The following is a 72,089-nucleotide window of genomic DNA, read 5'->3' as shown; positions in this document are numbered from 1 at the left end:
TCCTTGTTCCTTGGTCTTGGAAACTTCACCATTCAGGCTGAGACTTTTTTTGGTTCTCTCCCTGTGGCTGAACTTCAATGGCAGATTTGGGCAAAAGCATTTGTGCTATTTGTCAATGAGGGGACAGGGAATAAACAAACAACTCTTTTAATTGCAAAAGTATTGCTTCTGACCAGCTCAATTTTTTGTTTGTTTGGGTTTTTTTTTGTCTTTTGTTTAATCTGAACTTCAATATTTCAGAAGTAATTTTCTTTTTCCAGTTGCTAATGGGTAGACACTGAATTGTATTCCTGAGGATTACTGCAGTTTTCTGTACTTCATACTCCTTTTATACTGCAAATTCTACATTTATCTGTGAGGAAAAGAACTGGGAGGGGAAGGTCTTGTCAGAAAAGCAATGGAGCAAAACTTAGGGTACATGGATTTAGTTTCTAACACAGCTGTGCATGTCTTGAATGGTGAGGCTGCTTAGGGACAGATCTTTCAAAAGCACCTAAAGACTTTCCAAGTATAACTCACTTGCTTTTTGGAAAACAAAAGCCACATTTTTTTCCTCACAGCATGGTTTCAAGGTCTATTGGGTAACTCCCAAGGATGAGGAGCATGTAATAGATTTTCATAAATCCCAGCAAAATTATTCTGTAAAAACAGAGATGATAATGCTTCCTTTATTTCTTCTAACTTGTTACTTTGTGGAAGAAGCTGTGTTTTATTGTGTTTGCTTAGTACAATGAAGCTGGGAGCTGAATGGCAATCTGCTGAATAGTGATGGTGATACAATGGACAAATTTATACTTCCTATGCTGCCCGTTTCACATTCTGAAGGAACAGGGCACAAATGGTAAATTGCTCAAGGGCACCAAATGTCACAGGAGGAATAGACAGCTGAGTACTTTCTGCTGATAACTGCAACTCAGCCAATTAAATAAATATAAGGGACTGTGTTAATTATGGACTTGATTTAAATCATGAGCTTAAAGTTCCAATTAGGAAAACATTTGAAAACATGCTTAAGTCCCAGCATAGGCCATAACTGCATTTCAGCTTTTCACTAGAAATTAATGTGGCATTAAAAATTAAATATGAATTAAAGGATAATTTATCTATAAAATTCTTTATATCTCAAAGTCAATCATTTAGTAACTTGTGGATATCTGAAAGCAGTTTCTTATCTGTGAAATGTTGCACAATTGTAACTTCAGCAGTCATTGCCAGATCCATTTCTGCATGTGAAAAAATATTTTAATATTCACATTGCTGAGAAAATACAGTGTTATAAATGAAAAATAAAACCCATATGAGATTGTTCTAAGTTATTTACATATTGTATAATGCAGAGTATGAGTATAGGAAATTACATTTCTAGTAATAAAAAATAACATGGATTAATAATTATTGATTTATTTTTTATCTTCATACCAGGAATTTAAAATGAATTCTGATTAGTCCTGATTTTGCCTGGTAATTAATGGCAATTATACTGTAGGTCCACAGGTATTAGATCTTGCGGTTCCATATGCTTGTCTTCTGAAATAGGTTTGTGCTGCTGCATGTGCATTATTAAATTCTTTATTCAGGGATTTCCAGTCATTTTCAAACATAAGGGGGGCAACAGTTTCTAAGTGTTAACTGAGTGGATTCTGAATTTGAATAATTTCAGTGATTGAAATACTGTGGCACCTTTGGATCAATTGTCAGTGAATTCAGACAAAAGTATTGGGGGGGGGGGGGACGGACGACTGTAATGCTAAGAGATAATTATGAAAATTCAAAATAATATATAAATAATTTCCTACATTTACCTCAAAAATGATACTCCAAACAGTTAATAATATTAAGATGATTAAAATAACTATTCAGATATATGTGTGCAAGCAACATCATTTTCTCATCCAATTAATGCAACCAGTAGTGATGTTTCTCATGGTGTTATTTTGCTTAAGGTAAGAGTCCTAGTCTTTCATGTTTAAAAACCACTGATTTAATATGTAGAATTCTCTTATTTAAAATGTATGACATGCTTTTCCTTCTGCATCAAGCAACTGGGTTCAGGGGAAGAAAGGACATCATGGACAGAAAGTGTTCCTGACACAGTATTATGTGGAAAAAGGCACCCCAGGAGGCACTGCTGGTCCTGCATTTCTCCAGACATCCAATGGATTTGTAAAGGGACTCAAAGGCATCTTTCATCCTTCAGGAGACAGATCTGGGGAGAGGGGACTGGAGTCCAGCTCCTGGTCACTGTGAAGCTTGGGTCCTGGCTAGGGATGTGTGAAGGCTGTCACATCACAGGGTACCATTGAAACTGGCTTTTTATAGCAACCTCTCAGGCATATCTTACACTGGTTTCTAGGCTACTTCTTTGGTCTTGTAATAAATCACATCTGGTTCAGGGGGATCACTGTGAGACCTGTACAAGCACAGGTCAGCAAAATCTGATTTTTGGCAGGTGTGTGATGGGGGCAGGAGCCCTCCTAGTGGGTTTAGTTGATAGGACTGGGATGGCTATGTTTGTCCCAGGTCAGTTCACTGGCAAAATGATAATCCTTGTGAAGAGACTTCCTTGAAACCACCATTGCATTTCCCACCCTCGGTGAATCCTCTATTTGTCTCTCTCAGTGTTGCCTTTCCCTGAAAAAGCTGCTTCCTTACAGATAAATTTTCATACTCTCTTCACTCTTCCAAATGACTCATATCTCTCCCAGTCTCTCCTCCTGAACAGAATAATAGGATCCTTCTTGCTGTCATTTATCTCTGTGAACACCCTGAATTATAATAGTCAAGCAAATAAGATTCAAACAAATGCTTTAAATTATGGGGGTTTTGGTCTATTACATTTGCATATGATGAAATTACACGACCTTTATGATAGTCCCAAATGAAGTGTACAAAGTGGAATTGGTAGAAAAGAGGAACTTTTCAAAGATTATTTCCATCACTGGATATAACTAGACCTATTATTTTTCTCCTGCAAATGGCTCCCAGGTTAGCCAAAATTACAAATGTATCCTTTAAGGAACATAATTGGAGAGTGCTTTCAGATTTGGTTGTTTCTGAGGAAGTTTTGCACCTTTAATTCATTCTTTATAATAATGGGATAGTTCCTCACTGTGTCATTATAAATTATGATAGAGATCCAGCTGAGTCCTTGGAATTGAGAGTAAATTTAGTATTAACGTTTCTTGGGAATGTAGGACTTAATGAATAGGAAATTTATAAACGATTGTATTCTACTGAAGCAATCTGCTTGTAAGCTCTTTGTTCTGAATCCCATCCCTTGTGCACTGCCTCAAAAAATCCTTTGGGAGTGATGAGTAATGCACCAGAGTGAACAGAGGCTGGATTTGGAGAGAAGTCAAGATGTTTCTGATCACTTTGGAAAGAGACAATGTCATTATACTAAGTGAACACCAAAGTGAGCTATGGGGTGGAAATTGCAAGATAAAGCCAAGGGGGTTATTTTTAGTCCATCATCCACATGCTTTAGACCCTATAGGAAGACCGTGCTAGTTTTACAGAATGTTGTATTTAAAATAAATATATTATTAGAGATATTAAAAATCACTGTGACTTTAGGTAATGTTTTCAGTGTTCAGATCTATTTGACACATCTGTCTGGAGCCATGGGAAAATTTCAAATTAAAAAGATCCACAAGATAAGCACACACCAGTGTCTGAGGGAGACTAATCATTTGGGTAGACCCTTTTTTTTTTGCATTCTCTGACCCAAATAGCTTATTTTTCCCCTTTGATTTAGAACACAGAAGTTATTTGCTATTTGCAGATCAGGTTATTTGGGTCAAAGCACTGGAGTAGGCCTAAAGTATCTGAACAGCTGGGGGCTTTCTTTTTTATTTTTTTTGCTTCTTTTTCTTTCCCTTTTTTTTTTTTTGTTTGTTCTTTTTTTTCTTTTTTTAAATTTTTTTTTTTCTGCATCAGCTTTGTTCTACTTCACTGCTGCTCCACATTTTAGCATCAACAACCAGTGCCAGCTCCCCGATCCCAGAACAGCAAAACTCCATCTGGGTCAGGGTGCAGGTGGAATAAATATGCCTTGCAGGTGTGTGTGGAGAGGACAGATCTTTTCAAACAGAATTAAATATTAGTTTGCAAAGCATATGAGCAGCATGCAATACACATGCTCTTTAATAAGCCACTTGGTGCAGCATTTCTGAACTGAAAATATAATTTAGAACGTTATCTTGATTGAGAACTCTGCCATTAGGCAATAACAGATAGAAGGTATTAATCAAAAGTACTGTAGCCAGCAGAGAAATGCAGGAATCCCCTCTTAGTCCAGTTGTCCTTAACATCTGTGGAAGAGCAGGAGCAGCATATTACTATTTTGGAGCGGATAACTAGCTGGGAAATGTTAAAAATACCCATAGAGATAAAAAAGAAAAAGAGAAAAAAAGAGCGGACTGGAGTGCATTTGGGAAGAAAAGATAAAAACTGCTGCTTTGAAAATTATCTGAAACAAGGACAATGTGGGGAAAAGTGATAATGATACAGACTTCAGAAGTGCAAGAGAAGAGATGATTAGATGTCATAGTAATAGACAAAAATCAGTTTGGGTTTATATATACAGAATTAATGAACTGTGAAAGAAAGAAATGATAGTGAGAGAGAACACAGTATGCATACACTCTCCAAGTATACTTGATGAGTCTGATAAATTTCCTTGTAACTCAGCAGGGAGTCACAGAGAGGACATCTCTCAGATGGAGAGAAGGCCTTTGTTCTGGATTTGGTCCTCAGAAGTAGGTGCCTGAAATTTAACTCTGAAAAATCATTGTGGTTTATGCCCAGCAAGGAGCCTCTTGTCTGTCCTGAATGTTTTCTTTTACTGTCTTCAGTTTTGTTTCAGTACCTGAATATGAGTTAGATTTACTGCTCATCCCTCACTATTCATTGGAGGAACTGCATCCAGGAATGTTTGGCAAATGTTATTTTATGTGTTGTTTTAATCTATGAAGAATGGGGGAGAAATTCTTCTTCTCTGAATCTCTGCTAGGTTTTGGGTTTCTGGATTTAATCTGAAGTCAGTACCCTTGTCTACCCATTTCTTAATGAGATTACAAGTGATAACACAGCAAATGTGCATTAATTAGTGCATGAACGATAGAAACTTTTTATAAGGGCATGTAATGACAGGAAAGACAGGAGGAAGATTTAGATTAGAGATTAGAAAGAAATTGTTCTCTATGACTGTGGTGAGGCCTGGCACAGGTTGCCCAGAGAAGTTGTGGATGCCCCATCCCTGGAAGTGTTCAAGAACAGATTGGATGGGGCTCTGGTCAACCTGATCTGTGGGAAGGTGTCCCTGCCCATGGCAGGGGAGTTGGAACTCAATTTTGAAGATTCTTTCTTACCCAAACCTGTGATTCTGTGATTTCTTACAGATCTCCATAGCAGCTGCATCCTGCAGGATAGAAAGGCTGGTTTAACTTTGAATTTGAAGGGCAAGAAATAGGAAGGGGGGAAAAAAAAATCAGTCTTTGTAATAAGCCGTAACATTTCCACCAAAGTAAGGTGAGGCCTTTTATCATCTCATCTCAACTCATGTACTCCAGTTCCTTATCAGTCCAACTTGTCTTATGGCACATGTGAATGTTCCCCTCCATAATTCACTGTGTTGGGGTAGTAGCAGCAAGGTGAGCAACTCCTTAGCCAGCCTTTGCCTGAGGGAACTCAAAATATTTTTGTGCTTTTGTTCAAATCCCATTTTTTAAGATCTTTAAACTCCTGGAATAGGGCTAGGGCTCCTTGTTGGCTTGCCTGCAGACTGACCTGTTTAATAAGGAAAACAGCACTTCCATGTGCAGTGTTTTGCTGTCAGACATGGAATAATGCTCCAGTAGGAGCTGCTCCAAAATTTAATACCCTCAGAGAACATATCCAAAGGTTTTTTAGGTGCACTTAGGCTATGGAGGGCCATTGATGAAGGGTTTGCAGACTTCTGCTTAATAGTAAAAACTGTCATGTATTTAGACAAAAAATAAATTTTTGTTGAGAATGTAAGGAAAATATTGCTTGTATAAAAGCCTAACTAGGAATTTTGACATGCATTTTTTTCACATTTAGATTTGCAAAAACTTTCAGGCTACTAAGTTTTATAATTAAATAAGCAAATGTGCATTTCAGCTACCACTTTGCATTGTAATATTGCTAATTTTACTCAGTTCTGAAAATCTATGGTGCTAAGATCAAAGAAAAATAGTGGTAAAATTAATGAAAAAAACCCTATTGCCATCAATAGATTAAAAAATTGCTGAAGAAAAATACCCACAAAATTAAAGGTTTTCTTCAATAATCCTTGCATTGTTACATGAACATCCTAAATGAATCTGTGCTGTACATGATTGTTGCATGATTCAGTGAATGATGAAATTACCTTCAATGGTTCTCTTTTACTGGTAGCTCTTTCACATGCATTTCCATTAGAAAGAACAAAGTGCTCAGTATTAAGATGAGAGTGCTCTTTAGTGGCCTCAATAGCTGGCTCATTCAACAATTCCAACTGTCAATATGCCAGATATTTCTATGTAGTGTTCCCATTTAATGTTTTAATCAAGAAAAACTACTGTAATAGCAGCAAATTGGGCATATAATTAAAACAGAAAAATTTCATATTTTCCCTTTCATGTAACTGTACTAATTCTCTAATAAATTTCATAAAGTTGACTCATATTTCTGCTTTGGCATTCTGACAAAAGAACAGAATTCTTTGCAAGCGTTTGCTTAATTTCCATTTTTCAAAACTAATTTCAATTTTTATTGCTTCACTTTAAATTTATTGATTAAAGTAATATTAAGTCTTGCCAAGCTTTGCCAAAGAAAATGAAAGAATGAAATTATGTATATTTAATTAGCTACAGCTCTTATTAAGGCACAACCTATTCTGTCTCTTTTAAGGGTGATTTCTTATCAAGTAAACTAATTCACTCATAACACATTAGTCAATCCTGTGAGAAAGATGAAGGGTAAGGGGGCTGAAAAAGTCCTTTTATATTTAAAACCTTTAAAGAAAATTCAGAAAGCTGTTTTACAAAATGAAAGGCTTCTGTCTTCCTCAAGTCTCCACAAGATTTATATTTTGATCTGTACTGCTCCAGTGTTGGCTTCAAGATTGCTGCTTCCAGGTAACAGATTCTTGGGGAAAGAAAGAATGACTATATGAAGAAAAAAGAAATAGTAGGGTTGAACTCTTGAAATTCTTGAGTGTTCATTTCAGATTAAGATTTATGTTTTAGGTACAGATTCCATTAAAATGAGGCAGTATTGCTGTTGTTTGTTGGCTTTGAAGAGACTTCAAAATGCTAACTACATAGGTAGTTTTCTTCATTAGTAATAGAGGTTTTGTTTTCATGGTCCAATGTTTTTGTTAAATTGGGAGTGTGCTCAGCACCTTCACAAAGAAGTCCTAAATGATCAAGCCACATTAAAAAATGACATGTGTCACATTACAGCAATAACAGTGAACAATAAATCAGTTAATCAAATGTGTGACAAAAGTAATTTTGGGGTGAAAATTAAAATTGATTTCTATTAGAAAGGAAAAAAAAATAGAATTTACAATTCAGCATCATATTTATGCAGAACTATAAATTTAATAAACCCTTGTTTATAGAAACTTATATTGAAGATGACAGTCTCTGAAAATTGAAATAGCAAGGTTCTTTCTATGATAGCTTTTCTTTAATTCTGTAGAGAAGAATACAAAAATTTAAAATCCTCTCTTTTCCCCAGACCAGGGAAACATGCTCCAGTGGAGCACACAATAAGAGAACTTTCCCCCTCACAAGCAACCTTTATAAAAGAAAAAAAAACAGGGATTAAAGCAAAATATATTTGTTAAAACAATTGGAAAAATTGAATAATCTACCAAATCTGAGCATGAGAACACTTTGAAATCCCTTCTTCTGCTACAATTGTAGAGCAGCTGCTGATGTAGTTGGTCTTTCCCTTTTTCTCCAGGATAAGCTCTTACAATTTTTTGTCCAAACTCCACAAAACATACAGTTGTTGGGTAGTCAGTCACTTAAACTCCAGCTACATAAACACTGATGTATTTTCTGTTAGATAAATCCCAAAAATCATAAATAAGACCAACCTCTTGTCTTTGAACTTATATTTGATTTCTTCTTGCCCCAGGCTCTTTTGCATTTTTCATCATTTAATATAAAATAATTTAATTATTTTAGTTATTTAATATAAATTAATTTAGGTATTTAATATAAAATAACTCCTAAGTAAAGGGTTCTCTTTTGTTTCCCTCCCTTCTTCCCTTTCTTCTCTCTCTCCTCTTCCTCATTTACGGCTCCTTCATTTCACTGGGTGGGTGGCTGCAGTCAAGATGACACACATGTAAATCAATCTGGGCATAATTTTTAACTATTCCAATATGAAGAGTAGTGGCATATTCATCCTAATATCAGACTCTAATGTTGTAACATTTCTATCTTAGCATTGTAAAGGTCTCCAGAGAACTGGTCTGTAATATACAGGAAGGTTAGGCATGACCCATGCTCACAGTTTCTTTGTACCAAAACATGCCAGCAAAAATGTATTTCTTTATTAGGACATCCATTAGGACCTAGGGAATTCTGGTTTGCTCTTATGACTCCTTTTGGGTGTCAAAAAAAAAAAAAAAAATCCCTATCTTCTAAGATTTGACCACAAATACTAACTTACAGCAATAAATGTCCTGTACTATACATGTAGTGCTGCACAGCTTCCCTGATCATCCATCATTTGTTAAGCTGTTTTAATTTAAAATATACAATAGTAACCACAGGAGCAAGGAAAACCAGCTTCTGGGTACAAATGGCTACAATGCTTTAAAATTGTGTGGTTTTCTCATTCAATTAGATTTTGATGTAGCAGCCTGATGGAACAGCCTGTTCTCTGTGTTCTACTGGTGGCAATGTTCTCGTGGCACACGTCATGCAAAATACATATTGCCAGATTGGCTTTATTTAGTACATGTTTAACAAGAGTGTCCCAACCCACTAATTAGAACAAGTAACCCAGAGGTCCATTACAAATTGCTAAAAGGACACATATGATAACCCTAGGGAAGAAATATGATTGCCTTTATTTATTATTAATCATTACTATAGTTAACCAATTAACAAAGAATTTTCTTCTTTCAGGCTTTTAAGGAAAGGCATAGTTCTATGTTAATTATCACCACTCAGTTATGAATACTATAGAATAAAAGAATTAAACATTTTAATGTTACTTTGCTCTAAGCAAACAATAACCCTTAAGATTTGTAACCTCCAACCCCATCAGTCATTTATTTAAATAGCAAACCAATAATTTTCTAAATTATATTACCATTTTTATTCTACAAGCCCATTCTTCCATGTGAGTGGGTAAATATGCTGTTCCCACAGGTTTTTCCAGCTCAGAGTACATTGATGGGAAGCCCATGGTGGCACTGCTCTGTGGTTGTTTTATTGATCTGGAGTTGATTTGTTGGAGTCCCAATGTAAGTTTTTAGCTTTGCTTGAAGAGGCTCAAAAAACCATTTCACGTGCATGTCTAAAATAAATACTCCTGTGCCCAAGGAAAGAGGATGTGTCCTATTTCCTTTGCTTTGTGTAGAGCAGGTTCACTCTCTTGAGAGCAAATATTGTAGCTCTTGTTTCCTTGATTACCATGTCAAGGTTTTCAGTGGAGCAAGAACTGGATTTGTGCCTCTTCATCTTAAGGGAGGTACCCATAGCCCTTGGCTAAGGAATTGCTCTCAACTTTAGTGGTTTTTTGGTGCACTGAATATTTAATTAGTTATTGCAAAGTGGAACAGCTTTCAGGCTGAAATAGGAGGGGGAAAATATTTTCCTCCCTCATGAATATCTTATGGGATATTCTCCTGGAAGGTAAGAATTCAGATCTTCTCAAGCAGAGAAGAGAGTGAACCCAGGTCTCTTGCACTCAAGCTTGGGGCATAGGCTTGGAATTAAATTAACTAGAAAGCTGTCTAGTTGTAAATGGGTCAGCCTGTGTGTGAGTAAAAATAGTCCAGGTAAGTTAAGTCACCTTCCTTCTGCTCCTGTGAATCCTAACTAGGGAGAGGGGTCTGCCTCTGACATGATCCATATTTGAAGCACATTTTTTCCACTCCTTAAGCATACACACTGAATTTTTGTGAATCCTGCTATAATCCCGCTGTTAGAAATCAAATTGTTCTCCTGTGTTGTGTATGAAACCTCCAAGCCAAAGCAAGGATGGGCATTTGATTTGGTAGCTACACAACAGAAAGTCATGTTTTGTCTAAATTTTAAGCATGTGTGAACCCTTACTGGAGCCAAAACCTACATACACCATGGTCCTGGGATAAAGCAAAGTGAACACCTTACATGCCAGGATAGCAGCATCCTCTCCTGATAGGTACACTGAAAGAGAAGTTCAGGAAATGACTGAATTCGGCTAGCAAAGTCTGCTTGACTGCACATAAACACTGTGAGGAATTAAAGATTAGACTTGGTATTAGGTTTAACTTCAATATGAGTTTATTATTTTCTTTTTTTCGGGGGTGAATTATCATTATTTGAAATTGTTTAGCAGCTAAGATTAAAAAAGAGGGTTAATTAGAAAAAGGTCTAAAATGCTTTCACAGCTGAGATTCACAGAAAATAGAAATCACAATGTGTTTCTCAATAACTTTGCTCTGTGTTTTAACCTCGATATTACTTTTTGCTTTTGAAAAATTATCAGACCTTTATAGATAGCTTGGGTATTCTATCACTTCGTTTTTTAAATATTTAAGCACTGAGCTGGTTTCTTCTTTTGTGTTCATGTACCAAGCAAGAGGTAAAATAGAAATAATAGCAAGCATTTTGCTAAATAAAACATGATTTCACTTTGAGGTAAATTCTCACATTGTGACTATGCTGCTACTAAACACACTTTTATCACTCAGTCAGCAAATAGATTTTGGGGACCCATTTATAGTCAGATCTCTGAAAGGAAGATTCATCTGAGAAAACATTCTGGCAGCTCCCAATAACAGCAGTTATTAATGATGTGAAACAATATTTTTGTAAATTGATGCTGAATGATTTCTTTATGATAACTGAGAATTCCTACACTCCCACTAAAACTGTTTTCCCTAGTGAATGAATATGCTGTACAATCTGTAGGTTTTCTTGCTTTCCAATCTAAATTTAAGCCATGATACAAAGCTTTCCTTTTGTCAAAGCTTTTTGCATTTTAAAGGGCACCTACAGAATATTTCTACTACAAAAGCATAAGTGGGTGAGAAAGAAGAATGGAGAAGAAGAAGTTGATTTCACTTTGCCTCTTTCACTTATAGTTGCTTGATGAAACCTGCCAAATTTGATTTTGGAGTGTGCACGTACAGCATATATTAAAGGAGCTAGTAAATTTCCAGAAAGGGAAATCAATAGAATATTTCAATGTGAAAAGCTCATTCTTAACTGACAGATTAGTTGAGGTTTCATGGCTTCTATACATTTCAAGAGCAACATTCAAGGCTGCTACTGATCATGGGAAAGAGTTAATCCTAAGAGGAAATGTGTATGTAGAGAAATGTTGACTTCATCATATACTTTCTATCCAGAAGGTCACAAATACCTCATGGCACTACTAGAATAAAAGCCACATCCTAAATTTTAAATCTCAAAAATAAAGTCCTTAAAATTTACGTTAAATAGATCTTATTATTCTCTTCCTTTTGTTCAGATGAAGGTTTAGAAAGATGAACTGATTCAACTGCGGTCAACATTGAAAGTCCACAAAAAAAATCCCTGGGGTGAGTGATCCATTTCAAGCCTGGCAAAAGCCTTTTTTAAATTCCCCCCTCTTTTTCAGTCCCATAAAATTTTACAGCTCAAAGATAAGCTATCTTTCTACACTCTTCATGTAATCAATCTGAGTTGTTAATAGCTCACCAGTGAGACGATATGTCCACGTCACCCACCCTTTTGATGGACAGCTTTTTATCAGTAAGTTGCAGAAGCTATATAGTAACAAATTCCAAACTTTCTCTTTTGTAGAACAAAAATGTATTTATACTGCCACAGGCAGAGTTGTACACTAAAAGATTGAGAGGTATACACATTTCCCTAGAACCAAATTTAAACTGATACATTTTCAGAAATGTGATTATTTTTATTCCTATTGGTTTAAATTAGTTAATATTTTACCTCCTACTAAGTTCTCCCTCTCCCCCTGTCTGTCTCCTTCTCTGTCTCTCTCCATCAGAATCTCTTCAGTATCCCTAGGAATATGAATCAAAAACATTAAGGGTCACTGAATGCAGCAGAATCTGTCTTCTCAGCACTGCAATTCATTAAGAGATTCACTAAATATCATAAACACAAAAGAATCTGGATATAATTATAAAAAAATCCAAAAAAACTAAATTAAAAAAATCTCAAATTTCCTTGCATGTTTACAAAAAGCCCCCTCAACAATCCTGAACAAGCTAAGATTAATGTCAGTGCCTGTAGTGGGGGGTACTGTTATAAGAGTGTTTCACTTCAGCAGTGAACATTATTCTTCAGCTGGGTACAAAAACACTGCCTTATCAAGCCAAAACTTCCAATGAAAGAAAAATATTCCATTGTGAGGATTGATCAGAAATCTTTTCAAGGGCAGAATAAGTTTTGAAGGTCCTCATTCTATGAGCTGCCTGCTACATGAAGTAGTAGCTTATACATCAATTCATCCACAGAAAATATTTAAGTATTTTTGTGAAAAAATTACAGATTTTGATAGTAAGTGAGGGAAATAAACCTTTTTACTGATTCTTTCTGTCTGAACAATAATGAGGAAGAAACTAATTCTTGCTATGTGCCTGCAGAGAGGAGAAACAAACACCTAGCAGGTAAGAAATCTATTCTGATTTGCTGAAACTCATCAAATAAAAAAAGATGTAGGAGTTAACAGGTCTTTTCTGAGCTGACTCTGCCTAAAAATAGTTCATTTGGGGTTTGCATAAACTATATTTCGGGTTTTATATCCCTAACTTTTATTTTTAGCTCAAGTGCCCATGCTTCTGGTATTTCCTTCAAACAGCTTGAAGAATGTACATCAGCCTCCTATCTGTTGTGTACATTGTGCACAATATTCATGATTTATTTGACCTCTTAGTGGTCTGTTATGGTAAAAATGTTTTTAAAATTCTTAGCATAGATTTTATTTTTATCAAAAAGATTAAAATCTGCTTTCAAAAAACAAACATGCAAGCCTGAATGTTCCTCTCCCTGCAGTTGTGACTTTAAGGACTGAGTGTTGACTTGCCATAAATCTTCTCTTTCACTGAAATTTGAAGATGTGGGGAAGTTTTCTCATTTCTAGTTATTAGCTATGTGTTGAAAGAGATTCCTTCATGTTCCATAAGGTCTTCTGTAACATTTTTAGTTACTTTAAACATTTGAATTTAACTGTGGACTGCACTAGAAATGTGAGGTGAATTTTGCAGCATCTCTTAAGACAGTTATTTGACCACAATGAGTTTGTAGTTTCAAAGTAAAGAGCTAGAAAAGCAATAACTATTGACTGTTCATTATTTAATTGAATTATAAAATGGGGAGAAATAATAATGAAGTTATAAGAAGGGTTGTGAAATCAAATTGTACTGTAAGACGAAAAACAGCAGTAATAATTGCTGAACTATTTTCTTTAGTCAAAAACCAGACAAGTTTTAAATGAATGGCAGAAACCCAGTTCCTTCAAGGGAAAAATAGGAATGGGAAAATACTTTTATTTTTGCCCTTAGGGACTATACATGCTGAAGGAAAAGACAAAATGTATCAAACACAGGGTGACTCACAGGGTGAGTACTGAAATTTAGTATATCTTTATTTAATCTGCTCAGCTTTTCCTTAACACAAAAGAAGAGAAGCAGTTCTACCTTTAATACTAAAAATTATACAACCAACCAAAGGTTTCCAGCTTTCTGTAAATTTAGCCTTTTAATATCAATATCATGATAAATAAATCTCAGGGGTTTACTGAAATTTTGTTATGGAGTTTTATATACTCTGTTATATGCTGTATCAGAAATACCTCATGCTGAATGTTAGTCTTAATAGCCATTTCCAAATGTTTTTTTTTTGCTTTTTTTGGTTCATCATGTTTAATAATAAATAAAAGTTTTGATTGAGTTTGCTGCAGTTTATTTTCAGAATGACTTTCAAGCACTCTGTTTATCTGCATGTTGAACTGAAAATGAAAGCAATATTAGTGACAAGCATATTTTGCTTTTTTTCAGATTTCAAACATTTTTTAAGGTCATGTGGGTACTGCTGGCCAAGCATCAGTAGTTTATTTATTGCTTGATTACAAGTGGAATCGTAAATGGAATGAAATAAGATGGATATGGAGGATTACCAACTGCTGTTGGCATACAACCACATGCTTAAAGATGTCTTCATTCATTAACAGACTCCTTTAGCTTGCCAAGGTTGGAAATGAAATGCAAGTCACAGCTTGTACATTTATCACTGTAAGGAAAGCCTCCTGCCAGTGCTGGTTAGGCAAAGTGTACTTGCAGCCATTAGCAGTCCAGTCTGATTACTGGGCTCAATCTGTTACCAATGGCAACCAGTGCCACTGCCAGTGCACTGACAGCATTGTTTCCATCTGTGCCTGCAGGAGAAATTTTAAATCTTAGAGTTTAAAATTCTGAAACAACCTTACGGACACAAATAATTAATTCTTTTTCTTTGTAAGGACTTTTTTTTCCCAGCTGGTACACCTGCAGCAAGCAAGCTGACCCTCACCTTCTGTAGAAGCCAATTAGCAGTTGGCCAGTAGCACCCCTCAATTATAACTTGTTCTATGAATTGATATCTCAGGTCTGTGCTCTAAAACTACCTGCAGCTCTCCTTCCCAGCACTGCAGTAAGTGCCTGTGTGCTTCTCCTTCCAAGAGAGAGCTGGTGAGTGTCACCAAAGCTGAAGGGAGAATTGCTTGTGGGAGTTAACACAGGAGGAAAGTGAGATGGGGGTATGTGGTGTGTGAAAAATGCGTGTATTTATGATTGGCTTTTCGCAAATATTAAAATTAATATTATATGTGTTGTGTTAGAAAGTTATGCTGTATTAATTCTCTTAAGTACTGTGTTAAATATAGTTTTAGCTTATAAAAAAATGTTAAAATAGAAACGATGCTATGTAGGAGACTTTTCTTAAAGAAAGGACTCGAAGCGATCGAGATAGCTTCAAGATAGCAGCCACAGGACACCTAAATCTTTCAGAGAAAAAGAATTTATGCTCTCTTATCAGAAGAAACGAACTTCTTCCTGCCTCGAAGGCGCTGTTAGGATTCAGAGGAAGAAGTTGACCATGACCAGACAGAATCCTGTGTTTGAATGGAATTTATGCATCATGTATGAAGTGTATGAATATGCAACAGGCTGTTGTTTTTAAGGGTTAATCTTCTGTTAATATGTGTCCTTTTTCGGGCTCGTGCTGCCCAGAAAAAGCTTCCCTGACGTCCGTAAATCTTTATTTCTATTGTCTCATATTGTCCTAATTCAATTTGTCCAAATTGTTATTACTCTAATTGTATTACTACTTTTTATAACCATTTTATAACTATTAAACTTTTAAAATTTTAAAAACAAGCGATTGGCATTTTTCACACGGTGGAAGAGAAGCTATTAGGGAAAAGAAGCAGGATGTAGGGGTTAGTGGTGGAAGATTGCTGGTTGGTCCTGGCAAAAAATATTGGACAATATATATGAAAATAAAGCATTTGTAGACAGCCCTATGTTTATTTTTCCTGCTGCATTATGTCTTGTACAACAAATTTTGATCACATAAATGTCATGCTGTGCATTATATCAGCTTTGCTAACACAAACTCTTTATAAAATTTCTCTCTGTAGTACATAGTAATACTTCTCCTTTGCTGAATAATTGTTTTAAGCCTGAAAATCTACATCCGAAACTGGGTATATCTAAGAATTTTCTTGTGTTTTAAATGTGTCTGATGCAGTAGAACTTTTTCATCTGAGCAACCTTTTTGTAGTTTACCTAAGTGGTCAGGAATAGCAGGTAAGCAAGTAATCAATTATTTCAAGTACAGGCATAATAATGCAAGAAGTTAAGAAGAAGTTGGCAGCTCTGTTTCAGTTCTTACCAAACTAAAACATGCCTACCTTTTGAACAGATGTATTTTTAAAAAGCTTTGTTTTTCTTCTTTTTTCCTGAATAAGCCATGGTAAATTTACAACTGGTATTCATCCTCATCAAAGTTTTATTATACCATAGAAGAAACAGCCAGGCCAGACTAAGATATGACTGACTCTTGTCTGCCTCTACTGTAGTTTATTGATCTTCCAACATAACTGGAGAAACAAATTCCTAGATGATATACTGCCAGTTTCTTAAAAGAAAAGCTGCTAGCAGTAGCATGTGTCACATTAAACTGGCCTGGCTGACTTGAGATGAAAGAGACCAGCTGGGATGGATGGGCTCCCTGGCTAACTCCAGAAGAAGCAAGATGCCAGGCTGGTCCTGAACTGGCATTTCTGCCCTAAGTATCCCACAAGAAATTGAGCACAGGGAGCTCTAGTTGTTACCTTTGTCTCAGGAGCAAGGCCAGTTTAGCAACCCTTTTCCATTCTCTGAAAGGACAACCAGGAAATTAGATATTTTTTTCTCCCAGAGAATATGTGAGGATGGTCACAAGTGTTACATCTCTGTGACTGGATGATGACCATTTCACAACTGGTTAGCAAGAAAAGAGTGGCAGCACCTCTGCTGTGCAAATTAATATGAGAGCTTACACTGAGAGGCTAAAAAGCCTGTGTTAGTATAGCTTTCCACAGCACTCTTTAGAAAATAACTCTCAGAAAATAACTTGGAGACAAATGAAGCTGATTTAAAGAAAATGCAAACAAGAAGATAGAGGGCAAGGCAAAGCTTTCAGGGTGCAAAGTCAGGAGAACGAAACAAAACCAAACCAAAAGAAAGCAATGTCAAGAATAACTATTGTGAGGAACAAGATATTTGCATAGTTCTGACTATAATGAGATGGTAAGTATTTAGTGAAGTAATTCTACAAAAATAGGAAGGAGTGCATGAATGTGTTTTTTGTTCCTGAGCATCTTTCTAAATCTCTGAGCAATATCTGATAAATTGTGCAGTTTGTTAAAAAGAAAAAGAGAACCAAAACCCCCTGCAAAACTGAACAATTGAATAATAAGGACTTATATCAAACCGTTTTAACCTCAACCTGTTTTAAAGTCTGGCCATATGCTTTTATGAAATTTTCCTAAATAGCTAATAAACTGAAGCAAAGGCCAAAAGCCTTTGATGTTCAGGTTTAAAATATCGAGAACTGGTTTCATTAAAAGGAAAACCATTGAGCCAAAGCTTGAATGACTGTTTCATCTAAATCCATCCATGATTTGTCAGTTTCTGCTGTGTACATCCTGTTTCTGAGATAGTAATTTAGCCCAAGTCCCTTCTCCAAAAATGAAATTCAGTGACTGTCATGGTTTGACACTGGGACAATGCCAGTGCCCCCATGAGTATACTCTCTCCCTGGTTTCTGCTGTGAGATGTGACCAGGAATAAGCAAAGCAGGCTCCCACTTAGGGAAAAAAAAAAATTATTAACTAAACTACAAGGGAAAGGAAAAAAAAAAAAAAGAAACACACAAGGAAAATGAAAACTTCACAAATACATCTCCTCCTCCTCCCCGAATTCCCAATACAATACATCCCCCAAATCATCGACTCTCGGTCTGGCACCACCCTTCAGAATACTCAATCCTCAGTTCATCAAGAGGAGAAGGAGTCCTTCTTGTGCCAATGGTGACCTCTTCTTTTCATGTCCATGCTCTCACCACTGAACACGGACCAGAGCTGCTTCTAGGGTCGACTTTTAAGCATGCTTCGTCCCACTCCAAAAAGGCACAGTCTCAACTTTGGGACATCTGTCCCTCCCATATTTTTCACCCCCTGGGGCCGAGGGGTACCCACACCGAACCCTCTTGGTCCTGAGGCATTGCCTCCCCCTAGAATGCAGTCTCTGTATCACAAGGAACATGGCTCTGTCCATGGCTGTACAAAAAGAGTCCAGCATAAGCTACTCCATCATCTCTTCCACCTGAGTTCTCTATTTCTCTCGTGACCCATTTCCTCTTATCTCATCTCTATCTCTCTTCTCATTCAGCTTCAGGAGGATTAGCATTTGTAAGGTTTCCATCATCCAAGAAAATGGTTAAAAATCTGAGGCTCTGTCTGTCCAGAACTCCCACGGCTGCCCAGCCGGGCACCTTCTCACACCCCCCCCTTCTCCTTCTCGGCCGGCCAAGCACAGGCACAGGCACAGGCTCTCTTTCTGTCTCTCCTGGGGGTGGGGGGTGGCTGCCCGATGTCTCTCAGTGCTCCTCCACCCTTCCATCCTGCAGGGGCCTTCCCCTCCCTTCTGTCCAGGGCCCGGCCTACCTCACCCGGCCACATGGCTGCCCCTGGGCCTACCTCACCCGGCCCCATGGCTGCCCCTGGGCCTACCTCACCCGGCCCCATGGCTGCCCCTGCCCCGCCCAGCCCGCAGCCGGGCAGGGCAGTTCTGAACCTTTCACTGACCGGAACCCAAGAGAGCCTCCCAAGAAAGAGCCCTGCTTTAACCCCGTGTTCTCAGAGGCAGGCCCAATGTCCCAATGGCCACCTTAGGTGCCAATATTAAAATCTGAACATCCATTGGCCTGACCACAGCATCCCAGAAAACACATTTCCCATCAAACCACCACAGCGTCCTTAACTGGTACTGAGAGAAAAATGGGCAGAAAAAAGTGATCATTATCTATCCAGGGAGAATAGTAGGAGAAACTCACATAAAACAAGGGCTCATTCTCTGGAGGTGAGAGTACAATTAATATATTTCAAGATATTAAAGGCCAGAGGGATGTTGTGAACAAATAAGCATAATTTAATTCTTAATGAATTATCCAAAAAAAAAAAAAGAAAGAAAAAGAAGCCTCCCAAATGACTAGAAGCAAAAATTGAGTTACTACAATCTAATTTTAGCTTAATTCTGTTGCAAGCTTTCCTAATATCTAAAAAATGAAATGAAATTGTGATAATTGTCTGATTTTGAACACTGTAATAATTAAGCTGCAATAAACAGGAAAACAGGTGAAAGAGCTCAGATATATTACAATAGGCCAAGGTTTAGAATATCTACAATTAATGACATGTGGGGAATAACTGAGCAGTCACTCTTTCATTCCTATGGAGATCTGCTAAGACTGAGAGAGCAGCAATGTTTGGAGAAGTTAGAAGACAATGGGGAAAACTCTGAATCCTGAGGTGGTTATAGAGCAACAGATTAGACAAAATGCATTTCCCAAGATAAAACAAATCTTAAAATAAGGACACTTAACAGGTCCTTTCTTATTCTGTCCCAGAGTGAACTCCAGGTGCTGAAGTTTTAATGAAAGTACATTGGAGAGAAAGAACACAGAGGCAAGTTTCTGATTTGATTATGGCTGCAGTTTAAAACAAGGACATGAAATCATCCAAGTTAGGAGGAAAAAGACACAGAGGAAAATGTGATGGGAAACACAAATGCTAAGGAGGGGAGGGGAAGGGAGGGGAGGGTTAGAACTAGTAGGTTCCTGGGAAGGAGGCTGCTGGCCTCTGGGGAGCAGAATAATATATCATAGAATCATAAAATGGCTTGGGTTGGAAGGGACATTAAACATCTAATTCCAACCCCTGTCACAGACATGTTTTATGAAAAATCCTTTCCTTAGGATTTTTCCTCCTGAGAAGCTGAGAGGCCTCAGGAACAAAATGTAAACATTGATTATCTGCTGCTGTGGAATGCAACAGGGGAATCTGTGATTGGTCTCATGTGGTTGTTTGTAATTAATGGCCAATCACAGTCCAGCTGTCTTGGACTGTCTCAGTCAGTCACGAGATTTTATTGTCATTCCATTCTTTTCTATCCTGTGCTAGCCTTCTGATGAAATCCTTTCTTCTATTGTTTTAGTATAGTTTTAGTATATCATCTTCTTTGAATATAATATATATCATAAAATAATATATCAGCTTTCTGAAACATGGAGTCAGATCCTCGTCTCTTCCCTTGCACTGTAACCCCTCTGAAAGCCACCACAAACCCCCCCCCGCCATCTCTTCTAGTTTATGATGTGCTGAATCTTACCTTAAATACTTTTGAAAATTATTTCATATACTCATGTGGCCAGTTAAGCAGACCAGTTGAAATGCAGCCAGACCCATCACAGGAATATTGCTCTCTGTCCCTGTATTGCCTGCTGATATGAAAAGATTTCAAGGTAACACATCTGAAAGTATATGGTATATATTCAGAAAGAAGTATATAATACTATTCGTAAAGATGCTGTCATAAAGATTGGAAAGAAGCTGCCACCTCTCTATGGCAGTTGCAGTAGGATTTCATTCTCTCAGCAATACTCCATATCATGCTCTCATATGAAAGTAGATACAATGACTATGACTCAATTAAACAATGCTCAAAATTCAGTCAGTAGAAAAAATATTTCATATTAATTTCAAACCTTTTTTGTTTTATTTTTCCTCCTCCTTCAATGACAATGAAATAACATTTTCCTTATTGTGAAAATAACCCAGATTAAAAAAAACCAAAAACCCCAGTGTTCTAAATTAGCTTAATAGTAACTTTGGCACATTTATGGATTGATGCAGAAATCAAATCATTAAAAAGCTAATAAGGAAAAAAAAAATCTAACCCCCCCATGCCCCCATCTCTGTCAAATCACAAATACACTCAAAATATAAAGAGGGTTAAAGTAGAAACATAAGCTAGGCTATATTAAAATTAATTTGAAAGCATGAAATAATCACTGTTGAAAATTATGCTATTAAAAAAAAATCAATTAAGATTCATGACTCACTTCAGTTTTGATTTTATCCCTTCTGCCCTACAAAGTTACAAACTGCATATCAAGTGTCCAGTGGGGTTTGGGAGGCAATGAAGAACACTCATTTCAGGACATTTCTTTTGGATTCAGGCAGCACTGACTGAGTGAAAAAGGAATGAAGGTACCTCAATGAATTTCCTGCATACAGCAACAGCATTGCATCTGACCTGTTTTTCTTTTTCATTAGAGAACACTTTTGATTTGGTTTACAATGTTTTGAGAAGGAAATGTTATCGATTGTTTTTTTCAGGAACATAATATTGTGGGATATTACATTTATGATGCATTTTTAGTAAAATCTTTATTTCGAAAGCAGCCGCAGCATGTTTCTAATTTTCTCATTTTGCTGTATCTTTAAGTGTTAGCTATAGTAGAAAATCCAGAACTGTTGAAGCTCTGCACTGACATTGGCACAAACTGTCCAGCAGTGGAGAAGTGAAACACGCGGCTATTTCCATTTCTCTCATTTTAGCACTTCTAGTATTTCTGTTGCTTTTGAGGCACAGTCTCTCACAATCAGCTGAGCTCATGAGAAACCTCCTATCATGGCACCTTAACCTGATTTATGTCAGCATTAGGTCAGTGCCAATGAGGACACCTCTGCTCCACCTCCCCAAATCTTGAAGAAGAATAAGTTTTCTGTATGGGGCTTGTATTTTTATTGATGAGTATCTACATCTGCATGTAGAAAAGGAAGAAAGGAAGCAAAACAAAGAATGATATAAAGGAAGAAAAAAAATCAGTATTTAAGGCAACCTTAGTATCTTGAGTAAAACTCTCTGGGAGCTGTGAGAAAACTCTGAGACAATCATATCAAATGCTAGATGACCTTCCCCTATATACACTCAAGTTACCTTGGAGTTAACCAAGATGATGACATAACCCAGAGAAATTATTTAGGCTCCATTACAGATGACAGAGGAAGATTTGTACTTAGTGACAGGGTTTCATCTTGCCCATATTAGAGCACAGAAAAATGTGGTCAGAGCAGCAATGAAGCAGAGGAGGAGGATGCAATCTTAACAGGAAAGTGAGATGACCAGCCACAGGAAGAATGCACAGAAAATTGTTGCATTATGATAATGGTGTTTTATTGATTTTACAGCATCCTGCAAAGGAATATAGCAATAGCAAGATTTTTAGGAGAAAGCTATAATATGTATTGACCCTCCAACATAAATTTTATCATTGGTTTTGAAAGGTAACCTCACATGAAGTAGTAAACACTGTCTTTGCATAATTCTGAGCGTAATCGAATACAAAATGTGGTGTAAAATTAATTTAGATGCAATGAAATCACTGAAGAAACTCTCTCTTGTGGTACATCACGACAACTCCAGAGGTGCCAGTTGGCTTGTAGAGGCAATTTAGCCTGACTGCTTCAGTTTATCAGTGTTACTGTATAAAAAGCACTGCTTATGGTGGGGATTAGTTGTTGTCTCATCTCACTTCATGTTCTGAATAATAAACGTTTATGCATGTTGCCTTCAGTATGATTTGTCATATAAATGCTATATAATTTAGTTATTAAAATAAGATACTATGTGACAATATTTATATAACAGAATCCTCCCAATCACTCAACTGCTTCTAAATGCTAAGGGCCAATTAGATGATTTTTGCTTCTGAGATCTGGTAATCGTTTGTTGACAGATATTAAATGATTCATATAAACACATTCAACTATTTTCTCCCATGAAATAAATACCATTTTCCTTTTCTTTTTTATCTTTTTTTTTTTTCATGAATGCATTGGTTAATTAAAGCTCAGTAAGTTTAGAGCTTACCCAACATTTGAATTGCACTACACATCACTTCAAAACTATAAGCACTTAATTTATAGTGCACTTTTTAAATTAATTGCAAGTCCTACCACCAACATCATATTATTCTCCATAAGGAGTTCTTCACTATCCAGCTGCTTTGTTCTTTGTACCACCTCAGCATTCTGGCTTACCAAAAGCCAACTCGTCAGAGGAAACACATTGCAACCCAGTTTCCATGGCAAATGTCTTCTGTTGACAACATCTAGTGCTACACAGTGTAGCACTTCCAGAAAAGGTCCCTAAATTTGCTCCTTTCCCCAGGGCCAGTGACACAGCATTCCCAAAACAGGAGTAGGGCTTGTAGCTCAAGAGTGGCTCTCAGCACTACTCATGAATCCCACAATCTGTTACAAAGGCTTCCCTCCCACATCTACCTATTTGGTCTAAACCTATTTGGTTTTTTGGTCTAAAAAATTGAAGTTGGTGAGTTCCCATTTAATTTATATAAAAGGATAAAAAAAATAATTTTAACAAAACCTCAACTGATTGCATGTTTATGAATTGCATCCGGCATAATGCAAGGCAGAGATTCGACCTTGAAGCATTATACCGAGTTAGGTTTGAGCAGAGTTGGAAATAAATTGGCAGAAAATGTGCATAAATCTACTACAGTAGTTTCTTTGAAGTCTGTATTTACTACAAGCTCATGGGCTAATTACATTATCATAGTTTTGCATTGGCTTATATGATATGTAAGCCAGCACAGGAATTTATAACTTTTCTGCTAAACCAGTGCAGAGGCATCTTGTCAGGCTAGCTGGGTACACCAGAGAGGCAACTTTTTCCTTTTTTTCACTCTAGAGAACAGTACAGCAACATCACAAAATTTCTCATGAAACAAACCAGCAGGTCTAGTGCCAGATGCTCGTGAGCAGAGTTTGGGGCTGCCACTACCTTCAGTGAAGAGCAGACGTGGTCTGACTGTGAGCCAGCCCTGGAGCCTGCCCCATGTGTCACCAGACCTCCCACCAGCTCCTCAGCTCAGCGTGTGACATATGCTGCCTTTCCACTGGCAATCACAAGGTAACTCCTCAGTTTGGAGTGAGAAAGCCACGAGCCACTGAACTTCTGCAGCTCTTTGGATGTGTCACCTCATGGAGTGCATGTAGTGCCTGATGGTTCATTATGCCTAGAAAGCACCACACAGCATTTTTAATGAGCCAGGACAAAGACTCCCTTCCCTTTCAAAATGAGGCATTTTTGAGAGTCTTCTTTTCATACAATCAAAAGGAATTAAAATACATTACCAAGGAATTGTGGCATCATAAAAGAGAATTATGTGATGGATGTGAACAAGGCTATTCTGGTTGTTTCAAGTTTTGGACGTGGTTTGTTTGTTTGTTTGTTTGTTTTTAACTAGTGCTGCTTCAAGCATCAAGCAACAATAGAGCACCAGTTAAAAATACAAGAAATTCTATCAGGCATAAGAATTTTTATTGTTGATGCCCATTTTTTATAAGGTAGATATTTTTCAAACAGTAGATTCATATACATACACACATGTATGAATAAAGTACATGTACATATGTACATGTATGACTATTGTCCCAATTTAAATAATCTTCTTTATGTTGCTTTTCTCTTCCTCACAGAAGGGACTTACTAAACAAAATGCAATGTATAGTATTCTTGCCTTGCTTCATTTACATAGGCTTTCTTATAATATCATATATTCTCTTTTCAAACTTAGACATGTTTATTATATTTGGGTATTTCTACATGTACAAGAATCTATCTTTCAATGTCATCATATAGCTTGCTGATTTCTAATGATGTATAGTCAACTGCAGGGAAACTTTCCCTTGTTTAAAAAAACGAAAGAAGGAAAAAAACCCAACAAACCTAGGTTTTTTTCTTGCAATTATAAACATATCACATTTTATTTTTAATTTGCATCAAAACCCACAGAAAAACTGGAGGTGAATTTAGGCCCTCACCAGCTTTTTGCACATTTTGCTGGCACATTTAACTTCCTCCGTTTAGCCCCAGCTATTTGCAATGCCTCCCACACTCCTTGGAGCAGGCATCCTGTTAACTAACTTCTTGTTTAAATGAAGGGCTATGCTGACAATTAAATGTAGGATTGTGCATGCTTCAGTGCCGTGCCTTATTATAATCAACGTGAGTAGAAGCAGAGTGCTGAAATTATGGGTTTTAGTCTGCATCTGCATGGCATTATTATGCTTATCAAGGTGAAAATGTCAACGCTGAAGAATGTAATTGTGTACCTTAAGCTGCAGCAATAGTTAAACTGAACTCCTGCCCCGACTATTAATGCATCAGAGTGCTACACTTAAGAGGCACTATAACTCTTTATGTGGGCAGAGCTTTCAAATCATGAATTTATTTCCTTCCTTTCTGTTTTTTTAAGACTTTCAGACATGAGGTTTTTCTGTTTGGTTACTACTTCAATATAGATTTTCTGGTGCAGTTTTTCCTTTTTAACAAAGTTGAGGAGCAGAAAGCACAGCGTAGGTTTGTGCACAGCTCCGCTGCCCTCCGGGAGGTCAAGTGTGAAATGAGTTGAGAGACACATTGACAGTCCATGCGTGAGCCAAAGCTGCTCCAGCTAGTTATCAGCAATTCAGATCTGTGGGTCTGGTCTGGGCTCTTATTATATCCAATCAAACCAAAGAATCAAATAATTCAGTGAATTATCTATGCTTACTATGCTTACTATTATCTATGTCATTTTGATCTGAACATTGTCTCATACCAATTATGTGTGTTTTAGTTGTTGATTTTAATGTTTAGTCATCCTGAATATTTTGATTTGTTATTAATTTATACTGAAAACCAAATGCAATTGTCTTCATACAATATAGTACTTTGCTGGGTTTCATACACTGCTTATGTCAGTCACTTGTAAGTTATCTATAGGTAGGGGAATATCACTTCTCTTTACACAGACAGAGGGTATATTTTCACAATCACAATGATTTTTGAGCTGCTTAGACTGTGCTGAACCCATAGAATTGGCTAAACACATATGCCAAAATACATCCCCATGCCTGCATATTAGTTAGTTTCCAAATTATAATACTGAAAAGTCTGTAAGTTCTCCTTTTCTTTTTTTCTTTCTTTTTCTTTTTTTTCTTTTTCTTTCTTTCTTTCTTTCTTTCTTTCTTTCTTTCTTTCTTTCTTTCTTTCTTTCTTTCTTTCTTTCTTTCTTTCTTTCTTTCTTTCTTTCTTTCTTTCTTTCTTTCTTCCTTTCTTCCTTCCTTCCTTCCTTCCTTCCTTCCTTCCTTCCTTCCTTCCTTCCTTCCTTCCTTCCTTCCTTCCTTCCTTCCTTCCTTCCTTCCTTCCTTCCTTCCTTCTTTCTTTCTCCTTCCTTCCTTCCTTCCTTCCTTCCTTCCTTCCTTCCTTCCTTCCTTCCTTCCTTCCTTCCTTCCTTCCTTCCTTCCTTCCGCCACTTCCGCCACTTCCGCCACTTCCGCCACTTCCGCCACTTCCGCCACTTCCGCCACTTCCGCCACTTCCGCCACTTCCTTCCTTCCGCCACTTCCTTCCGCCACTTCCTTCCGCCACTTCCTTCCTTCCTTCCGCCACTTCCTTCCTTCCTTCCGCCACTTCCTTCCTTCCTTCCGCCACTTCCTTCCGCCACATCCTTCCTTCCGCCACTTCCTTCTGCCACTTCCTTCCGCCACTTCCTTCCTTCCGCCACTTCCTTCCTTCCTTCCCTCCCTCCCTCCCTCCCTGATTTCCCTGTACAACAGACTTAGCAGGAAGACAGAATAGATATGCTAATATAAAAAACTTTTTTTTAATAACTTCAATCTGTTTCAATTTCAAAAAATAAAAAAAAAAGAAAAATAAGAAATTGCACAGGCTTCAGTATTTTATGAGTCATTATTTTAAACAGATTTATTTGTCCTAAAATGCTATTTTTCCACTCTTTATCTGATTTTTGCCATGAAGAGAAATACAACAGACACTCAAGGATCTGAGGATTACATACATGATGTATTTCATACATGATTAAAGTTTACTCTTCTAGTCCTTTGTGTAAAAGGAAGAAAATAGCCAGAAAATATTTGTATTTAGGAATTATTTGGTAGTTTCTTTAAAGATAAAATTAATCTTAGCAGCACAGAGAGAAGATTTCACTTCTTCTGTTGAAACACTAGGTAGCCTAACAGAAAGACCTTGTGCTTCTGAGCAGCTCCAAGGAACTCAGTGCAGAGGTGAAGGAGGGCTGTGGCTGCACTGGAGGCAGAGACTGGAAAGATGAATGCTTCTAGATTTACTCCTATATCATTTGTGCAAGTGAAGAAGTTACTCATACCACTCAAAATAAGTAAGAAAAATTATTTTGCCTTTGCAGCACTGAACCTTAGCATGCTTTCCAGCTGCCAAGTATCAGATTTCTGCTCATCCTTATATGTGGACCACTGGGATCTGGAGTTACAGAAATTAGAGGTGATGGCATGCTTATGCTGCAGGGATAAGACAAGGTAAAAGGCTAAGAGGGTCAGATTTCTATTAAATGCTAAATAGCATTAAAGTTTTAAAAATATACTCACTGCAATTTACCAAAAAAAGTGTATTTTCTGCTACTGGACTGGGAATAGAAAAGAACTGGGTTGCTTGGACAGGTAGTGGGTCAGTCTGAGAATCAGAAATTTCTTAATAATAAATAAAAAGTTTCACATGTTGAGTTTGTTTCTAATCTTGCTTGCATCAATATAAATCTAGAAAAGCTCTTTGAAACCAATGAAGTAAAACTAATACAAATCAGTATTTTAAAATGAGACAGTCAGCAACTTTTTACACATTGCTGTCAGAGCTGTATATCTCCACTGATTTTATTAGAGTGATATATCAAGATCAGACTTTTAAATCATTCTACAATCAAACCTCCTGTTGCAAGGCCAGGGAAGCCCTTTCTATTGCATACATTGAAATAAGTGTGAGAGGCCATTATCAATTCTGCAGCTAGAAAGCAGAGTCTGTTCTTCTGACATTCTGAGCTCTCTTTGCAGGCCAATGTTCCTCTACAGGTGTGTCCTGGTTTAGGGCAAATTTGGTAGACAATATCCAAAGGAGGCCCCTCCAGAAAGCAAACCCACATGGCCTCTCCCCCCAGCCGCTTCGGGAAGAATTCCTCAGAGAGAAGTAGAAAGAACCTGTTTATTTAACAGGCACAGCACCCCCCAGCACACAGAATGAACAATACCAGATGACACCACTCTGTCACTGCTCTGAAAAAGATGCAAATTCAGAAAGTCTCTCTTGGGGGTGGTTGCTCTCCGGCGCTGGGGCAGCTGCTGCGCAGAGTAGGCCCCGCTAGGCCACAAGGTGCAAATCTCGGTGTTCCCAGGTCCCAGTCTGGAGCAGGTTCAAGTTGGATCAAAAAGGGAAAGGAGAAACAGTCCAGGAAGAAATTTGGACTGTTTAGCTAAACTAGCTAATGAGCAGAAGCAAGAGCAAAGCAAAAAGCAAAGCAAAAAGCAAAAGCAGCACCATGTACTGCCCTGTCTCTGTGTCTCGCCAGCTGTGGGGGAGCAGCTGATAAGAAAACCCAAACAAAACTTTCACTCTTCAGAGTCAGCCCTTCTTGAAGGCACAGAACATGATATCCAGCATAAATAGAACACATGAAGGGGGATACAAGCATCATTACATCACCCTAGGACAAGGTGGAATTTTTAACTCATCTCCAGGAGCATCAAGCCTTTTGAGAGAGAACCCCAGACTGATTCAGGCTGGAAGGGACCTCTGGACACCACCTAGCCTGCTCCTCTCCGCACTGATGCATGATCACCATGTCCAAGTGCCTTTTGAACATCTCCAATGACAGGGACTCTGTCTCCCTCCTCTCCCTGCTGGCCCAGCACAGAGTGAAGAGGGTAATGCCATGTGGCTGAGACAGAGTTTGTGCTGTTTGTGCCTGCCAGCCAAGTGGGAGGGAGGGAGGGGAGGCAGGGGAATAGGCTGTGACATGACTTTGCTTTGAAGCTCCTATCAAGTGCAAATAAGGCTCATACTAAATAAGTCCCTGCTAGGGAGTTGGATATTTTTATTTCTAGTGTTTAGCTTGCAACCAAAAATCTGTTTTGGTTCAATTCTTTCAGCATTCAGGAAAGCATTGAAATGACAATTTACTTCTGGTTCAAGCAAAACAATGGTTTGCATAATTATCAGTTCAGCTTCATGGTTTGATTACAGAAAGCTTTGATTTTAAAACTTTGAGTTTAACTCTGTCAAAGGATCAAACCTCATAATTTTTTATCTAAACCTGACATTTTCCTCATGCATATAACCCCTTTCTGCCCTTCCTCTTTCTCTCTTGCTAATAAACTGCTGACAAACCATGTTTGATTGTCTTGTGAAGGCAAGAAGATCAAATACATACCGAATATTAACAAAAAAGAAAGGATATCCTTGGGGGGGGAAAAAAAAATACAGAATGTATTCACTTGTTCTGCTGGAAAGAGTTGTCAGGCACAGTGAGAAACCAGTTCAGAGTTGTCCTGCCACAGTGAGGGAGCGGGACCCTCGGCACACACAGGGGATTTTGGGGTTTCAGGAGTGTTCTGCTCAATCCTGTCATCCTGGGCTGGGCTGAGAGAGGCAGGAAGGAAAGGAGGGATGCTGCTCCGAGCCACTGACCTCAAAGCTACTGTGTCTTTCTTCCAAATGGAGGGTAAAAATTCCTGCTCAACACTGAAGAACAAGGCCCTTCTTCCCCAGCTGCACTGTGTCAGTTTCATGCTTGTTTATTTTCCCCTGGTTTTGGTGTTTTTTGTGACCATGTTCACAGGGGTTCTTGGATGAGGGAAGAGACGAGGATCTGACTCCATGTTTCAGAAGGCTTGATTTATTATTTTATGATACATATTACATTAAAACTATACTAAAAGAATAGAAGAAATGATTTCATCAGAAGGCTAGCTAAGAATAGAATAGCAAAGAATGATAACAAAGGTTTGTGGCTCGGACTCTCTGTCTGAGCCAGCTGGACTGTGATTGGCCATTAATTGGAAAAAACCACATGAGACCAATCACAGATGCACCTGTTGCATTCCACAGCAGCAGATAATCAATGTTTACATTTTGTTCCTGAGGCCTCTCAGCTTCTCAGGAGGAAAAATCCTAAGGAAAGGATTTTTCAGAAAAGATGTCTGCGACAATGTTGTTCTCTGGAGTCCTGCCCCTGATCACCACAGAGAACCCCTGTGTGGCCACCTGCCTCTGCCTCTGCTGTACTGGGTGGGCTTAGAGAGCCAGAGAACAAAGGGTGGCTCAAATCTGAGCACCTTTGGCATGTTGAAATGCTACATGAAAACTCACATTGCAGTTTAAGAGCCAATTTAGTAGCTGCAATTTTACCTTGAAATTATGCTTAAATATTACTTTGTGCAGATTCTATAAACATGTTTGCATTTACTGTTTCACACAGCTACATATAGGAAAAAAAATTCTCTACACCTGATCCTTGATCTCCATTTGCAGGTCTGATATTTCTCCTTAGTCTTGTCCATGCCAGTTTAGCTAATAAAAATGTTAATTTACTGCTAGCCTCAGAGTAGGTCCTCTCTTGTCCTCATAATAGAGCCAGAACAGAGGTAGCACTAAACAGAAAAAAACCACAAAGGACATATTAAATAAAAGAACTAGAAAGAGACAGAAAAAAAGTGAAACTTTTCTTGAGCAAAAGAATGAGCAAAAGAGGTCAACACCTTGAATTATTTACAGAGGGCCAGTAACTCAGGTTCTTTCTGCCCAGTATACAAGCAGTCTGTTTATTCTGATAAAGAAACAGCTTTTTATGTATATCAAACAACATATTCAGAAAACTTACAAAGAAAACTCTATAGCCTCAAAGACAAATGCTTATCTGGAACATGGAGGAAAAGAAACTCTAGAAGTTAATGTTTGTGCCTCTCTATCTGTACCAGCACCTCTTGAATTAAAGCATTCTTATTTTCATAATGAGTTAAGATACACATATATTAAAATAATATGTACACATACATGCACACATACACACACACACATATTGAATCTCATCTTTTCAAGCTGAATACTGCAGCAATTTATTTTAATATGAATGAAACTGTGACTTATGCTTGACTTGAGATTAATTTGAAAAAGAATTTCCAGTACCATCAAAGGATTGTGGCTTCCTAGCTGTTGTCTTGACCTACTTGACAGGTAAATCAGGTACAGCTTTGTTCCTCCAAGGTTATCCATTCCAGGGATGGGTTTTCTGTTTGGTATGCAGGCTTGCAAAACCACCCTTTGAAGATGTGGAGTTGTCTTGCTCTCTCTAGATGTTAAGCTTCCTTTAAACTGTGATGAAGGATAGGGAAAAGAGTTCTAATCACCAAAGAAATCCTTTAAAGCATTGATGTTTTCAGCTGTCAGATCACCTTGTTACAGCAGCAATGGAGAATTAAAACTCAAGTCCAGTTGTGTGTGAAACCTTGGCTCTGCACAGAGGCCTCAATGTGACAATAACAGGAAGCAAACATTGCATTGGAGCTGTTCTTGTGTCAGTCACTGTAAAAAAAAATTGTAGTGCTAATTTACTGAATGTAACAAACTGATCCATTACTGATGGAGCAATGCAAAGTTAGAAAACAAAATATTATATTATGCACATGTTTCTTATTAGAATAGAATAATCCAGCCAGAAACACTCTGAGACATTAAATATTTGCAAGTTTGGATAATCTGCTTGTCTTCATAATTGGCAGAATTGATCTTGTTGAGTGTTCACTTCACAGTTCAGAATTATCCCTCACTCTCTCATATATACAGACCCCTTTGCTTTTCAGATTTGTACAGGCAAGTATCTGGTATAAAATAAAAATTCACTGCAGGTTAATTTAAAGTTTTATAATAAAAGAGGGTGAGGTTTTAGGAGGGGAAAATAAAAACCCCAAATTAATTCTCAATCCTCTTTTCTGGAATTATGCCTATTTGTCACATAGACTCAATAAATATGATAATAGCATTATATTGTTAGCGTCTTAACAGACATTCTATTTTTTAAGCAACCCTCTAATGCAGAAATTCCTAAATTTGTTTAGCATACTTGGTATCTGATCCAAGAGGAATTTTAAAATAATTTCACAGGATGCAAACTGAACGGTTTCTGTAATTTCACATCTCATTCAAGTTTGCTTTATGTTATGCTGCCATTTCTACCTCTGAAAAGCAAGTGTTACAACCTGGAGTGGAACAGTGGCCCTTCCGGCTTTCTGTGGGCACTGCAATCCACACAGACACAAGACAGATGTTTTAGTCTGCTCAAATGTCTTATGAGCTATTGTGCTTGTCCATCAAAACACCTGTCAGGTAATGGCAGAGGAGTGTGAGTGATGATAGCAAAGACCTTTCAGGTCTGTTGCACATACCATGGGCTGCTTCAGATGTGCTCCAGCCACTCAAGTTTCTTGCATTATGAGGCATCAGTTGAATAAATCAAGATTATTCTCTATGCAACAGTAAAGGAAAAATTTAGGAATCAACAACTACTTCAATTTAGATTATAGTATCTCGGGTTTGGTGTTGTTGAAATGGCTCCCAAGGTAATAAAGAGTCTTTTTTCCCAGCCCCGTGACCAAAAAAGAAGTTAAGATTCCTCAGCTCTGATTTTCAAAGTTGTTTATTTTCTCTTATCTATTACATTCTTTTTCTGACCTGCTGAGGTCTGTCTGGCAGGGTGGTTTGTGACACACTGACCGCCCTTGGGCTGGTGTTAGCTTTTTGTACTAAGAACTACATGTACTTTATTTACAATAATTTTCCAATACCTATCACCTATGCTAGACAGTCTGTCTCTACTCTAAACCAATCCAGAAGTGCCACCATCACAGCAGAAGATGGAGGACAAGAAGATGAAGATGGAGAAGATGAAGAAGGAGAAGGAGGAGGAGGAGGAAGAGGAGGAGGAGGAGGAGGAGGAAGGACAGGACAGGACAGGACAGGACAGGACAGGACAGGACACACTTAGATTCCTCCATCCTTAGATTCCTCCATCTTGCCTCTTGAACCCCCATTCTAAAACCCCAAAATTCTACTTTTTTACACTGTGACAAATTCACTATCATTCTACTCAAACCCTTGTGGCTTGTAAATCCTCACACAAAGTTGGTAATTGTTTCCATGGGTTAAAATCGAAGGCACAGGTGTCTTTGACTCCGTGCCAAGGTCTCTGAGCCCCTTGCCAGGGTCTTGAGCCATCCAGGGCAGCCAGAGGAATATCCTGGGTTCCGATAATAATACTGCTGACATTTCAGCATTTTTGATCTCTACTCTCTGGGCAATAATTTTGCCTTGATTTGTCTTACCTCCCCATAGAGCTGGTGTCTGAGCAGAGGGACTTGTGTTGCAGTGCACTGAAAAGTTTTCTAGTAAGCTTCCATTGGTGATGCACGGGCATGGTTCTAGTCAACACATACCATTATTCCAGAGCCAGAAAACTTGGGAGCACATCATCTATTTTACTGATGGAGTGCAAAGTCACATAGTAACCACAAAAGTCAAATAAAACATCTACTCCAGATGATTTATAATGGAGGAAGTTGTCCTGTGGTAGCTTTATGATGCTTGTATCCTCAATTGTCTCTTCTGTTTATGCTGGATATTTAACCAAATACCATGTGAGGACAAGCACTTAATCAATTTTAGTGAAAGCCTTACAAATATTTTTAAAATACTACATGATGAAATAATACTTTTCATTTTTTGGAGGAACTTCTAAACAATATATTTTACTAAGCTTGGCACTAAAAACTGTTTATAGTCAAAACTTCAAGAAGCCAGGTGCAAGGAGCAGCTTGCTTACACATCAACATCAACTTCAAATAATCCATTTGACCACTCAGTGAATTAAAACAGGAATAATTCCTAAGTCAACCACAGGCAATGGCAGGTTTTTTAGGAAGTGATGTTCCTCAGCTAAGCTGTGTGAGGGTGGTTAATTCCTTCACTGCCCTGCAGCAAGGGGATGTGTACATAGCTGCACAACAAAAATCCTGCTTTGGTTGCTCAGTTCTGTCACTTTCTCAGCACTTCTGGCTATATTAAGCAGATTAATTAAGTTAATTGGGACATTTGATAAGTGAATATAAATGATGCCATGGCAATACTGCAATTTTATGGCTCTGTAACAAGTTTAAACATGCTGAGGTTTAATGCTCATCTTAAACTGAAATAAAGGCGGGTATCTGCATAGAAGGGTATCTATCTTCTTCTCCCCTGTCCTCAGGTACACTGGTCCATCCCTAATATTTGCCAAAATCAACAGCCAAGTTACTTCATCTTAGACTTGATCAGGAGCATGCTCAGACTGATTTATTATTTCCATGCAGACTTGAAAACCAGGCCCAGGATCCACCTCCCCACATAATTCCACTAGCACAGCTCTGGGTACAGAGAAGCAAGAAAAAGTCAGTGTAAGGAATAAAACCAGCCCTGTTTTGCATCAGTCAGAGTTTCCATGATCATCCTACTGCAGCCCAGGACTCCAAAGGTGGAGCTACTACAGCTACTATCTGTAAGATTATCTACTTTTCACTGGAAAAGAAACATAACTTTTACGGTGCAAAAAGCTTAGAATTACATTTCAAAGTATAATTAGCAAAGAAATTAAGAACAGCAACAACTGTTTAGTTGTTCTGTACTCACCACTCAGTAATTACCAGTTAAAAAAAAAAATGGTTCTTTAGTGTGAACTGACAGCAAAAGTACAGGAGAACTAACATACAAAGTTGTCCTTGGCCTTATTGATTTCCCTGGCAAAATATATAGTGTGGGCTTAAGTGATCATGAAGGGGAGCTGCAAAGAAGCCCAGACATAAAAGAGAACAAGCATTACATGGAAAACTACTGGAAGTTATTTTGTCCATTGTATCATGTCTGAGACTCATCACAGGAGAGCTTCTTTGCAGGTGTAAAATACTCACATGCTACAGAAAATAGAGAAAACAACACTGAGAGAAGGACAAACAAAAGGAGGAATATCTGAGAATATGAGAGGAAGTCAAAAATAAAGAATAAAGGAAGTGCAGGAAGTGAAATGGCAAAGTGAGAAGCAGGGGGAAAATAAGTGATGGGTTGCAACTCTGTAATGGAATAAAGATGGAAAGAAAAAGGAATCTTTGAAACCTGCAATTAAGACCAATGCATAAACTTACTTTTTATTTGAGATTGAAATGATTGCTTAGGCCTAGTTTTTTATTAAATGTTGCTGTGAAACCAAATTTCCTTTGTACTTTTTTTCACTTCTTTTTTGGTTTTTTAAAAAAATCATTTGGGATTATTAAATTAGCATTTAAATATTATTTAAATGCTTATCATGTATATCTAAAGCAACCAATAGAGATAATAACTAAGAGCTTCTTAAATTTTCTGACATTTAAAAGTGCACATAATGCAGAGGCTTTATGGAATGCTGATAAATTTCCTTGACCTACTGCTGAAATTTGAATAAACATATCATTATGGGCTTTAAAATAGGGTTTTTATGTATAGTGGCACATTGGGACCTGATGTGGTAGGGCTTAAGTAGCCCATTAGAAAATCTTTCAGCTTGCAGACAATTCCAGCTATTGTGGGGTCACTGAGGGTTAGCAATTTATTCCTGAAATGAATGGGAGCTTTGTCATTGATTTAACAGAACTGGTAAAGACATTTTGCTTTTTCATTTTTAATAGGTCTTCTGGAAAGCACACTGTATGAACAGAAGTCTCAACCCTATTGGAAATCTAGCTCTGGGACAGTAAATCCAACATTTGCATGGATTTCTGCCCCCAGAAGCACTGGGAACACAGTGTGATACATGGCCTAAGTTTATCTACATTTTTTGCCTCAGACAAACAAACTGGGTGAATTCAGTGAAAGAAAGAAAATCAGAGAACATCAAATTATCAAATTCTTCTAGGAATGGGTACTAGCAGAAAGCATTTCAATTTCCAACAAGGAATCAAAGCACCTCAGTCACTTCAAACAGCCAAAAAGTGTGATGGCATCCTCTTCCAATATATCCAAGTGTAGGTATACACAAGCAACACCCAATAAATAACTTTGAGCCATATAGGGGAAGTAAGTAGGGATCTGATGTTTTAGGAATCATAAAAAGAAATTGGTTAGTTTTGGTAAATGAGTTCATTTTAATTTATAACTCTATATTGGTGACAAGTATAATTTTATTAGATCTTGCTTCTCTGACATCTTACAGCTCCCTGAAAATGAAAAAAAAAAGAAATAGTAGGTAAGAATATGTTTGCACTAAACCATTGAAATTATAGTCCACTTTGTAGTTTAATAGCTATCTTGTTGTTAACTTTTAAATTTTTATGATTCTGACAGATTTTATCTATAATAGCATAACATAGCATATAATTAATATAATATAAAATGCAAAATTGCTGCATACTATAACATAAATGCTATTCTTGGAGAATAGATTTCAAATCTGAAGTAATGATTAGATGTTCTTTGCAGACCCATGGCAAAGGGATGTCTCCTTACTAGAGAATATGAGAGGTGATCTGCAGGGTTAGCTGGCAATGTGGCAGAACAGGGACACAGCAGCAATGTTTACTCAGAAAGGGCTATTACACACTTAAAAGGTCATGAATGGGATTGATATGGAATAACAAACGTGTTCACTTCCTCATTTACCTCATTGCCATTTCAGAAAAAAAGCCTTAGCAGATAAATACAGCCAAATTTCTTACAGAAGTCAAAAAGTATTCATTAAAATGTGAAGAAACAATGGAGAATAGGAATGGACTGGGACAAGTGACACCAGAGTGGTTCAATCTTTTAATGAAACAGGAACTTGGACAGAAAAGACAGATAAAAATCTGACTGAATCATGAATTTAAGCTCACTGACAGCCTCAGGGTAGGTTTTGCTTGACCCTACTGTAAGATAAATAGGGACTGTCCCTATAGCCTTCCAAAGTGAAGCATTTTCCTACAGAGACTTGTTTACAGTCAGATTTTTGTACCCAGAGTTGAAGGGTGCCAGATTCTGTCATTTGCCTTTTTCGCTCTACAATTAATATATTAAAGATATTATATTAATGATATTGGATTATATAAATAATAACATATAGATGATACGATATATATTATTTTTACGTATATTTGCAATACATATATTTCAGATTGCAATCTGCCTTGTTAAGCCCACAATTCTCCATATCATCCCTTAGCTGTGGTTAAAACAAATTATTAATTTGACATTTTCTGGGAAAATACTCTAATTTGTCAGAATAAGGGACTCTGAATGCATAAAGTAAACAAATCCAGGAAACTACCAAGAATTCCATAATTCCAAGGATTTTTAATGTTGATTTGCACAATGTACTTTTGCTTTTAAAAATAATGGTATATTTACTTATTTTTATCTTTTAATTTAAGAGCCTGGAAGAGAAAGTTGACCCTTTCTTCTGGACACTGTAACAACTGAGAGCATTCAACTCCTGTGCAATAATTTACTTGGTCATAAATAATCACCTGACCATTGTTTTGGACATGATGGAAAAATATGTGTTAATAAAGAAACTGTCAGAAGCCACATATATTTATTAAAAGACCTTTGTTGGAACTGTGAACAAATTTGAGAAGTACTGTGTGTGTACCAGAAGTGTTTTATTCAAGAGGGTCATCTAAGGCTCTTATTGAAACCCATTTCTGTCTTAAAGACACTCTATATATTAAAAGGTAAAGACTGATACAGAAATCAGCTTTGAAATTTTCTGTGGTACCATATCCATGAACTGAAATCCTGTAAAATATTTGGGAATTTCTGATATTTATATATCAGAAATATAAAAGAGATGCATGACAGTGCAGTCACCTAACAAAAGGGAGTTATTGTGCGCTAGTACTTCATCATTGTTAAAGAGAAATTGTAAAATATTATAAAAAAAGTGGTTTTTGAAAAGTTTACATCATTTGCTATTGGATAATTTCACGGTGCAGCTTATTTAAAGAATGGGAAATCTTGTAAAAGAAAGTCAACTTTTTTTCCCAGTTTGAAGAAGCTGATGGTAGGTGTTTATATGGCAGGATTAATCACAGATGATTTGCTTAGAATGCAAAATTAAATAAATAGTTTTCCTTGGACAATTTTTCATACTACTTATCTTTGCTTTATATTTGAAACCTGAAATTTTGCCAAGTATAATTTTTGTTTCTCAATTGTCTTTTGGGATGTTTTTAATATTATTGTCTAATTTAGAATAGGAAACTTCACCCTTTTTTCAGCATCTATGGAACATTTTTAAAAGTCAGTACAGTATCTGCTTCTCTGTGCATGCAAACAGAAATAACTACCTAGGGAACATAATCATGGCAAAAGGTCATGTTTGCCCTTTATTTGAAATACTTTTAGACTACCAAGTGGTTTTGAAGTCACTCAATCAATACCAGAAGTCAAGGAAAGCAGTTTGTTTTATCAACATGAAGATATTTTGAGTTTTCTGAGATGGAATGGTGTTTCCTTCTGCATTTTAATTGAGATTTCATAAAATCCCTGTTTTAGTGTAACTGGCAAGGGTGTTTAAGCTGCACTACACCACAACATCCACCTGAGACACAAATGTTTTAAAAATCTGAAAGACCCTCATGAGGCCCTTTCTCGTCCTCTTTCCCCTTCTGTCTTCAAAAGGCAAATCTTCATGAAAGCTGAGACTATAAACACCTCCATATACATGTAAAAACAGTAAGGGCCTGCTGAGAGATATAAATTTAACCCATATATACCATGGATCAGTTTTACTTTTCATGTTGTTTGTTCTATTGACACAATAAGAACTTTAAAAGTTGGATGTGGATACACATTGCAGGCACATTTCCTATAAACAAATGGTTTTGTATAAAACCAGAGGTGATTAAAAGAAAGAAGTCTGAGTTTCAGAGGCTTTGGAATATATATTTTCAAATTTTTTATTGTACAGTCCATCTGAGTTATTTTAATTTAAAAGACTTAAAACATCTGTTGCTATCTGCAACCTATTGTCTAGTAAAAAATCCCATAAACAGTGTTTTTCTATGTCAGTTTTTATACTGAAAACTCCCCTATAAATCAGATCCCCAAATCTGCATCTTTGAATTAGAAAAAAAACCCAAAACAATTCAAAACCAACATATTTTTGAAGAACTGATGAAAATCATGCCATACAAAACTTTATGAACATGAACAATTTGATAATAAAAAAGTATTAAAATAGCACTGCTTTTGGTAAATTCCACATATCTGTTTTCAATCTAAGAACTGGAAATGATCAATTAAATAATGAAATAGAAAATTAATATGTCTTGAAACTGTAAAAGGAACATGAGACCAGAGGGACAAGAGTTAATACAAGCTACCAGAGTTTGTGAACCATGGTTAGCTGAGTGAATCATGAGTGCAAACTGCAAAATTATAGCTAATATGAGAGGATGGCCAACAAGAATATGGAGAATTGGGTCCATGTCTAAGGTGCTGCACTTTATTTGAGACCAGATTTCTGGAAAAACCATGCTACACATTGAATTTTGATGCACTCTAAAAAATCAATTACTTTAATTACTCAAGGAAACCTAATAATTATTAAACCCTAGTTCTTCCATTATGCCTTTTCCTTTTTTTTTAGGAAAAAAAAAGGAATTACAATATCTGACATGTTATGCTAAGAAATATATGTATTTAAATTAAAAAAACCTTCATGATAAAAAAAATGTAAATGTTCAGCCTGGGCGAGCATTCTCTTAAACAGTCATTATCTCAAAATTAATATAAAGACTGGAAAACTAAAATAGCTTATTAATGGACTGAGACTCCTTAAACTTTTCATAATGTGAGTCAGGTGCATAGAATCTTTTGAAAAACCTCACTAAGTAACTATCTGCATCTTTAGGCACTTAAGTGTCTTTCCCTACTGTACTCTTGTCAATTGATTTCAATTAGGGTGCTAGAATTTAGAAATATTGTGATTTCTTCACAGATATAAGAACAGTCCCAGGCACAAATTCTGTCAACAAGGTCCACAGGGACAGGGCTACACCCTGTACCTGGTGGACACTGCCAGGGATGCTGCACACAGAGCATTCTGCTGGACAGGGTGCTGGGCCATCTTGCCTAGACTCTGCTTTTGACAAGAAAGTCGGGACCAGATGACTTTTGAGAGCTCCTTCCAATCCAATGATTCTATGAAGAGATTGTTTCAAATGCACTTGAAGATACACGGGAATTTAGTGGGTAAATCTGACTTTTAGTGAGAGAGCCTTCTGCAGGTCGCAAAGTTTGTGTTTCACTTCTATGCAGCTTTTTAAACTAGGGGGGCCCAATTTCACAAAAGGGGATGTCACTGTCATATTTTCTGGAAAAACCCCTTCGCCAGGATTTCTGTCCTGGGAAGCTGAGAAGCCTCAGGGAAGGAGGAGAACAGTGCTATCTCATTTGCTTCTCCTGTGTTTTGCGGCTTTGGAATGTGGTTGGAGATTGTTTATCCAACATGTGAATTGTTTTTATTTAATGACCAATCACCATCCAGCTGTGTTGGGACTCTGGCAAGTGTCATGGGTTTTTTCATTAGTATCTGGTTAAGCCTTCTGTAAGTATCCTTTCTCTATTCTTTAGCATAGTTTTTGTATAGTATAGTATAATATAATATAATAATAAATTAGCCCTCTAAGGACATGGAGTCAGATTCATCATTTCCTTCCTGCCACAGGGAACCCTGAAAACACCACAGGGGAGGTTGAGAGTACCCTTACCATTGCTTTTGTTTTGAAAGTGTAAAGGGATATGAAGCAAAGGGCAAAGCTGAATGTGTTACAGGTGATAGGAGCTACTGCATTAGCTGGGAACAAAGCACTGAAAGGATGGGAAGCAAACCATGGTTTTCCCCCTTATAATGGTGTATCACCATCTATGTGCCATGAAGGTAAATGGTATCATTATTTGAGCTCAGCACAGATTTTGGGGCTCAGTGGATTCCAATACCTAGGCAACAGCTTCATTCCAACAATACTGTGAACATTATTGACAGGAACAGGCTCTTTTTCTGCACTTTATGAGGAAAATTCACTGTATCTCCATTTTTTTTCCTTTTTCTATTTTTCCATCTTTCCTGAAAAAAAAAATCCCTAATTTTTAACTCCCATCTAAAGTTTCATCCTTAAGGATTTCGTACTTGTAAACAAAACGACTAAAAGCTGACAGTTGGAAATGTCATGTCTGCTGTCAACCATTCATGAATAATTGACACCAAGATTACCCAGGGAAAGCTGCAATTATCCTGACTCATTAACATATGAACTAAGCCTGGTTTTGTTCTGCAGTTGTAGGATTTTCCTTCAACTCCTTGATGCAGAAGGTAAAAAAACCCCAGCGGGAGTTTGCTCTACAAAGAATAAGTCTGAATGAATAAACAAAACCTCAGAACTATGAAGACATATTAGAATTTCAAGCAGTGTTTTGTTTAATCTTGTATGTACCATTTTGCTACTCTGCTGTTTTACAGGGGATATCACTGTGACAGATTTGTGTGCTTGCCTACAGCTTGGAGAACAGCTTTTTGCAAATAGAGGTGTCAATGGGAAGATCTTCTTAGCCATGTTCATATTTTCATACCCATCCAGCTGAAGGTGTCTAATCAGAAAGCTGAAATGGTTGGTGTTAAATCAGAATTTAAGAAAGCTGAGTTGCCTGGATGATAACAGCATTAACAGAGAGGTTTTTTTTGTTTGTTTTTGTTTTTTAATGGAATTCCTTTTTTTTTGAAAAAAAATAAAGATCTTAACTTGATTTTAATACTAAGTTTAGCAAATCAGCATTAACCCCTGAAACAAGCAGGCTAAGAAAGTAGTCAAGAATTTCACAAGCCAGGAAAAACATGTAAAGAAATTAACTCCAAATATTTACAAAGATAATGGAAATTACTAATGGCTGCTCCCATGTATGTTAAATGCTTTCTCACAACCTGTACAATAGGACAGACACAAATTTTTTCTAGGTAAGGTAGCCCTGAGGTCAAGGATAGGATCTCAATTAAAAATTCTTTTCTTGAAAAAAAAAAAAGCCCTTTGAACTGCAAGTTGAAACCATGAATCTCTTTCCCACAGGTAATTACCATTTTGGATGCCACTCACTGCTGGTCCTATTGCCTTAAGAAGCAGAGCATATATTGGAGGCCATCATATCAATCTACAGAGTTGAATTATAACTTCTTTGATATAATGAGCTCTCTTTGACAGTCACACACAGTCAAAGTCACTGTTCAGAAAGGATAACCAAGCTATTGCCTCTCAAGTGTAATACACTTCATTAAAATGCAAGTCATTTCTTAAAATGCACATTCACTGAACTCCAACCCTTCATAAATCTTGTAACATTTCATTTCACAGCTCTGAAATCTTTAAATTTGGGGCTCTGGTAACGTCCTGCATAACCTTAAAACACGTATAAATTTCCCACTTTAGTATTTTTCTTCTCTTTTGTACGAAAATTGCAAGAGAAAATGACAAACAGTTTGGAATCTCTTGCCTATATGATCTTTGCAGCACACCTGTCAAAAACAATTATTAGACACTGGGTCTTCTCATGTTCTTGAAGACTTTTTGACATCCACCCAAATTTTCTATCCTTTAATTCTATATCTTTGTTCTGGGTGATAATGTCTTGGGAAAAAAATAATTCTTTTTTTTCTAGGTTTATAGGTAATTTCTTTTATGTGGTCCTTATATGATCTTCATTCCCCCTTAGTAAATCCAAAACTATCCATCTCAATGCAAACAGAGAAAATAAACAAAAGGTGTAAAGGAGTGTAAAATGCATATAAAGATTAGGAGAATTATGAAGAAACAGAGGCCAGTTCCTGAAGTTTCCTCTCCATTTCTGCAAACCCAGTATTTGAAACTTACTGCCAAAAAAATTACAAATAACAATGACAGATGTGTCCAAGGCCAGCCTGGTTGGGGGTCTGAGCAACCTGGTCTGGTGGAAACAGCAGGGAAGTTGGAACGAGATGGTCTTTTAGGTCCCTTCCAACCCAAACCATTCTATGATTCTGTGATATCTACATCATCTTTTCCAATAATTTTATATTTTTATCCAAATCCTTTTTAATCTTTGTATACTTATGTGGTATTCTTCTTGCTCTGCATAGAGTTCCTCTAGTGTCACATACAGTAGCCTATTCACTGTCTTTTCAAAATACAATGTGAATCTGATAACAGATGACTGCTCAGATTTTCTTCTTTGAGAGGGTTCAGCATTAAACAATATAATACATATTGCTGTAACGTTAAAATTTTATATACTGTATTGCATTCAGAACCCACAATTCTCAAGGAGCAGGGCAAGCTTATTAAAAAAAAACAACTAAAAAACACATTCACATTTATACTCACTGACACATAATCCTGCAGTGATCTAAAGCAATAATCACTTTATATAGCTGAATACAATCATGCACCATTTTTGCCATAATCAACAGAATAAAATCAATCGCATATAAATATGTGCAAAAATCACCTGTGTAAGTTATAAACAAAAATAAAATGTTTTCAAGCAGTTTTATGTGTAATTGTGTATAATCCCTTTGATCTCTCAGCATTTTTCTTGTACTCAATCAGAACCAAAAAATCCTCAGCAGACATTTCTCAGAAATATCCAAATTTGCCTTTTATTGTGACTGATTATTACTCATGTTAGGAATACCTACACCCACAAACCCAGCCTCAGTGGGCAGGTTTCAGCACAGAAGCAACCTTGAGGGTGGCTTTCCAACCTCTGGCATTTAAATGCCTCTCTGTGGAGACTCAGAATGAGATGAGAACTCTAAGTGAAGATTAAAGTAGAGCACAAGCCTGGCACACAGAGACATCCCTTATTCATGAGCACTTACATATGTGATGCTGTAAGTGGGCAGAGTAAGTGCCTTTCACCACACCAGCCCTATGATTCTCTTATTTCTTAAGAGCCAGACGCTGAATCCCTCTTTTTAAAGTGGTAATTTGCATATAGTCTAATTGTCCTCTTGAAGTAGTGAACCTTTAATGGGGTAACATTGACTAACATCGCCCATTTTAAGGGACTGTTTTTCCAACATGGAGGCAGCGATTTACACAAACAGCAGTCTGTTTTAGACATCTTTTCTGAAAATTCCTTTCCTTAGGATTTTTCTCCTAAGAAGCTGAGAGGCCTCAGGAACAAAATGTAAACATTGATTATCTGCTGCGGTGGAATGCAACAGGTGGATCTGTGATTCGCCCGTGCTGGATGTTTCTAATTAATGGCCAATCACAGCCCAGTTGGCTCAGACAGAGAGCTGAGCCACAAACCTTTGTTATCATTCCTGCCTATTGTATTCTTAGCTAGCCTTCTGATGAAATCCTTTCTTCTATTCTTTTAGTATAGTTTTAATGTAATATATATCATAAAATAATAAATCAAGCCCTCTGAAATATGGAGTCAGATCCTCATCTCTTCCCTCATCCTAAGACCCCTGTGAGGACCATCACAGGAGTCACTGGCTTTTATTTAACACAAGAGCACACAAAGAGTAAAGAAACAGAAAGCAGAGTGTAAAGTCCTACTTGGAGGCTGCAGTAAAGCTGACAGTATAGTAGAAAAGACTAATCAGTACATAAGAGATTCAAGGTTGCCAGCAATTAATTCTAACAGGAACTGAGCATATTAAGGGGTCTCGGTCAAATCCTAAGAGTTTTGAAAAAATTTAAGTTAATCTTTGCCTTCCACTGAGAGTTGGCCAGGGTCCAGACCATCATTGTATGGGGAGAATATAAAATCCCCTTGCACTATTTTCTGTAACTTATTAAGCATATGCTAGACACCTATGGGAAAAAAAAAAAAAAGGAAAAAACCTACTGAACACAATTTGTTGATCACAGAAGGAGTACCTGTTCTTCTTGTCACCCCATTTTTTTAGCTGGTTTAGCTCCTCCTTGTCTTAGTAATTTTCCTAGGTACTGGCAAACTCAACATGTCAAACGTCACTTTAATTTTGTCATGCTAGCATATTTGCAGCTATGTTCCTGTCACTTTTGAATTCCAGCTTTCAATCAGAAACACTTCTGATCACTTCCCAGCAGCATAATTTTACAGGCTCAGTAAAAAAATCTAATTCCACTCCAAAATGATAGTACACAGCATTTCTAAGAGAATTATTATTTTTACTGGTTTCAGTGGCAAATAGATACTCACATATCTTGTGTTCAAGAAGATTACGTTATGAAGGCAAATTAATTCAAGTGATGGCTAGCAATATTTCAGTTTTAACTTGTGAACAGAACTTGAGCAGCTCTATCAGTGTCCTTCTTTTTAGGACACTGAAAGAGTGTCCTAGGTCAGAGCTCCACAGACTCTCTCACTGCTCACAGGACAGCTAGAAATGATTGCTGATCATTACAGAATCACAGAAAATTTTGAGTAAGAAAGTACCTTAAAGAACATCCAGTTCCAACCCTACTGCTGTGGGCAGGGACACATTTCAAGGGACCAACTTGATCAAAGCCCCAGCCAACCTGGCCTAGAACACTTCCCAGGACGAGATATTCCTTAGTTTAATATATAATAAAAATATTTTTTCCTCAATGTCTTTAGCTTAAAATAATATAAAAATGTCTCAACATTTTTAAGGTTGTGTGATCCCCTGACTGTGAAAGAAAGGAAAGCAATGATCTCCAGTGTACCCAAACATACTGCTTCCCATTTGTTGCTCCTTTCCCTGTTCCTTTCCATTTGTTCTCCAAATCCATCACTGGCTTTTATTCCCACAGGCTGGCTGTGGAACTGTCTGTCAGAAACCTTTATGGCCATCAAGCACTGCTCTTGGAATCACTTCACTTTCCTCAACAAGAACTTCATGCTTGCTCCTCAAAACCCAAACAGACCTTTAACATCATATAAAAGAAATGAAAAGGAGTTTTGTGGATAAATAAAAAGTACATTTCATTCCAAGCACTATTACTCCTTCCTAATTCCTTCAAGAACACACATGGAATAATCATTTATATGAGAAAGAGCTTTTGGGGTTTTTTTGTTAGGGTCTTTGGCTTTGTTGGTTTTTGGGGTTTTCTTTTCATGAAATACCTTTCTGGGTATAAAGAAGAGGATGAGTTTTCCTTTTGTTTTTCTCTATAAAGTGTCAATTGCTTGTAAATTTTAGTGTCTCCATACTGTCAGAAGCAACAAGTGTTGAGTGCCCTTTTTCCTAGATCTCATATCCTTAATTTACACAATCTTACCTTTTAGACTCTTTCTTTTAATAAATTCTTCCTCTTCCACTATTCTGCAGGCTCTGTTCGGTTCACTTGCATCATTCCAGTTCTCCAAAGGGGAGCACAGTGAAATCACAGATGCTGGACAGGACCTGGGATACCCTGGGCTGGGAGGAGCCTTGGGGGTGGTCTCCAGTCCCACCTGCTGCATAAAGCAGTGTACCAAGATTGGATAAGACTGTGTCCACCCAGGTTCTCTAAACCTCTGAGCACCCCTGGGTAGCACTGGGGAGGCCCTGTGAGTCTGCCAGCACCTGGCTTACATTTCTGGTAACTCGTTTCTAATCACAGCTTTGGATTTTTCTCCTTATAATCAACAGTAACTGCACTATCAATGTCCATTTTGAGTGGGAACTGAAAACTAGATAATCAGCTTCCTTTGGCATTTCTTTCTAATATTTTCTCAACTACCAGACCAACATTTTCTTTCAGTTTCTTCTAATAACAATAGAGGGTGCTTGCTGTTAATCCTGGTATCTTTTGGGATCTGCAGTTTCTGTATGACTTTATTTTTCTTATTTAAATGGAGGTTACAGATTTTATATTTTCTATGCGCTCATTCATCGAAACGTAAGTTAAAAAAAACAAAATGCATTTATTTTTTCCATATATTCTCTATTTTCCAGATCTGCAGTTATCTGCAGAACTGTGGATGAAAAGATTTATCTAGTAAGCATACAGCAAAAAGTCTAAGAGGAATGTTTGATATATCAAAAAATAAAAATCAGTTTTCTTCTTCTTGCTCCGACTGCAAAATGGAATACACATTAATGTGTTACAATCTAATTTATATTCTTTTTAAATTATAATCAGGTTCCAAGGTTAGTTTTTCATAGTATAGATTTGAAAAAAAGAAAATAATTCACGACTCCAATTTCCCTTTATCTTATTATATTGATAGTGGAGAGATGGGGCTGCTCAAGCATTACAAAGTCATTTTATGTTATTTTGCTGAGGTTATTGTTGTTTTATTATTAAATGATTTCTTCTACTGGGTTTTCTTAAATATGATGATTCATATTCTTAATACATTAAAGGATCACTGTATAGAAATATCTGACCAGAGCCACAGGACTGAATTATGCGTGAATAGATGAGGACACTCCTTAAGTACACAGAAGAGATTCAATCCACAGCATAAGTATAAAGAAAATTTAAAAAAATAATAATCTTAAGGATATTAGAGGTCTTATTTTCCTAAGCTATAGTGATTCTAGGTCATACTAAAATTGCGAAATAGTAACAAAAAAAAAAAAAAAAGCCTTGTTATATACCTAGATGGAAACATCAATATTTTAGAAATATCTAAAATGTAAAATATATAGGGTTTTGCAATATTGGCAAAAAACAAGACCAAAATCTGATTGAGGCCTCTTTACAGGTTGCAAAAGAAATATCTGTCCTAATAGTTTTCCATTTCTCTCCTTTTTTTCAGTTAAAGGACCTTTCATTTTTTTAAACCAGCGGGCAAGTCACTTCTCATCAGGTGGAAATGCATTTGAAGATTGTGTTTTGGGACATGTATTATCAACAGCATCAGGCATCAAATATGGAGAGCTTTATTAGTACTATTATTAAGAGAACAGGACTTGGGTGGAGATGGTAAAGAGGGCATAACCAGCATTTGTGGGAAATAAAAGTATTATTGCCTCCCACTGAAATGCAGACAGAGCTGGATCACTGAGAGAAGGGAGGACTGAAAGTTACACCAGACTAAGCCATCAGGCACAAACCTGGCAGTTCATGGAATAATCATGGAATCATAGAATCACAGAAAAATTTGGGTCGGAAGGGAACTTGAAAAATACCCATTTAGTTACAGATTCCCTGCCATGGACAGGGACACCTTCCACTAGAACAGTTTGCTCAGAGCTCCATCCAACCTGGCTTTAAACACTTTCAGGGATGGGGCACCACATTTTCTATGGGCAAGAACCTCACAATTCTTGCAGTACAGGTCAGTAATTCCCAGGGTTGGTCCTTCTTTCCTCCCTTCTCTAGTATGGGTACAGTGTTTTCCCTTTTCCAGTCACCTGAGACTTCACCTGACTGCCATGACTTCAGCTGCATTCGTGAATTCCCTCAGGACCCTGGAATGCATCCTCCCAGGATCTATGTTCTTCCCTTTTACTGTATTGAACACACGAATCAAGAGGATGGAAGAAGAAATTGATAGGCACCAGTGTTCTGTGTAAATAATTTTTAAAGTATATGTGAACATCGTGGGGTCTTTACCAATGAGTATTGCTATACTGAGTAGGAAATTAGCTATTTGAGGGTAAATCTTCTCATCATAACTCCTTTTAAAATTAATGTTTTTTAGCATTTTTAATGCAAATTTGTATATAGTAAGTTTTAAACTGCATAGTGGTTGGTCAGAAAGGAGATACAGAATTATTTCATTTCCTTTGAGACAAATTTGTTTGTTAAGGGTCCTTTTCCTCTACATGAGGTTGTGTGATTGTAACAAGAAGGATCTACAAAAATAAGAAGAACCAGTATTTTATAACTTGCAGCAGAGGACTTGTGGTTCATCATTTCTGAAAACCTGGAGTTGATAATAAGCCAATTTTACTTATGAAATCAAAAGGGTAAATAAATGATGTGTGTAGAAAACCATGTGGAAAAGTCTGATACTGCAAATGTCTAATCACATGGTTTCAGCAGGAGGTTAGGAATATAAATAGGAGTTAAGAACCCCTGCTGAACCTGGAGCATGGTTAGCTTTATATACTCGAGTAATATTTAAATCAATGGGAATTCAATATAATATTAAGTAATCTTATATTTAAAGGAATAAAGCTGAGAATATTCTTCTCGGTTATGTGCAGTTACTTACACATCATTCAATATCCTTTTATTTTCATATAATTTAAATTCTTATTTCAGTTTTCCTTATGGTTTGATGAACTGCATAAATTTTTGGTTTATTGATATTTTGTGAATAATGAGGTCCACTGGTACATTCTTGTAACTGATTAAATACCTGCAAGCTCCATATTTATTCAACAAAATATATCTTTTGGATTCTGAGTTGCTAAATGTAAGAAATTTGATCCTAATGATATTTGAAAATAATGAGATCACTTAGTAGTATCAATTAATTGTAGTAAGTAGAAGTATTTGTTTGACATGTCACACTATTAGTTTTTAAGTTGTATAAATCCATCTTATTTTACCAATTCACTTATAATGTTATGGTCATAATATATATAAATAATTCCCATATCAAAATGCATAATTTTATTAATGTATATCTATTGCTAATTTTAAAATTAATAAAACATTGTTTCTGTGTTTGACTAATTTATATTCACAACTAATAATATTATATTATATTTTTACATATACTAATTACAGTAATATATAAACAGATGCAGAAAACCTCTGACCTGTTATGAGAATGGAGAAAATCCTCACTTTTTTCACCTTAGTCAGACTAAGTAAGGGTGTCCATAGTTCTGAGTCCTGAATGGGAAATAAAGGCTTCAGGTAAATTCAGGTTTCAAAGCCTGAAGCCAGTTACCTCTACACCAGTATAATCTCTGGGTGATATTTTTGGTGATTAATCTCTTTTAGCTAAGAAATGTAACAAGCATGTTTTATATATGAAAAGCAGTGCTGCTGCTTTTCATATATAATGTGAGTGATACTTTAATTTGGGAAGTTTGGATAGGAAAAAAGTGCCTCCAGATTTAAGGCTGCAGCAGACCTCTATCTTGAAGAGCCCAACAGACTGAATCAGTGATATTGAGAGCATCTTCAAACCACCACTGAAACAGAAAAAAAAGTCTGATCTGTTTGCTATTGATAAGTGACATTTTTCATATATATTTGTGTGCGTGTGTGTTATTTTCTGTACAAAGCTTTGACACATGGCAAGCCAGGCAGTTTCACAAACACTGCATCTGTGGACAAAGGAAACAATAAAGGAAATTAGATTGCACAGTTGTAGCATGGCATATTAAAGTCTCTTTTAACTTACAGCCTTCAATTTTACACTTGTAAAAAAAATAATTTCATTTTACACTTGTAAAATGTTCTCATACAGAAAGATGCAATGAATACGCAGATTGTGACTATTGTACTTCAGATGTGAGGTTTCTTGCAGCAGAATGTTTCTTTAGTAGTCTATAAAACTTTTAAAATATTCAGTCTGGGCAGACAGTGTTGTCTAAAGTTACCCTTTTTTATCCAACATCCTCTTAGTCAATCAAAAATTAACTGTTTTCTGTCCCTTTGAAGTTTTCAAAATCTTGCACCGAATCTTATGGTACAGAAACATTCAAGGCAGGTGACACACTGCTTTTCCAAGGAAGAAAATTTATAGGTTATAACTACTTTTGCCTCTAAAATGTCATAGATAAGTGAGAAATGACATTTTAGTCTATTCTAAATCATTCAGGATTTAAGGCACCAGAGGCTGCTATTGATACTTGATCTTGTCCTAGGTATAAAGTGGACAATCTGTAACAGCTGTGGCATTACAATAATAAATATATCTGGATTTTCACTCAAACATAAAGCACGTAATAACTTCTCTAAGAGTTAATTAAGAGTATCATTATGACCCACTAACCTTTGGTATACCTGATAGCATTAAAACAATCACATTATCAATGCTGCATCAGAGACTTCATTTTGTAGCCTTTAGGTAGAAAATAATAGCAGGTCAGTGTGGTTTTACTATTGATTTTAAACCCTACAAATCAAGGAGGTGCTACCCATACAAGTTCTATAGATTTAGGAGTCTCAGAATGGTGAAAACAATGATCTGATTTTTATTTAGTGCAATAATTCTGATTCTTTGTGTGTCTTAGGTAGTGCTGTCCTTTCATTTGCAGCACAGATTTAATTCTGATCTGACAGTTTTAATCTCTCATTGAAGAAGTTCAGCACTATATCATCCATGTGTAACTGCAAATGTCGCAACCATGTAAGGGACATATTGATTTTATTTTGACCTTTTTAGAGAAATTTGGGACAGACTAAGAAAAAAGATATTAATTCTAATACATAATTATTTTCAGGTAATAACAAAACTACTGAACTTTAGTAAAGAGGTTCAAATATATTTAAAAAACTCTTAGCCACCAGAACTAAAAAAGTAATATATGGAAAAGAACTGATTTAACAGAAGTCAGCCCGGAAGCCCATTAATAATTCCTGCCTCCAAATGTGTCTATAAACACTAAAATAAGTAAAATGCCACTGTAAAAACCGTAACATAGAAGATAAGCAAGAAGAATATCAAAAGAAAATTCACAAAATGGGAATATTTTTTTCAAAAGTGTTTGTTAGTTAGTTTTCAATATTACTACTTTCAGTGGTGAATCATAACATCAAAAGCAGCAAAAAAACATCTATGACAGAAAAATTAATACTATTTCAGGCCAATTGAATATATCAACTTACTTATCCAATTAAAAACTACAAATAACATTTCTCAAAATCATCAACTTTCATAACTTTGAGTCAGATTACCAGAGCACCACTTTTCACCTGATCTCATTTTTCTCTTGCAATTATTGTTAGTCTTAGAGAGATTTTTTTCCTTCATTTTTAGGTTTAGGATATTGTATTTTTGAAGCAAGGTAGAGCTACATGGTATGGAATCTTGCCAGCTTCTGAATAACAATAAAAATGTTAAGAGTATTGGACTGTAATATAATGATAAGATTAAACTGTGAAACAGGTTTGATTATAAAGGACCTCATCTGAAAAAAGGTAATCCTGATGTGAAATATCATATATTATGGCTGAGAAGAAATAATAAACCAACTTATACATATGCTAAAAGTTAAAATATTCAATTATATTTTAGAAGACATTCTTATCAGTGAAACACACTTGTTCTACCAAAATAAAAATTGCATAATTGGAAATGAAAAAGTTATAGCTGTGTCCTTCAACTTTTTCCAAGGTGCTTGTTTCTCTTGTTTATTGTTTTTGTTTGTTTTTTTTTTTTTCTGGAAGAACACTTATCTTATTTTGGGGTGGGGGGAAAGTAACCAACTTTTATTTAATTTGGTTATTTTCCTCTTATTTACATCATTCCCTTAAAAATCTCTCATGCAGATCATATTCTAGGATTAGTATTAAATGGTAACCCATGGACCTACATGAACATTTGCTCATTCATTTTGGACATGGAAACAATGCAGCACACAGCTTTTCTTTACCCATGCTCATACTGTACTTTTCAGTTTGATTAGTCAGCCTGTTCTGAAGGTGTGAGCTTTATGCTTTTGGTAAATTGTGGTTTCAGGTATCATGGTTGGTTTATTCAGGCTTTTATAGAGACATTGCTACCTCCTAATTCAGTTTCCAATACAAACACAACATATTAGCTTCTTCAGAATGATCAAATACAGTGGCTGTTTGAATTAGATAAAATCAAAACATTAAATTTGCTGAACGGTACAAATATTTGACTGACAATTCATTTACTCATCTCAGATTCAGAAGAGGTTTTGTAAAACCCCTCTCAAACCTAGGACAAACTTTAGGACTTAATCCCACTAATCCTCCAAAGCTGAAAAACATAAAAAATATCAAATTAGTTTTGCAGCATGTCTTGTTGGTCATGCAGGTCAGCAGAATCAGGCTGCAGAAAACAAAGTGGTAGGTTAATGAGTCAAACTGAAAGCTGAAATGCATTTTATTGTGTTCCAGGATCTAACCAGGTAATTCCTCTTCAAGGGATTGGAAAGAGCTGAGGATCATGGAGGCTCAGAGGTGTCACAGGCTGGCTGCATTGGTAACCCCACGCTGACACCCCCTGTCTGGTATCAAATTAACAAACCCCTCTCATCAGTACTGTTTAATTCTGTTACATTCAGGAAGTTGTGGGAATCCATAAATCAGAGGGTTTTGGGAAAGCTGCAAAAGGCAGGCCTCAGAGACAGCAGAACTGTGATTAGAGCTAAGCAGCAGCCATGAGATAGGTCAGCAGAAAAATTCTTTAAAAAGTAGAAAAGCAAGGACAAATAGAACAATGGTCTGTGCATTAACACTTGTCTAGAATAACTCTCTAAGCTACAGAAAAGTTTATCTAACAAGATATTAGGAAGGTTGAAGCTTAATAATGGAGCTCTGTGCATTGTGTTTCAGGCTTACAAGCAGGCATTGTATTCGAAATAAGCAAGCATTGTTTAACCAAAGGGCTTATAGTGGTTGAATAGAACTACTGTCAATGTGCTTTTGCTTGGTGTGATTGGTCAAAAAACCTATAAAGTAAATAGTAACATTAAGTTCTTGGTCTGCTGCCTGGGGTGTGAGCTGCTGGAATCTTCCCATTGTCATCACCATGTAATGAGACTGATGCTGGAAAATCAAACAGCTCAAGGCACGTTCCACAGCAGCCCCGTCCCGTTTGTGATTTGTACAGAGCCCCTGGCCAGCAATCGAATTCTCCTGTTTTTCTGCTCAAGGCAGAAGTTCTTATTCTTTAGGCACCTAAGAACATTCTGATGGACACAGTTATAATTCACCACCACTAGGTTTTCTGACCCAGATGAGCACACACAGACTTATGTCAAAATAAAGGTCATTGAAGGAAATGTGAAGTTAGGAGCTGGGAGACAAAAGTTTACTGTGTAGTCCTGCAATTCTTTGCACCATGAGAACAAACCACTTGCTGCTGTGAACTTTCAGGCATTACTGCTTCCATCAAAAGTAAGAAGATTACACTCTATCTGATGAATGGTAGGAGATACCATTATAAAAGCCACAATCTTAATGAAAATATCTAATTTTATGCTCTGCTGCTGCCATAATTTCCAGGATTTCAGAAAAATATTTTTGTTTCTACTTTAATTCTATTTAAGAAATTGTGTTGGAGGTTTTCATTTAGATAATGTGCATACTCTCATATTTGAAATTAAAATATTCATAGATTTTCTAGATCTCTAGGGAAAACAATTATATTACATGCTGGTATGCTGTTGATCCTTTATAGATGTTTAAGCAGCACTCAGCATTTATTTTCCATTTTGCTTTCTCTGTCTAATGAGGAATTCTTTAGCAGATTTCACTGTGAAGTTCAGCAGAATACAGAGAATATTGAAAACAGAAAAATGTGGAGAATACACTTCATGTTGTCTCAAGTTTATTCTTCTAAGCATGCTATTTTACATGAAATAACCCAGATATGACTGCAGCTTTCTTTCTCCATGGACAATTGGCACTGTTCTAGTTCAACAAGAGTTGGTATCTATGTAATACTATATTGGGTCTGTTACTGTTAAGAAAGCAGAAGTAAAATAACCTTTAATGTTCCTTTGATGAGGCAGGATGCGTATGACACTCCATCATTTTGCCCACATGTATAAATGAACATGGACAGGTACTATTTGTAAAAACAAAAAAAAAACCAACAAAAAAAAAAAAAAAAAAAAAAAAGAGAAAAGACAACTAAAGGTTCAGCAGAGCTTGATTTTGGAAGAATGCTCTTCATAAACAGTTTGGTGCATAACTTCACAGTTAAATGAAAATATGCTAGTACAGCATCTTTACAGGTTATTGTTACATGGCTTGCAAAAGTCTAAAGCTGTTCCAAATGTCAACATAAATGCTAAGAATACCTTCAGGCTAAGAAAAAGCCCACTGAGTCTAGGCTCATTTCATTACATTTCACTTCATTTCATTTCATTTCATTTCATTTCATTTCATTTCATCACACTTCAGTCAAAGCAACTAAAAATACAAATTTAACTTTCACATGTAAAAAAAAATATTTTCCTTTTATCAACTGTCAGCTGAATTCTGTACTATTTTCCTTACTTGCCAATCTATGTAGCACTAGAGTCTTGGGGAAGAGCTACTGGAAATCTGCCCAGTGGAAAAGGATGTTCAGAGAAGGGCAGTGGAGCTGGTGAAAGGTCTGGAGCACAAGTCTGATGAGGCTGGGCTGGAGGAGCTGGGGCTGTTTAGCCTGGAAAAAGAGGGCTCAGGAAGACTCTCTACAACTCCCTTAAAGGAGGGTGCAGCCTGGTGGGATTGGGCTCTTCTCCCAGGCAACAAGTGAGAGAATGGAAGGAAACTACTTGAAGTTAACACAGGGAAAGTTTAGGTTGGATGTTAAGAAAAGTTTATTCACCAAAAGAGTTGTCAGGTCTTGGAACAGGCTGCCCTGGGAAGTGCTAAAGTCACCACCTCTGGGGGTATTTTAAAAGAGTGCAAATGTGGCACTCAGGGATGTGGTTTAGTGGTGACTCAGCAGTGTTGGGTTAATAGTAGGACTCCATGATCTTAGAGATCTTATCCAATCTTAATTATTCTATTGTATGAAGCCCCTCCTTTAAAAAAAAATATTTGCCATCAAGTTATTGCATTTTACAAAACAAGTCAACTAAACATCACCTTTACAGCCAAAATGCTGTAGTAGGCACTTTTTGTACCACAATTAAATGTATCTTTTCCTCTGTATTGAACTTCAATATTTTTGCTGCAGCCATTTTGCAATTGTGCTAATGTGCTTCTTAAAAGCATATTATGGTACAGTTTTGCTCCACATCCTTGAAGAGGAGTCTTGTAAAGCACAGAAGTTTTGATGCATATGGAAGCTAATAGAGTTATTTCCACCATGTGTATGTGCTGGAAATCAGACTCAATCACCTGGCCAGTGCATTTTAAATTTGGCAATCTTTCCACTCAATTGAGATCAGCAGATTGTTGAACATTCATGGGTCAGAACTTTTTATTAGAAGACCCTGGTATTATGTTCTGGCTTAAAACAATTCATCATTGCTCTTTCCACCTGAAGAACTTTTTACCTTTTGAGAGTTAATTTACTATATAATGTTTCATTTGATAGGCCCTGAACCTTCTGCTCACAAGTTACTTGACATCACATTTTTCCTACTCTATAAGCTTCAAAATCATGGTTGATTTCCTTGTAATGAATAATTAATAAAGTAAACTGTTCTGCTGGATGAATTAGGAAGGAAAGAGAATAGCTAAATAGCCTTTTCCCTTCATAGTTGGGGTACAAAAGTGTTCTTGCTAGAGAAGGGTATGAATAGATGCATAAATGTTCAACTCTTTCACAGACCAGCAGTGGCTCTCTGAAGCACTGCACACTGGAGCCAGGGTAATGTATTTTATTGTTATATTATCTTTATGTAAACAACAACAAAAAAAAACCAAACAAGTTTTGGTGCAGATAAACATTCAAAAACTGCATTACAAGGATTTACGTAAGGAAAAATCCAAACCAAATACCTGACCTGATAAAATGCAGTATTTCTTAATTAACTTTTCTAAAATCTTTCAGAACTCTCCTGAGTTCTCCTAACATAAATTGAATTGCATACTAAGTGATCATCACAAAAATTAAAAAGCAAAGCAACAAATAAGAGCAAAAAGAGAACATCTGCACTGCAAATGCTAACAGAAGCTAAGCATACAGCTTTTATAATGAATTAATTTACAGTGGCTGCTGACAACAGAAAACATCGTATTTATGCTTCAGCATGTTCCAGAGCACATCTACAGAAATCTCTACTTTCTCTTGAAATCCCTGTCTTCTGTTTCTACATCCCAGAAGAAAAACACATATTCATGTTCAGAAATGAATATACAAACTTTCATTTAGCATACAAGTTCTTCAGTTGAATTAAAACAGAAGTAGCAACAGCAAATTTTACATCTGAGGATGGAAGATGTATATTGTTTAATATATTGGAGTCACATTCCTTACCAGAATGTCAAGGATTGCTACAAAAACAAATATCCAGCACATATCATGTTTCTTAGATTTATGCCATCTTGCTCTGACAATAAAGAAATTTCTTTACCCTTTTCTCTGGACTAAAAATCAGAGTTTCTCAGAGGAGTAAGAAACTGCACTTCTCTTTAAGCTAATAACAGCTCCTGAAAGAGTCTCTGCCATAATTTAAGAAGCCTAAGGGTTTAATTATACAAATGAATTATTGAAAGGTAATTTTACTCTATTTTGGCCATTCTGTTCAAAGCCTACATATTTATGCTCACTCTCTGAGGTAACTGATTTGGAAAACACAAATGTAAAATATTATGCAACAAATGATGGTGCCCTACTTATGAGAATATTAATATTTTCTTTCTTACATTAAAAAGGAAAAAATAATACAGAATATTAATTTCAAAATCAGTAGGAGAATTTCTCATTAGGAAAAAAACAATCCCTTTAAAAAACTCACTCTTTCCTAACGCTGCATTACCAAAAATTGTAAGCTAATGTTTTAAATTTTCTTTTTATTATTTGCCTCAGAGTTCTGAGCCTTGCAGGGCTTTTCATGATCACCTTTCATAAGCAAGAAAGAGAAGAGATTTTCTCTATATGAATTCTGAAATAAGCACAGGCTTATATAGCTCCATTTTAATTGCAGCTGTAGTGATACTTCTGATTAAAAGTCCCAGACCATGCAGGGGAAAAACTGTGAATGTTTCAATGCAAGGAACATCTTCAAGCAGAAATCTCAGTCACCTGGGAGTGCTTTTTTCACTGAATATGATCCTATTAGTCCAGTGTTTCTTTAGTTTTTCCACATTAGAAACTATCTAGCATGTTCTAAGTAGAATTCTTTCTTTTCATTATTGCAAAAGCATAGTTGCTGTGATAGATAGCAACAGAAAAGTGCATTTGGAAAAATCAATAAGAGCAAAGGTGTGAAGGAGCTTGTTCTTTGTCACTACAGTTTGGTGACTAAGATGAACAAAAAACTTAAAGAACAATGATATACCAAAAGCTGATCAGAAAATCAAAGGCAAGTCTTTCCAAGGAATATCTTCTCTACAAAATTAAGAGTGAATAAACAAAAAACCAAGAAAAATTCCCCTTGACCTTTGGATTTAAAAAAAAAAAAAGTTATGCTGTTCAATTAATAAAGTGCTACATCCTGTAAGCTGCAATTATAATTCCAAGCAATCTTCCCCCTTTCTTTGTGCCAAAGGTCATTTTTAGATTTGATGTGGATTTCTTCTGGTTTCCCTTTGATGTTTATGGTAGCTTCATGATGATGATACACAAGGGGACTTCAAGCCTCAAGAAGGAGCCTCATGGCCTATAGAGAGTAATGAGAACATTCTTACCTAATTATTCACCTGCTTCAACCTGAGGGTTTGTCTGTTCTGATGTTCACTTCCAAAATATTTCTGAATCTATCAGCAATAAAACCCTTCATATTCTCTGGAATACTTCAGGTGGGTGAGACAAATGTGTTTAGCATTGTATTGTAAACAGGAGGTAATACACTGACAGTATTTTTAGTCCATCTTTACAAATTATAAAATTTAAAAACTGATACTGCTCTCCCCACTGCAATGTCACTCATGATGCAGCTTTGTTTCAAAATAAGAAAAAATCCTTCCAGTATCAGTAGTACAAAAAGTAAACTATCACTTTTTCCAATTCACAGTTGTCTACTTAATTTTAGTCTTCAAAAACAAACAGAAAAGTAAAATGTGACATGTTTTGCTGAGATTTCAACAGCACACATCTAAGTGTCTTTTTTACTCAAAATTATTCCTTACAAAAATACATATGCCAACCATTTAAATTTATTATATGCTGGAGTCAGTACTTTATCATTATGGTTGAAAGGTAAACTTTTGAATTTCTTGTTTGTGACTATTCTAATGTATTACCTTTCATAACATTGGGTTTTATTAAAGCCCACACAAACCTCAAAAGCCTGTAAATACAGAAATGCCAGCTGTATATACTGTATGAAACATGATCAGGGCAGCTCTGTCTGGAACAGAGTAGATAAGTTATGATTTTGAGACCTTACCCTGCCTGTCATATTGTGTTGCTTATGCCCAGGAATGCTGTGCCAGCCTGAGCTTGAAACCAGCTGTTTATCAACTGGTAATGAGGGAACATTGTTTAATTAACCAAACAGAGATTTTTAGATTGTATGCTTGTCGCAGACATCTTTTATGGAAAAATCCTTTCCTTAGGATTTTTCCTCCTGAGGAGCTGAGAGGCCTCAGGAACCAAATGTAAACAATGATTATCTGCTGCTGTGCAATGCAACAGGTGGATCTGTGATTGGCCCATGTTGGATGTTTGTAATTAATGGCCAATCACAGCCCAGCTGGCTCGGACAGAGAGTCTGAGCCACAAACCTTTGTTATCATTCTTTCCTATTCTATTCTTAGCTAGCCTTGTGATGAAATCCTTTCTTCTGTTCTTTTAGTACAGTTTTAATGTAATATATATGATAAAATAATAAATCAAGCCTTCTGAAACATGGAGTCAGATCCTCGTCTCTTCCCTCAACCTGAGACCCCTGTGAACACCGTCACATATGCTCACAATAAAACATTAACTAGCCACTGCAACACTCATGATGGTGCCACCAACACATCCAGAGAACAATTCAAAGCAATGGGATGGAATGGAAAAGGAAAAGGAGGTGCTCAGTGGATCAATGTGTGCAGGACTAACAAAGCACTGAAATGTGACACTGTGCTCATACTCCCAGCAAAAGCACCTCTATATGCCCACAGGGACCATCATTGTTGTTACTCTGCCTGCACAGATCAACCAATTTTACATCTTAGAGCCATTCTTTAGCCTCTCCTTGCTCTCAGAGAGGATGGCTGAATTGACTTCTGCCCCTAAAGGTCGCTAAATCCCAAAATCATCATGAATCAGAGCTCTTAGACATGGTAGTTCAATATATTAACACAGACTAAAATCAATGCTTGTTTGCATTATTATGCTAAGTTTTGAATAGCAGCACTTTAGGACCAGATCCACTGCTCTTTAGCCAGTTTTGGGACTTGTAAGTGCCACTCAATGGATGTGATGGACAGCTGGAGGTGACAACCTCTTAAATTGTCCTAGCTTGGACACGTAAAGCTTGTCAAAGTGAAATCATTAAAAAGAAATACTCTGACCTTCCCTATTTCCTAGTCTGGCTTTCTACACTTCTGCTCCTAGAAAAGAGCAAATTTTATTCGTAGGTGGTGTCTGCAAACGTTTCCTCTCCCTTTTCTCCATATTTTTCTCAGTTAAACTGCAAATAAACAGCCAGTATTTTTTCCTTGTCCATTGTTCAAGCCTTGTCATTTTGCTTAGCTAATCACCTTATCAGTACCTCTCACCTTCTGTGTTAAATTAAATTGCCTCTTGCCTTGTCATAATCTAACAAAATAAAATGTAAGTAAAAAACCTAGAAGTTTTCAGCTGAAATATTTTTAATATGTCAAAGTTAAACAGTATCACTGATTGTGCTAATATTTGGAGTTCAGTTTGATTCTGTATTCTGTAACTTGGAAAAGTAGACATGAATTGATAAAAAAGAGCTAAAAATATGTATTTTTTATGAGTGTCCATTAGATTCTTTACAGAAATACTGCAAAATATTATTTTATACATAGAATATCTATTAAATTAATACAAGGCAACAGAACACATAAATAGCTAATTTTCCTGTCATATAGTTGCCCAACAGAATGAGCTAGAGGTAGCCTTTCCTTTGTTTATGGAAAAATATGAGGCTTGGGTTTTTGTGTTTAATAGGTTTAATAGGTGTTTGTGTTTAATAGGTTTAATAGGTTTTTTGTTCCTATTTAAACACAGTTGTGGAGGACACAGTGTAAGGTAGGAAACAGAGTGGGGTTTTGGGTTTTTGGGTTTTCCTGTTTGTTGGTTCCTATTTAAACACAGTTGTGGAGGACACAAAGAGTGTAAGGTAGGAAACAGAGCTGAGCCTGTCCAAGATTGTTCATGCATTCAGAATTCTCCAGGTTAGAACTACAAAATAATTTACTCCCAGGCTGAGCTGCAGGAATTTAAAGATACTTTTATTTTTGCTTTCTATCTTAGTTTGAAAGGTTAGTTGTGCACTTCACACATTTCTCCTGACAGCTTTGTCTAACAAATTCCTCTTGCTGCTCCATCAATCTCTGACATCAGTGATGCCCTTCATCTATTTTATTGCTACTCCATAGTTTTGGTAGGATTTTTTGCACTTAATTTGGGTACGGAGTTTCTGTGCCTGTGCTGCAGCAGGGGTACACTGGGGGAAGAAGCAAACTCCCAGTTCCTGCAGGCTGCAACTTGAAGTACATGGAACACAAACAATCCTCCCGTGCAGAATGGCCTTTGATTTCTGACCTGTACAAAGAGTTCCCAACAGCAAAAACCACACAAGCTGCCTGTTCATGTACTTGAGGTTGCCACTGGTACTTTCACCATTTTCCAAATCATATTTTGGCAAAGACTGACTGCAGTGCTATGCAAATCATAGAATGGTAAAGATAAAGTGGTTCCAACCCCCTGCCAATGGACACCTTCCACTAGAGCAGGTTGTTCACAGCACCATTTAACTCATCATCAAAGACTGTCTACACATAGAATTAATTCTGGAGAAAGTGAGTCATATAAATGTAAACATATCTGTGTGAACACAACACAACACAACCAGGTTAACGGGGCACAATCCAGGTCGTTTATTCCTCTCTTACCTATAAATCATTCTGCATGTGAAAATATGAAACTACAGCTGTGTTCTTGTGCCTACCTTTCTACATTGAAATCCTTTGGTGGTCTCTCTAATAATTTTTACAGCTCCTCATCCTATTTCAATAAATCACTATCATTTTCTCTACTTCCCAGATACTGCTGAGCATTATCCCTTGGGGTTTTTTGTCCACTCTGCTTCTCCCTGCAATAACCTACATCATTTCATGGTACCTCAAATGTCTTACCTGAAGGGAAGAGGGCATCCTTCCCTTCCTTCCCTCCTGCATGTTGCATTGCTTCCAAAACACAGACATAGCTCAGACATTCTTGGTATAGAGGGAAAAAAAAAAAGGTTTACAAACTTTGTAAGATAAGGCACAGAAAAGAACATATGGCACTGCCTCCTGAGCTGGGCCAAAATGCAAGTGCTGTAGAGCTGCAATTGGGATAAAGGAATTGGAAGTAGGAGTGAAAGGAGGAGGACCATACTTTTAAGACAGAAGAAACACATCTAACCAGACTCTAGCTCACAAGCTACAAAGAACCAGACAGGATGACAGAATACAGCTTCATTTCATGTCAACGTGGCAACAGTGATAAAAATACCAATACTGAGACTAAGGATTCTTTTTGAAGCACAGACCTGGCATCAGAAACTTTTTTGTTTGCTTGAAATCTGTTCAGGCAGTACATAAATCATTCAGACTCCTTTAGCCCTGTTCCATCTCCCCTGACTGCTGGAGAGCAGGAAGTTTCCCAGTGTCACAAGGGCACAGAATACTAAATAATTGCTACCTTGCTTTCATGCTGCAAGTCCAGTCGCACACGTGCAGTTACAGACCAGCTCTGCCTGTCTCATAAGGACTGGGTATAATGACCTCGACTCTATTCTGACTTCAATTTCCACTAGCTGCTTGTTAGTCTCTTACCAGCTGTTGTTCAAAATTGTAACCAGTGCCCTGAATATAGATATCTTCTTCACTCTTCCATTTTCCTGGTTAAGATGAAGCCCCCTGCATCTCCCCACCTTTGCCACCATCCCCTCATGCACACATTTTTCATAAGCAATGTAGGAATCTGTGATTGCTCACAGGGGAAAGTGAGGCCACTTTTGCTTACTCCAGCATTGCCTTCATTGTCTGCCTGGCCACAACCCCTCTTCCTTACAAACAGTACACACATGCACACTAAAAGAAACACAAAGCATTGTAGGTTTTGAGAATTTGGTGATATGATAAAAATGAAATGGCAAGCAAAATGAAGATAAGGAAGAGAATTAAGAAAACATTCACAAATACTTCAGGTGTGCACAATGGCATTGTTAAAGCATCTTCAATTTTGTAAAGGTAAAAATCTGTTAAATTCTTTTGTAAAACCAAAATAAACAAAAAAAAATCCCTGTTTAGTGAGGATTTCTTTTTTTTTATGTATTTATGACCAGTATATATACTTGTGTGATGGTGTTCACAGGGGTCTCAGGTTGAGGGACGAGACGAGGATCTGACTCCATGTTTCAGAAGGCTTGATTTATTATTTTATGATATATATTACATTAAAACTATACTAAAAGAATGGAATAAAGGATTTCATCAGAAGGCTAGCTAAGAATAGAATAAGAAGGAAAGAATGATAACAGGGGTTTGTGTCTTGGACTCTCTGTCCGAGCCAGCTGGGCCGTGATTGGCCATTAATTAGAAACATCCAACATGGGCCAATCACAGATCCACCTGTTGCATTCCACAGCAGCAGATAATCAATGTTTACATTTGGTTCCTGAGGCCTCTCAGCTTCTCAGGAGGAAAAATCCTAAGGAAAGGATGTTCCATAAAAGATGTCTGCAACATACTTGAAATACTTTTCTTAATGTAAGCATAACTTTTAGAGTTGGGGATTTTTTTGTTTTTCTGGTAAGGCTCTTATCAACATCATTTTTCATTTATACCAAGGTGTATAATGGTAATTTCCAAAGCATAAACAGGCAGTTAAGCCACAAACGCAAATGAGTGGAAACCATTACCCTTTTTCCCTTAAAAGCCTGAAATGAACAACACAGCATGACACAATGGTGTCTGAACCCACTGCTGACAAAACCAACTGGAATTTGAAAGGAAGAAGGTTTACTAGCCATAGTACCACATGAAAAGATCCACAGTTTGCTGCTTGTTTAGTAGGCAGGCGTGGTCTTCTAGACAGTATGAAAAAATGTGTTATTTTAGTGAGCATCATGAATATGTACACTTACAAGACTCCACTTGCCTTTCTCCTATAGGTAAATGGGATTTGCTCCCATGGATTAGTACAAGGCTGCCTGAAGAACACTAGATGTAATTACCAGCCTGACCTCATCAGAAACTGCATTTCCTTTCTCCCTCAACTTGTGCCCTCCTAATATCGTTAATTAGATACCTGGCCTCATGCAGCCTCCTTACTGATAAATGTAATGCGGTGCAGCAGCAGCAAAACAGCATAAAGACCACAGCTACCAGCTCTGTGGGCAAAGCTCTGTGGATAAAAATGAAAAAAGGATTCACTGGCTTCAGGAAAGACTAAAAACAGCAGTGCAAACCACGTGTCATGGAAACAAACAAAAAAGCAGTCAGAACCAACCCCAGCGAAATATCTTCATGTCCTCACACAAATAAAAAAAAAGAAAAAAAAAGGGGGGAAATACCCTCTTATTTACTACTCTTGACACTAGACAGTGCAACAGGACTACAGCTGGTGGGTATTTAAACACTCTCTCCCCAGATTCCAAATTCTCCCCAGTGAATGTAGTTCAGAATTGAAAGAAACAAGGAATCCTGCACTGAAACAACTCAGAGGCATTACTTAGCCTATGCCAAAGCCAGCACTTGATTTATACATCCAGTTAGAGGCCTTTAGGGTCTATTCATGTGCCAAGACACACTTAAAACCAGCAGGGCAGCTGGTGGTAAGCCTTTCTAGACACTGCAATATTCTGTTCTCTTTAGGTGATGCATCGATCACAAATTTCAGCATGAGCATCATGAAACTGTAACCTAGACAGACCCAGTGAGAGAAGCTATTCCTTTAAATGCCCTCATAATGAGTCACCAACTCCTTGTCACTTTCATTCTTCTATCTCATTGAGTTTATTTCATTTATTTTATGTTTTTAGTGGTGGGTTTTTTTTTTTAATTTCTACTTTTCCCACTGATTCCACTTTAGAAACATAAAATTCTTTCAAGTCAGCCAGATACATCAATGTAATAAACATGGAGCCTCAGATTTCGTTATTCAGACATCAAAGTAAATTTGGTCTCAAGCACAGGATGCCAATGAATTAATTCCAGGGTATTAAAAGCTAAATGTACACACACTGAAACATCTGCGTGCAGAGAACAGACATGAACAGATCCGGTTTAAGGTCAGTTTGTCTTCCTTACAACTTCAAATGTTCTTATGGGCCATCAGGTCTTAGATTCTAACATTAAAATATTTGAGGTTAAACAATATTATCCCTAAAAATGTCTTGTTCTCTTTCTTGTCAGCAGAGGCAGAATGTGCCCTATTCCACATAAATTTGAATGTGCCCTATTCCATATAAATTTGAATCTGTTTTAGAAAATTTGTGATATAAATCATATTTCAGTCCCCAGAAGATACTGTTCCTTTTCTAATCATTCAATACTGAGGTTCACTCAATTTCCCATGTCTAAAGGTAATTTTACTAAGAAAAATGGCAGTGTTCAGAAGTTGAACAGAGCTCTTCAAAGTTTTATCTTACATATTTTTTATCTTACAAAGTTTTATCGTACATATTTTTTAGTTCTCCCATAATACTCAGTGATTTCAACAGGAACATTACTATCACCTTACCTTAAACATGAGTAGTCATTGTAGCAGCAGGCCCCTGAAAAATAATCTATATTAGCAGTGCTGGGCATTGCAATAATCCAATTTTCAATGTAAATTTCCTGCAGAAAAAGCAATATTCTCTCCATTAAGTCCCAGAAAACAAAGTCTGATTCATTTTAGCCCTGTTTTTAAAGCACTCCTTTAAGTATCTCCCTCAGGCAACAAAGAATTTGCAAAGAGTTTTGGTGAAAGAGTAAAAAGATCTCACTTTTAATGTTTCTTAAATTTTGCTTTTTTTTTTTTCCAACTTCACAGCATTTTTAACACACAGAAGAAAACAGATCAAAGTAGAATTCTTGCAGGTTTCTCCCTACCTTGATATATGCTAAATATAATATCCAGGTTAGGACAAGATTATGGATTCAAGCAAAGAAGAGCACAGTGCCAGTTGTCTGCAGCTGCCTCAGAATACACAGAGTATATAGGAATTAAATAATGACATTTGTTACTATTTTACCCTAAATATTTCATTTGCAATTCAGTAAAACACTGACACAAGGAGCTGCATTTGTTTTTAAATTTCTAGCATGAAATTATAACTTTTCAAGGTAATTGTAGTACTCATATTTCACCTAGGTTCACAGAAAAGGCATTGATATGTATTAAAAAAGAGTTATTTCACTTACTAGGGCAAACAGATCAATGAAAAAAATCACATTAATTTCAACACTAGAGAAGTTTAAATAAAGGTTACTAGTTCTTTACATCAAGTTTCAGTCACCTATAAATGCCTATTCATATTTTAAGGGTATATATTTGATAGGTGGGGACAAGATTTTTCTACCTGGAACTTAGGTAACAGAAATATACCAGCTTTGGGTAAATCTTTGTTTCCTGCTCAATAATGTCTGTAAAACTGAAATAAGATTTTTAATGATTGACAAATAATAACAGGGAGACTGTAGCATTTAATTTTCTTCCTTTTGAGTGGTCTAAAAAAGAAAATACCTGTTCAAAATATTTTCATGTAAGATTAATGGGTCCTTTTTCTACAATGCACAAAAGAAATTCATGAAATAATGTCACTCCTGTGAAAAGCATGAATCCATAACAAGCATACCTTTTGGAATCTTGCTAAAAGAGTCACACAAAAACCCCGGTTACTAAAAATTCACACTCTGAAAGCAGGCCATGATACATGCAGCTATGATATTTAAATGGCTTCAGAGTTGCTTCAATATGTTTAAAGTTAACAAACATGTTGCTCTTTTTCATGAAGACTAATTTTTTCTATTATGTTGACTTTTATTTACATAAATACAAATATTAATAATACACCAACAGCACAATTTTTTTGCTTTTGAAGCCCTAATTGTTCCTAAAGTATCTCTAATTTTTTTACAAAATACAAATACAAACAAGTTTTAACTCACACATCAGACCTTTTTTTTTCAGAAGCTTAAGACAATATAAAAGAATTAAGTAGAAATTCTGTCAAAAAAGTATTTCTATAAGCAATTAATGGAAGCCAGAGCTTTATTATAAGCATCAGGATTGTGACAATCAAAAAACATCTGTACATATTTTTGAGTTTGTAGGGACATGCTAATTGACAGTAGATGGAACAAGTTATAGGCCCATCATGCCACATAAAGGAGAATTTCTAAATTCTAAGCTTCCTTTCTATTGGATATAATCTTCTCAACAGAGGGATGAAATATTTCCAGTTATATAAAGCAAATTATCTTGGCTCTCCTATCTTGCATGCAAGATACATTTGCCCTTTCAAAATGTTTTTTTGTTTGTTTGTTAATTGCTTTCTGTGAGAAAGAGAAGGAAGAAATTCAACAAATACAATTGTACAGAAACCCCAGAAGTTGCTTCTTCTAGTTATAGAGCAAGAAGTTGAATATGATCATGAAAACTGACTTTTCTTTCTTCTGGTTTTATCTCATTTTTTTCCAATTTTAGCTTTTATCCTTTTATTCTTTTATTCTTGTCTGTCCTTGCTTTTATTCATTTGCAAACACCAGGCATTTGCAATGACTAAAGTTACCCATCCAAGTTAAAACACATGCATGTTTTTTCTCTATTTTTCCTGCTTAAAACGTGGACAACCTAAAGCAGTTGAGCTAAGAAAAATCTTTTATCTAATCGAAAACTCACAGCCCCTGGTATCCTTTCATGACCAGGATTCATCAGCTCTAATTCATCTGTAGTTCTCAAACCCAGAGGCTGCAGAGTAACAGGAGTTAAGAGAGTTGCTGAAGGAAAAAGCCCTTCTAGGAGTAAGTCTAGCTGTCAATATTGAAGAGATAATCTAATAATCTATGATCCCACAGAGATTCATATTTTCATTCAACTTGGCTAATTTAGCCTACATCTCTAAGGATCTGCAAATGCTGTTGATGGTAGAAATCTGACTGAGAGTAAAGCTGTGACATTAGTTTGTGGGAGATTTAGATCATCTCTTTGTACGTAGTGACAAAAAGCAAGCCCTTTGAGGAAGAGACTTTGAGCTCTTGTAAAATAAGGTCAAAACAGGTCTTTCTTTAGGTCCCTTAGAAAAGAGTCCAACAAAACTTTAAACATAAAGCTTACTTAAAAAATTTATTCAAAGATCAGGAAGCTGAAAAAAGAAATTTATCAATGGAATATTAAAAAGAAACAAAAATTGGTACTGTCTTGATAGTGGCCCTTAAAGTTCCTCTTCAATATACATTCCAAGCAAGGAAGAATACCACTTCCACTTATGAGGTTTTGATGACAGAAGTGTTGCACTTATTTAGGCATCTTTCTTCCTAAACTATTAAATAAACAACTTATTATATTAATTTCTTTCATTTCAGCTTTAGAATAGAATAAACCAAAGTAGAGTAGAGTAGAGTAGAGTAGAGTAGAGTAGAGTAGAGTAGAGTAGAGTAGAGTAGAGCATCCAAGTTGGAATGGACTTACAAGGACAATCAAATCCAACAGCCTGGTCAATTCAGGGCTGATCAAGAGTAAAAATATCCATATAATCTTAAAAGATGTGGTGTCCCACTAGTCTTCCTTTAGGATATTTTTCAGTGATTTCAGAATTGGATAATACATACAGCAGCTGTGCAAGATGAGGGGATAAGAACATTTCCAGGCTCTGGCTTTCACTGAGCAAACCCAGTCAGAGAACATTAAAAGTTTCTGGATTTCATGCCTAACTTACCTGGGACACAGATAACATTTCTGTAATCAGGGCCCATGTGCACTACTGTTCCTTGGCATTGTCTAGAAGATTCACCTGCTGAGTTCACTGTTCACATTCAATATTCTGCAAATATTATTTCTTCTAACTTACCCAGGTTACTGAAAAAATGAAATTTCAGTATGCTATGCATTTACCAAACCTCCTTAACTTAGTGCTAAGTTAGTATTTATGTGCAGATAGATGTTTATTCCCAAAGTCTGGAGGTTTACATAAAAAATAATGTTGCAATTGGTTTATTGAAAATGTTGATCACTACTTCTTTTTTTCAAAAACATGTTATTAAGGGCATTGTACAAATGCCTCTTAAACACCAGCAGGCTTGGGGCACTGACCACCTCCCTAGGGAGCCTGTTCTCATGTCTGACCACTCTGTCACTAAAGAAATGCTTCCACATGTCAGGTGTTAATCTCCCCTGGCACAGCCTGACCTGCTCCCATGTGTCCATCCTATCACCAGATAACAGGAAAGAGCTCAGTACCTCCCTCTCCATGTCCCTCCCTCAGGAAGCCACAGAGAATAATGAGGTCTCCCTTTGGTCTCCATTAAACCAAGCTGGACAAACCCAAAGTCCTCTGTCTGAAGGTTCCTGCCAGCCCTTGAGGGCTCCATGACAATGACTGCTGTTCCCAGGAGGTCTATCAGGAGATCAGGTGGGAATTCTGTTCCTTCCTCCTTGCTTTTCCCCACTTGCAGCCACCAGACACTCTCTCCAATCATCACTAAACTGAATGGCTGCCTGCAAAACCTTAACACCGCTGTTATTTTATCCATGTTTGCTCCCCTGGATGCAGACTTGCCAAAAGCTGGCCTGGTCAAAGAGTTTCAGAATAACTGCAGCTTTCTCACATTGCTTTAAATTTTACAAATCACCAAGGACTATTTGCTGAAATGGATCCATACAGAGTTAAGTGGGATTTCCAGTGGGCAGTAGTTAAAGGAATGGGGAAATGAAAAAAAAAATCACAATTGATCTTTTGCTAATGTTTTTTCTTGGAAGCAACAGACAACATTGCCTTCTATAAGCAGGAGAGAGAGTTATGCCAAGTGTGAATGCTACAGTTACTCAGAAAGAGAAAAAACAGAGATGCTGATCCCATTTTCAAGTCAGAATCTCAAGGTATGCTTGAAAAAAGGAAGTAGTGATCAACATTTTCAATAAACCAATTGCAACATTATTTGTTATGTAAACCTCCAGACTTTAGGAATAAACATCTATCTACACATAAATACTAACTTAGCACTAAGTTAAGGAGGTTTGGTAAATGCATAGTATACTGAAATTTCATTTTTTCAGTAACCTGGGTAAGTTAGAAGAAATAATATTTGCAGAATATTGAATGTGAACAGTGAACTCAGCAGGTGAATCTTCTAGACAATGCCAAGGAACAGTAGTGCACATGGGCCCTGATTACAGAAATGTTATCTGTGTCCCAGGTAAGTTAGGCATGAAATCCAGAAACTTTTAATGTTCTCTGACTGGGTTTGCTCAGTGAAAGCCAGAGCCTGGAAATGTTCTCATCCCCTCATCTTGCACAGCTGCTGTATGTATTATCCAATTCTGAAATCACTGAAAAATATCCTAAAGGAAGACTAGTGGGACACCATATTTTTTAAGGTTATATGGATATATTTTATAATCTCAAAGATTAACCTGTGCTTAGACAGCCATTATAGTAGCTATGCATTGCACAGGCAAGAGTTAAACAAGTTACATGCTACAATGAACTCGTGTTCAGGTACATTTGGTGCATAATCAATAAAAATGATTTGTCAGATTAGTTGAGAGATGAGACACGTCATGGAAATAATGAGTAGTGTCCACTGCAGGTGGCAAGGAAGGCCTGGAATATCATATTGACTAGACTGACTATAAATAAATGTTACCCTCTTTGAGGCCACCTCTATTATCCTCAGCTCTTCTCTGACAATCATCTTTAGGCAGTGCTAAGGAAACCTAAGATTAAATACAGGAGGTACTTTTACAAGCAAGGCAGGCTGATAAACCCAAATATTCTTGTTTTGCTCCATGGAGACAAACTAACTTTGGGCTGAAAGTCCAGTTCAAAATCTGTGCATTTTATAACCATGGACACGATTCTGTATTCGTATCACTGCACTCATTTCAGGCACAAGCTGACATAAACAGAGCCCTTCTGAATGCATTTCTGAGAGTGTCATACTCATTTTGAAACTCTGTAAGTCTGCAGGCTGGAAAGAACAAAATCTATTTCTCAGATTTAGCAACAGAAAACAGGAGTGAATAAAAAACAATGTAGGTATGATATGGTGAGCATGAACAAATGGTCTCAAGCCATGATTAATATGCTGTTGGGAAACTGTAATTTGGCATTGTCTAATGCCTAGTGACTGAAGCAGAAACATACTGGTCTAAAAGAAATGCAATTTTTACTTGTAATGAAAATATGGGAAAAAAACCCCATAATTTTTAATTAAGAAGTCTCTTACTATGAGTCATTATGACTGTATTTCAGGTCTTTTTGGCTGCTTTTGAACTCCTAATGCTACTAGTTATCTCTTTAGCATGAATTACTCTAAAAGTCTACTTTTTCTCTTTCTTTCTCAATGTAGGTGTGAATGACTGCCCTTTGACTTTTGTGCATAACTTGTTTATTATAGCCCTGATTATATTCAGTGCTATGGAGAGGTATGGAAATTGTTATGAATTGCTGACAGCAGTGGGTGTTGAGAGTCACTTGTCATTTAGAATAGATGCAAAGAACCCTTAAAAGCTCTTTTATGAAACTATGTAGCTGAAGCAAGAACAATTGGACAACTCTGAGAAAAGTTATCATCCTTCCCATCCCCTAACACCACAGTTTTGGGAGCTAACCAGGTCCAAGAATGTGAATGGCCTAAATACCGTTTGAATGGAATTATTAAATTATTTTAGAGGACAAAACAGAAATATGAAACATAGTGAACAAGCACTAAGCTGTCTCAACAGGTATAGCAGCATGTCTCCACCAACACTTTAAAAGAAAGTTCTCATTTCTTAGCTGAATGATGGCCAAAGGAGGTAAAAAACAAGGAATATTCTCCAAGTCAGGAATATAAGATCTGGAAAGTATTTTACACATAAACTATAAGAATTGCTTCAGTGATACCTGAGCCTAAATGTTTTGCTATTAACACCAACACACAAAGACCAAGCTTTGGAAAATGTTTCAATAGCTGAGTTACACTTTTTCTCTAATTCATTAACTATTGTCCTTTTTGAGGAAGAGTCACCCTATTTTCCACTGAAAAAACTGTTGAACAATTGATTCTGTAAAATGCCACCTACACATAAAAAATTAGGCGTAGTGTTGTTGCTTACCATGTGTCTGAAAGGAATAATGCTTCACAGACTTGGAGTGAACCAGATGGAATGACAAAGGAAATTGGGAGTCATTAAATTGCAGAGAGGGAAAAAGATGTTGTGGAAGAAAATTAAAGAGCTAAAAGGCACATATGCCACTTAGAGAAAAAAAAAGAACCAAGGAAAATACTTTTGTATCTTCCTGCAAACTATTAAAGGCATAAAGACTGAAAAATGTTTT

The 72,089-nt window shown here is 36.7% G+C and overlaps 1 long non-coding RNA gene across 2 annotated transcripts; it reads left to right on the top strand.

The window, feature by feature from the left end:
- The first annotated feature begins 14,557 nt into the window (after positions 1 to 14,557).
- LOC143693914 (uncharacterized) lies at positions 14,558 to 49,127 on the top strand. Of its 2 annotated transcripts, none has more exons than XR_013181923.1 (3): positions 14,558 to 14,917; positions 27,072 to 27,201; positions 47,441 to 49,127. It is a non-coding gene; the product is annotated as an uncharacterized LOC143693914 (long non-coding RNA). The 2 variants fall into 2 exon arrangements; XR_013181922.1 differs by lacking the exon at positions 14,558 to 14,917 and adding an exon at positions 23,599 to 23,770.
- The last annotated feature ends 22,962 nt before the right edge of the window (positions 49,128 to 72,089 follow it).

This window comes from Agelaius phoeniceus, chromosome 4 (assembly GCF_051311805.1).
Source record: "Agelaius phoeniceus isolate bAgePho1 chromosome 4, bAgePho1.hap1, whole genome shotgun sequence".
NCBI lineage: Eukaryota > Metazoa > Chordata > Aves > Passeriformes > Icteridae > Agelaius > Agelaius phoeniceus.
Note: the sequence above shows the minus strand (reverse complement) of the source record. Positions and strands in the feature narration are given on the sequence as shown.